The 72,089-nt window shown below is 42.8% G+C and overlaps 3 protein-coding genes across 4 annotated transcripts in view; 1 reads left to right on the top strand and 2 right to left on the bottom strand.

The window, feature by feature from the left end:
• Positions 1–11,506, top strand: part of tgfbrap1 (transforming growth factor, beta receptor associated protein 1) — an 11,546-nt gene extending 40 nt beyond the window's left edge. The window contains exons 1-12 of the mRNA XM_018729132.2: positions 1–243; positions 1,145–1,849; positions 2,213–2,407; positions 3,251–3,405; positions 3,888–3,970; positions 4,582–4,923; positions 5,143–5,200; positions 5,668–5,811; positions 6,659–6,805; positions 7,045–7,204; positions 8,035–8,468; positions 8,696–11,506. The exon at positions 1–243 is cut by the window's left edge and continues 40 nt beyond it. Of these exons, the coding sequence (XP_018584648.1) occupies positions 1,162–1,849; positions 2,213–2,407; positions 3,251–3,405; positions 3,888–3,970; positions 4,582–4,923; positions 5,143–5,200; positions 5,668–5,811; positions 6,659–6,805; positions 7,045–7,204; positions 8,035–8,468; positions 8,696–8,884 (2,595 nt within the window). The 5' untranslated portion in view covers positions 1–243; positions 1,145–1,161 and the 3' untranslated portion in view covers positions 8,885–11,506. The remainder of the gene's footprint in view (positions 244–1,144; positions 1,850–2,212; positions 2,408–3,250; positions 3,406–3,887; positions 3,971–4,581; positions 4,924–5,142; positions 5,201–5,667; positions 5,812–6,658; positions 6,806–7,044; positions 7,205–8,034; positions 8,469–8,695) is intronic.
• Positions 11,507–11,683: 177 nt separating this feature from the next.
• On the bottom strand, positions 11,684–17,520 carry gpr45 (G protein-coupled receptor 45). 2 transcript variants are annotated; one of them, XM_018729286.2, is made up of 2 exons: positions 17,345–17,520; positions 11,684–14,700 (listed from the first exon to the last, which is right to left on the bottom strand). In XM_018729286.2, exon 2 carries the CDS (start codon positions 13,497–13,499, stop codon positions 12,375–12,377), a length of 1,125 nt encoding a protein of 374 aa, XP_018584802.1. In that variant the 5' UTR covers positions 13,500–14,700; positions 17,345–17,520; the 3' UTR covers positions 11,684–12,374. The 2 variants fall into 2 exon arrangements, with proteins under 2 accessions (XP_018584802.1, XP_018584803.1); XM_018729287.2 differs by lacking the exon at positions 17,345–17,520 and adding an exon at positions 15,602–15,654.
• Positions 17,521–44,128: 26,608 nt separating this feature from the next.
• LOC108920480 (POU domain, class 3, transcription factor 3-B) lies at positions 44,129–46,968 on the bottom strand. Its single transcript, XM_029258032.1, has 2 exons — positions 44,966–46,968; positions 44,129–44,582 (listed from the first exon to the last, which is right to left on the bottom strand). The coding sequence occupies exons 1-2, from the start codon at positions 46,175–46,177 to the stop codon at positions 44,469–44,471; spliced, it is 1,326 nt and encodes a 441-aa protein (XP_029113865.1). The 5' UTR covers positions 46,178–46,968; the 3' UTR covers positions 44,129–44,468.
• Positions 46,969–72,089: the final 25,121 nt, after the last annotated feature.

Raw genomic sequence — 72,089 nt, 5'->3', positions numbered from 1 at the left:
GATATTGGTAGTTTTGAGAACCCCCGATTAGGACACGGACTTCCCCCCCGATTCGTTTACAAACGAATCTTTGGACGGACCGCTCAGTGACCAAGATGTGAGCTGCGGGCCTCAGCGTCCGTGTCGTGTGTGCAGAGCACTCAACTCCTTCACTGAAGTCCCACCCTGAGTCTCAGTCTGTTCTCCTCCAGGCAGCCTGAGCCAGCTCGGCAAATCCAGCCGACGACTCCCAAATAACATATCGTAAGAGAATTAAAGGTTGTTTGGCTTTCACTCTCTTAAAGTTTAACTCGTAATATTCTTGAACCTTTCTCTCAGAGAATCAATCATGTACAGTACAGTCAGACAATTCGACACTGTGTGTCTGCCGCATCAAACTGAGAAACTGTGTGTTTTTCTTTTTTATTTAAACCGCAGCAAGAGAGCCTGCTTCTGAAGTTATCGGTACAGTAATTACTAATGTAGCTCTAATTGGGGCAAGATCAGCAGGTGGTGTGTTTTGGTAAATCATGGTTCTTCCTTACTTTGTAATCTGGTGGCTGCTAGTTGTTCTAATTACCTCCTGCCATAGCCTTGGCGTGATCAAAATGCTATTGAATGGAGATGGTTAAGAATGAATACTCCTGCTGTATGGTAAATTGGTGTAAAACTGATTTAATGTAACAGTGAATGTTGCCTTGGTTGGACAAATAAAGGGTAATAATTATGAAACAGTTTTAAAAGTAAGGTCACATTATGATTAGCTTGTTTTCTTGATGTCTCCCCCACCTGTACTTATATTAACATAGTATTATATTTATTCTTTAATGATGTTTATGTATGTATTTTTAAGAATTGAGAATGTAAAGATTATTGTGCACTTAGATATGAAGACATGAATGAATGACTGTAAACTGTGTTGACATCTCCAGGATTTTATCAGTAAAGAAAAAAGTAAAGTAGGTTAATGTATGTAGAGCATTTTACAATGGCATTGATTTATCTGTGCCATGGATTTTGAAGAAGTTTAACCCAGTGGATTTCCAAAAAGCTGTGGCAATGCACTAGTACTTTACTTTTGAAGCTTGTTCTCAGTTGTCAAGCTTCTGATGCTGTTTCTGATTTTGCTTGTTTTAGTGCCTCATTTGTCCCTCTTTGCTTGCAGTAGATGCCAACAGTACAATGAGTGTGAAGGCCTTTGAGCTGGTCCCCGCTGTGGGGCGTGAGCTCCTCATGGCTGATAAGGCACTCATTAATATCGAGTGCATTGAATTCTGTGGGAAGCACTTGTATGTGGGCACCAGTGATTGCTTCATATACCAATTCCTTCTGGAGGAGAGCGCTTCAGCCAAAGGCAAGGTGACATACTCCCCCCAGAAGCTGCTGCACAAGTACCTGGGCCTGAAGAAGCCTGTGAGTGAGCTGAGGGCGACATCTGCCCTGGAACGCCTCATTGTGCTCTGTGACTGCACTATCATGGTGGTGGACATGGCCAGCTTGGAGCCTGTGACCTCAAGTGGGACCAGGATCAAGGGCGTCCTTAGCTTCTGTGTCAATGAGAACCCAGTGAGCGGCGACCCGTTCTGTGTGGAGATCGGGGTTATCTTGGCTAAACGTCGGACCGTGCAGATCTACATGGTGTATGAAGACAGGGTGCAGATGGCGAAGGAGGTAGCCACACCTGAGCAGCCTTGTGCTGTCAGCCTTGATGGCTACTTCCTGTGCCTGGCCCTTTCCACACAGTATATAATCCTGAACTACAACACAGGGGCCTCCCAGGATCTCTTTCCATACAATAGTCAGGAGAAGAAGCCCATTGTGAAAAGGGTTGGTCGAGAGGAATTTCTGCTGGCTGCTCCTGGGGGATTAGGTGAGTCCACATGATCCAGGTGTTGTCTGAGTTGTCTCCAAGAACAGAAAATACCACAGTGTTCTCTGAGGAAACCAGTTGCGACATCTGCTCTGTAAAACCGAAATACAAAATGAAAATTCTTTGTGTGAGTTTTGACTCGGATAAAGCATTCATTTATAGTGTTCACTCATATTTGTAATTGTTGGAACTTTTCTGGGGCTAGTGCTATCTGGGCCATTGTTTGTGCCACAAAAGGTACCCAAGCACTCTAATAGCAGCATTTTACTACTGCTTCTTTAAACCTGTATGTCCACTATGAAATTATGCATCTATAATGGGTGCTACCATGGAGGTCAAAGCTGACAGTTTGTCTTCTCTCAGGCATGTTTGCCACAGCAGAGGGAATCTCCCAGCGTGCTCCGGTAAAATGGTCGGAGAACGTCATTGGGGCAGCTGTGTGTTTCCCGTACGTTGTGGCTTTGGACGACGGCTTTGTCACTGTCCACAGTATGCTGGATCAGCAACTCAAGCAGACGCTGTCCTTCAGGGATGGCCACATTCTGCAGGACTTTGAGGGTGAGGTCCCTGTGTGTAAGATGCTTCTTTGATACACCATTGATCCAGTTTTTTGCATTTCTTCATAGTGTTGCAGCTGCACACCAAAATCTCTTATATTGGTTAGCCTTTGAAAAATCTCAATTACACAGCTATGCATCTTCTTACTGTGTTATATAATATTACTGTATTTTATTATTGTTTGCCTTGGTCTTCATTGCATGATCTGTCTTTTATGAAGTTGTCAAAGATGAATGAGATTGGGAAATTTAGACATCACGTGACTGCTTGGCTTATCTTAAGTGTAACACTATGAAAAACATCCTGTAAAATTTATGGTGGTTTCACCCATTTATACGTAGGTGATATGCTGATTTGTGAGGTAATGATTGCAGATCCATTTACAATATTGATGGGAGAGGAAAAAACTGAATTTCTTAGCAAAGAGATGGGAAATCAGTACCACGTAATACAGAACAATGCTGTGTCTGTAATGCAGGATAGACAAATTCAATATTAATGGCTGTGTTGTTTATTAAATACAGAATTTCAGCATGCTGCTAAACTATTAGTGGTTTTTATGTACAGGTAAAGGACTGAATCATTGCCAGAGGCATGGATATAGTTTCTCAATAGAGAAATTGAATTTAAGCACAGTGGGGGAAATGTTTTCCCCCCAGGGCATTAATGTTAAATAGTAATAAACTTACTTTAAAATTTGCCTCCCCTTCACAATGTTGGTTCTCTGTAAGTAAAACATCACTATTACTGATGAAGTCCAGTGCTTTTGTGTCTATGATGGGTATTGTCTGCGTTGGCTGTGTTCCTTTCACTGTGTCAATAGTTGTCGTGTTGGCTCTCTAGGAAAGGTGGTGTTGGCCTCCACAAAGGCAGTGTATGTTCTCGTGCCCCTGCCCCTGGAGAAACAAATCCAGGACCTGCTTGCAGGACACCATGTGGAGGAAGCCCTTACTCTCACTGAGGGGGCAAGGAGAAACATTCCTAAAGAAAAGTTCCAGGTGGGGATTGACAATCACCTTCTGTAAAGCTGGTTTGTGCATTTATTGTTCTTGTTTTTTGTTCCACTGTTAGTTTCTTCATACTCTGAATCATCTTGTCCTTATCTGCTCAAGACATTGTATTATAACATATTTGCAGTAATTCATTTAGCAGATACTTTAATCCAGAGCAACTTACAGCTGAGTAATAGTGTATTTCAACAACATGAAGTCATAATGTGAACACATAATTTTCAAAACAGTCAGTTTCTCTAGTAACAATGGTTTTTGCCAGCACATGTTGCACATGTACCAGTACACAGAACTCTGTTTCAAATTCAACTGACAAACTTTTGGAGTAAAAAACAATCAACACTTGATCCCAACAAAGTTTGTAAGTAGGGGACAAACTTTATCCAGTTTTATTTCTGGAAATATTAGATGTAGTATCAGTTTGAAAATTTCATTAAATTTTCAGAACTTGTTTCCCACATTTCATACAGGTCATGTATAGAAGAATTCTCCAGCAAGCAGGATTCATACTGTTTGGAAATCTGCAATTTTTAGAAGCAAAAGAACATTTCAGGTAAAATGTCCTGATTAAAGAGCACTTACTAATTTCGGGAAGTAATGTCTATTTCACTTGACTAAGAAACATAGCACAGCTTGTTGATTTACTGTAGTACAGGCAGCATGTTACACAAAAGTGTTCTATCTTGTAAAACTTTGTTTTGTGCTTGTCCTTCTGTTTTGTTTCTGCCTTTATCAGTCTACTAGTCAGTTAAGTTTTTCACGGGTAGCCAAATAGAATGAGTTGTTTTGTGCTACTTTTTGCTCGTTCAGTGGTGTGTCTGCCTGACTGAGTTTCAAGGGGCATCTTCCAATATGTGCTTTTAAGAACTAGAGATGGATCAGCCTGAGGCCACACAATGGCTTAGGAGGTTGTCCTGGTGCTTCACATATCCTAGGCTCTGTGTCCAGATGTGGCTTGGATCCATTTCAGTCTGTGCAGTGTTTGCATAGTAGCATGAAACTGAGGGTTTTCTCCACTGTGTTAATTTGTGGGTGAATGAATACCCTGCGATGGTCTGGTGTCTTGCTCAGAGTGTACTCTACATTGGATGAATGAATGAATGAACAAATGAATAAGATTAGATATAGAATCACTCCTTAACTGATCTGGTTGGCTGTCTGTAGGAAAGGCCAACTGGATGCCCGGGAACTCATTTCCTTGTATCCCCTGCTATTGCCTGCTACCACCTCCTTCACGCGCTGTCACCCGCCACTTCACGAGTTTGCTGACCTGAACCAGTTGGCACAGGGAGACCAGGAGAAGGTGCAGCAGTGCAAGCGTTTCCTCATCAGCTACCTGCGCGAAGTGCGTGGCACCGAGGGCACCAATGGTTGGCGTGAGGATGTGGACACTGCCCTGCTCAAGCTGTACGCTGAGGAAAACCATGAGAGCTTGCTGGATCTGCTTGCCTCAGACAATGCCTGCCTCCTCCCTGAAAGTGCCCCCTGGCTGGAGAAGCACTGCAAGTGGGTGGGCTTCCAGGAGGGAGATTCTTCATCTTGTTCATTTTATATTTCACTCAGTTTTCATTATTACTGTAACAGGATGCCTTTACTTTGTTATAACTAGCTCATACATATATATGAATCATATGTGATAGCATTTTTGAGTTAAATGTGATTATGAAAGAAATGCTACTGGTAAACCCAACTACTGTTAATTGTTATATATTTTTCGTTTGTTAGATATTTTGCACTAGGACTTCTCTACCATTATAATGGCCAGGATGATGCTGCATTGCAGGTTAGGCACCCATCATTTCTTGAATTTTTCTTTGCATTCTTGTCCAAGTTGGATGATGTTATGCATCTTTGGTCATTATAGTAACTAGCGATAGCATCTGCATTGTAGCAGTAATACGTTCTCTTAAGGTGAGAGGAAAAACCAACTCGAAAGTCTCCTCTTTGTGGGAGGAAATTATCAAAAAAAAAAAAAAAAAAGTTTCAGAAATCACCTTTATAGATTTGCGAAAGCTGTTCAACTGCTTTCCTTTTCAGATTGAAATTTCAGTTAATATTAGTGATAGACTGTGTGTAGATTCTTGATTCTAAAACAGGAAAATGAAATTATGCACTGCAGTCATGAAAGTCCCTTTCAATTAGTCAAACATTTATTCATGCAGTAAATGATATGACATTACTGTCTTACCAGAGCACAACTGGTTTGTGCTTTCAGTAAAGTTTCTCTGGGCTTTCTCTTCCTGTTTTTAGACATGGGTGCGCGTTGTGGATGGGGAGCTCCAGGACTTCACTCGCTCTGACCTTTATGAGTATGTGGTTGATTTTCTGAGTTTCTGTCCCAGTCTGCCTGTTGTGTGGAAGTATGCAGACTGGGCCTTGAAAAAAAACCAGGAGGTTAGTATTCCTATGGTGCCCTGTATGAGACCCATAAACCACACATTGTTGGGAGCTTGGCTAAATTTCTGCTCTGAAGGAAATAAGTCTACATGTTTAATAATATTCTGACTTTGATCTTAAGTGTAATGATGTGAGTTCAAGACTATTAAAATTTCCATTTATATAACCTGAAAGTTGGCAGTTCAGGCCCCACCCTCCACTATTGCTAAAATACTTTTGAGGAATCTACTTGCAATGAATTGCTCAAGTAAAAACACTGAGTGATTATAATACTGTATATAAAAATCATACACAGTGACAAGTTCATCATGCACATAATGCTGTGTTATGGTAGGGAAAAAATATACTTTCAAGTCTGGATAACTTTTATGCAGTAATCTAAACGTAATTTTAGTCTTCCCCACTGTGTATCCAGCTAACAAGTTAATTATCAGTTAATGACGGTTATTAGTCACGATCTTACTGTACTCCTACTCGTTTGTTTTTTGACAGAGGATCTCAAAGGCTTTTTAATATCACTGTCGGCATTTGGTCAGTGTTTGTGCTGCTCTTAAATTATTTCCTCCCCCTATGGAATGAAGCCCTTGCTGTACTGCTGAACAAAATGCATGTTACTCAGATCCTTTTAATACTGATCGCTTATTATTTTTTAGTATTTTTTGCCTTTTTTTTTTTTTTTTACAAATATCTAATCATGTCTGTGTAGTTACTGTATGTCACATACAATAACGGTGGAAATGGAAGGAGTACAAGTAAATGTAATTGCAGTCATAGGTGCTATGTGTTTGAAGGGTTAACAATAGCTATCAGCAGGTAGTCAGATGGTAATGATTTTTTTTCACAGGTTGGTGTGCAGATTTTCACAAGGAGGCCCAAAGAAGATAAACAGCAGAAACAAATGAATCCAGATGATGTCATCAAGTACCTGCACAAGTATAAGCAAGCCACAGTGTTGTACCTGGAACACCTGGTGCTAGATAAACGGATTCAGGCAAGGACATTTTTCTATGTAGGTAGTGATTATGGAATGTTACATGACCACTGTGTGATTGAATTGTACTTGAACAAACTGATTGAAATTTTGAGTTCATAAGTAACAATTACAATGATGATCTTATTTGTTTTAGCGTTTACATAGTGAACCCCGCTTTTATATTTTCCCCTAGATTGTCTGTGCTCTGTCACCACCACAAAACCCTTCATTCTCTGTATTCCTGTTTTTCTGGACAGAAGGAGCGATTCCACACTCATCTAGCAGTGCTCTACTTGGAGAGGGTATTGTCTCTCATCTCCACAAGCCACACTCCAGCCAAGCAGGTGACCCATGCACGGGAGCAGTTTCAGCGCCTGCTAAAGGAGTCCAACTTATACCAGGTCCATCTGCTGCTAGGTGAGAAATGTGCTCAGGCAGTTCTGAGAAAGAGTTCCGACATATGGAATTCAGCAGCTTCTCATATCTCTGTCAGTGTAGAGAACTTTTTTGCGCTACAAAATCTAGAAGACTTCCACAGTTTGTAGAGGTTTCACAGAAAGGGGGGGGGTTCATTCACTTCAGAATATACAGTGCTGGCCACTTTATATGTGGTGGTCAGGAGACAGGCACTCTGGACGTCAGTGTGAAAAAGCCATCCTGTAATGCAGCTGAACCGTACCAATACAGCCTATCCTATGATGTGAAACACCACAACATCCCACTGATCTTGTTTAGCCAAATGAAGTGTTAGTTTTGCACTTCATTTAAAAAAAAAAAAAAAAATTGTATATAAACATGTTTAGTGCTCTCATGAAGCTTCCATACCACACATTAACCAGTATTACACTTTAAGTTGAAATGTAGAGGACAAGATCCTACAATGGTTTAAATGAATTTACACTTAAAATGGTCACCTTTAAATAGCCTCACTGTACAGCAGCTTTCTTAAAAAAGCACTGGATTTTATACTGGCAAAATGTATTTGTTCAATATGGGTAAAAAAAAAAGATCAGCTGGGGAGACAGTGGTGGGGTCTGGTCTGTAAAAGCACAAAATAAACTTAAGGTTTCCTCTGGTAAGCTGTAGTAACAATTAGTCACTGTTGTCAAAAGTGTTTGCTTATCTCTTGTACTTACAGACTCCCATGTGGACTGATCAGAGTTTGTTCAACTGAAGTAAAGTCCTCTAGAATCTATATATGACCTTTCCTTACTGTCTTACCTTCATCTGTCCGTTTCCCGCGTTAGATAAGGTCAACGACACTGATCTGCTTGTGGAGCGTGCAACACTACATGGCAAGCTGGAGGAGCATGATAAAGCGTTGTACATCCTTGTGCATCAGCTGAAGAGCCCCAGTGCAGCGGAGGAATACTGCTCTTGGGCCTCGATGTCACAGGACCACACCTACCGGCAGCGTCTCTTCCACCTGCTCCTGAGCTTATACCTCAGCACTAATGTGCCACACAGTGGACACACAGTGGCAGCAGTGGACCTACTGAACCGGCATGCAGAAGTGTTTGATGCTGTAAGCGTACTCCGGTCCCTGCCTGAAGCCTGGTCCCTGCAGCTGCTCCGGCCCTTCTTCAGCGGGGCGCTCAGGGGCAGCATGCATGCCCGTCGGACTGCTCAGGTGGCCCTTGGCCTGGCTCGCTCTGAGAATCTGTTGTTGCACCACGACAGGGTAAGGGTGCTTCGTAGAACTGGATGCATACCTGTCCAGAACACCCTTTTCTTAATGTTCTGAATTTCATGTGTATTGTCTAATGTACTGAGTTTGTCCTCTGCTTAAAAAAAAAAAAAAAAAAAAAAAACTTTTAATATAGTACTGTTTAACATCCTGATTTTTAATTTACCTCATATTGGATATTATTTTGATGTGATTTTTGTCATCACTGCTTTGCTCCTCAGCTGAAGTATCTTGGAGGGCCAGTCTTTGTGTCGGAGAAGAAGGGCTGCCACTTGTGCCACAACACTTTCAGCGAGCCTGACTGCGTTTGTCTTCCTGGAGGAGTGCCCGTCCATATGCACTGTGCTGCCCAGAAGGCCAGAGACTCGCCTATCAAGAGACACTGTATGAATCGCAGTAACCACACGTGAGCCTCTGCTTACCGCCCTGCCCACCTAGGCTCCACCCAGGACCCAGCCAGAAGGTGGTGATATGCTGCTGCTTGGTTTGAATTTGTCAGACTTTGTGGGGGTAAAAAAAAGAAGAAAAAAAAAAGCACAGGCACACCAGTGGCCAATATTGCAGAACTAGCCTTGGAGCAAACATGGGAATCCTGAGCATTATCCAGAGTCTTCTAAAGAAACCTGTGTATGGGCACACATATGCGTGCACCTCTGACATTTTTCTTCTCATCTCTGTCCTTTTGAAATGATGAAACTGACTGACAAACTGTGAATACTCTCACTTAAAGAAGCACTAAAACGTAAATCATGGCCTCCATCCAAAGGCAACAGCAGAGAAAGAAAATGAACTGTTCCAATATCACCAAGGGCTTGATCTGTGCTGAACTCTTCATACACCCCTGTAGCGATCCGTTGTGGTGCTGTCCTCTGAGATGTACTGGTGTAACATGAATGTGGGGTTTTCTTGCTGGACTGCTCACAAGCCCATGTAATGTCAGAAGAGTCATACAGTACGCCTTGGAACAAAAATCCTCTCATTTTGCGTGTGTTTCTGTTAACAGAAGCTCCCACTGGCCTGTGATTTAGTCTGTGCACGGTTCACTTTGTTCTTGTTTGCACGATTGTACTGTTTGGTGGGTTCACTTTGCTCTCTCCTGTTTTGTAGTCCTATTGATTTGCTTCGCACATTTTCTCTCTTTCTCAGACTGATCCCACAAGTGTTTTGATATCGGTTTCCAAACAGTTGAATTAGACATGTTAAACACAGTGAATATTCAATGAAATCAAAACAGTTTGTGTTTCTCTGCCTGACAACTGCTAGCTGGCTAACATGGGAAATGTATAATGAATAAAAATCAGTATGTGGGTCTTCATTCTCTAACCACAGGTTAGTGTTCAGTTTGCTTAATCACATCAGTTTTGCAGTCATAAGCAGCTTGTTCCAGACTGTCTTCAATCTGCTAGTAAGTGCAGGTTTGTTCCGATATCTTTCATGAACTGCGGACAAAATTGGTTGGAAGAAATTGCTCATAAACTGTTCTGTCTGTCTTTTGTGGGAGAAAAAAAAAAACATTACAGAACTTAAATGTTGAAATTCAACCTTCATTTCATAGTGAAATCTATGTTCTGTTTATTTCAAAGTTTACAGCATATTATTTGCATGTTTGGTGGGTACTTAATAGCCACTTTTTGTTAGGGGAACTCAAGGAATCAAAAGGGAAGTAAGATGCTATGCGGTGTAGCAGAATAAACTGCAAATCTCCTTTTAATGTGATAATTTTGCCTAGTTCTGTTCAGAAATTACTAGCTACTTATCAAGTTTTTTTTTTTTTTTTTTTTTTGGGTTCCCCCTTCCTGCTAAGCTGTCAGCTCCTTTCATGTATACGGTTGTAGGTTTGTGGAAACTCATGTTTTCAGTATTACAGGACATCAGTGAGCAGCAGCGGACTGACGAGTTATCTCGAACCATAGACCCTTAAAGGAATCTTCAAACTGATCCACAGTCCGTCGCCCATTGGGATTTTTTTACCATGATGTACTTGATGTGAATAGTCTGTTTCTGCAAAATTTATGTGAACTGAAGTCGAGTGCACAACCTCCTTTATGTGGTTTGCGTTCACTGTAAGGGCAAATACAATGTCCTGCTTGTGCTTGAACTCTTGTTTAGCCTAAGAGATGCCTGTAATATTGTACAGTTTAAACTGTATGTTGTATGCTGACAGTTATTCCTATGTTGTGGTGCAGAAACCCATATGGCATAGGCCATATGGGGCAGGAATATAATCCACAGGCCTGATGGGAAGCCAAAGCTGCCATGAAGATCAAGCCTCAGAGGAGCAGTCACTCTCCCTCCATGGTGCTGGAGAGTGTCACATGGTCTGCAACTTGAGTCATCGTAATTTAGGGACCTCCTGAATTGCCTGATGTATGTTGTTCTGCAACGCTGAAAGCGAAAGAGCTCAAATTTTTCGCCAAAAGCTTTACAGTCATAATTACTGTCCACTACGGGCCTATTTAAGAAAACACACTCTCGCTCATTAAGCATATCAGTGTTTATGTCAATTTGCATTTTAATTCACTCCCAACAGACTATTAACCTAACTGAAAATGCACATCACCATAAGATTTTATTAAATTTTCACCCCTAAATAAATTTGTTGGTCTGTCGTGATGCCCTTGTAAAATTAAGTACTTGTGTCGGTATAAAAGGCTTTTCTCGTCTTTCTAGTGCCTACAGTTCTCTTCCAGCTTCAGCCAGACTCCGTCTGTGAGAGTAGAACTGAACCTCCCGATCAGGTTATTGATTCTGGTTTGGAGGTTTTGTGTAGGAGGAGTAATCTCGCTCCCCTAACCAAACCTCTAATGCGAAAATAGTATCTTTTAACATTTCTTTCCACCTATTCTGTCCCTTGGCTTAACTTTTCTATCTGCCATTGTACTTTATAAATATATATAGAAACCTGTGTATATATTTATATTGTGTGTTGCTTTGTAAATCAATGCCAATGTAGGTGGAATGTACAAAATGTGTCCATTTTAATAAATATGACTAAGTTCATTCTTACCCTTTGTTTTTCCAAACTTTTCATAGTTCATCAGTAACACCCACTCTTTGCAGGCTAGGGGTGGAATTCAAGTTTCACCAATCATTGTAAATGAAAAGTTAGGGGCTTACATTAAAAACTTAAAATTAACCTTTAAAGGTTGTACATTTATTTCACCCAGCATCAAATGGTAGACAACAGTGTGGACACAAATTATTCATTTTATTTATTCATTTGATATTTATTATGAGGTCCCATCTGGTTTTTATGCTTCTGCATTTGTTGTCCAAGAAAAAACGAGAAGTACTGATTTTTTTTCTTTTTTGTTTTTTTGTGAGATGTGTTGAATTTGTTCACACCCTCTGGGGTCACATGGGGGGACATCACACCTGAATTACAGCAATCAGTTTGTCCAAGTCCAAGACAACAATGCCACAACACTTTTATCAGATGAGTGTTCATGTAGAGGCTCAAGGAAGAAGTTCTATAAACACAGAGTATCACCAGTAACACAAGACTGGTTCACTTGGAGGAATAAACTGCAGTACCAACTACCAATTACATTTCTTGAGACACACTAGTCTTTGAATAATTTGGACATCGTGAAATTCATACTTTCCCTCCAAACAGACAACAAACACAATTCCACACCACTGACTGGGCTGGACAACACAAGTATTGCACAGTTATTTACACAAAAAGTAGCATCAAAAAACACACCTCACTCTTTTAATCACTGGCACACCGAAAACACACCAACTGTGAAGAAATACCTTCTATGCTGTGATCTTTTCCTTGGGGGATGGAATGTGTGCCTAATCGAACAAGTTATTTTTTACTTGAAAGGGCAGAGGGATAGTGTACAGCTGTGAGTAGAGATTGGAGAGAGAATAATGTTGTGTGGATTCGGTCCCTCACACAGCAGATTGCGTTTCGCCACACATGTAGATGTTGCTAGGACGTATCCTCCGCCGGCTGCGGCCTGGAATCCTGGGGAAGATTCTGCAGGTCTTGGGCATGAACTCTAGGCAAGCTTCCCTGAACTTCCTGATTCTCCAGCAGTAGATGATGGGGTTGAAGACGGTTTTCAGGTAGCTCAACCACAGTGCCCCCACACTGACGGGGTAGAACGTGGGGCTAAAGTAGAAGCTGCTGCTGAAAACTGCCAGCAGGCTGACCACGGTGTGTGGCATCCAGCACACTGAGAACCCAATGAAGAGGATGAGGATGGTGGTAAAGGCCCGTGTCTTGAAGCTCATGTCCACATTGACCTGTGGGGGGCGCTGCAGGCCAGTGAGGCCTAGCTTACTCACCTGGTTGAGGCAAAGGCTCTCAGCATGGTTGTGGATGCGTAGGGTGTTGCGGCGGACCGTATTGAGGATGCAGAGGTAGGAGTAGAGCATGACGCTGAAGGGTACAAAGAACACAGCCACTGCCAGCAGCACCATGTATCCGCGGTCTGCCATGGACTCACTGTATCCCAGCACGCATTGCGGTGGTCGTGTGGGGACCTCCACCACAGTCCAGCCCACCACCGTGGGCAGAGACACGAAGAAGGACAGCATCCAAGAAGCACCGATCATCACCTTTGCGCGGTGTGGTGTCAGCTTGTCCTGCCTCTGGACGATGATGAGGAAGCGGTCAACGCTTATGATGAGGAGGATGGAGACGCCCTCCAGGACAAAGAACCAGTAGAGCATGACAGACACACGGCAAAACTCCCCTCCGAAGCGCCAGTCTGCAGAGACTACAGTGACAGCTGTGAAGGGCATGCAGAGCAGAGAGAGCATGATGTCGGAGAAGGCCAGTGTGGCCAGGAGCAGGTTGATGGCCGAGCGCATGGCCGGCTTCTGATACACAATCAGGCAGACGATCGCATTGCCCATGAAGCCAATGGTGATCATGAAGATCATGACAGTTGCCAGAACCACCCTGAGTGTGATGGGCATGACGAGGGCGTACCTGTCAGGGAGCATCTCGGTCACGTTGGGCTCCTGCAGGACACACAGGTCCAGAGAACTGCTGTTGCATGTGGTCATGGCTGTATCTGTGCAACACACACCCAAAGCAGATCTAATGTTTACACTATGATCACGGGTTGTGTGTTTGCCTTAGTGAGGACACCATAACCCCGTACATTATGAGTATTTGTGGCAACGGTTTCTTGGACCTTTTGCCAGATGACCACGCCTTCCTATCCGCTTAGTATGTTATATAAACTGCAAATATCAACTGAAGACTGAGCAGTTTGTTTTTGGATTGAGGACTCAGTCACAGAAGATGTCTTTTCAGTCTCCCTTTACCCCATTTGTTTTAACTTCCACACAGGAAGATGTTGCTCAATTATCCTTAAGGGCAGATTTGTAGAGTAAACTTTCAGCCTTGAGGTTCATCACAGCACAGTTCACAGTCCAGGAGAATTGTCCTCATTGCACCATATCACCCGACTACAGTAAAACATTAGGAATTTACTCCATTGTCGCAGCCAACTAATGGAGAATGCTACAGTGGAAGCTGGGAGGTGGGTGTAGAGAAGAGCCTTATATGTCTCACAGTCACGATGTGACGTACAGGGCAAAAACTGGGAAACCAAAACTGCTCCTTAATCAACCTGCAAAAAAATGTGATCAGATGACTTCTGGTAAGCGCAATTTATGAAGAACGCATCTATGAAAGCTTCTTGGTTTGCACGTGGGTCATTCTGTCCGACAGCGGCGACACGGCATTGCCAGGGTTGTTTTCCCTTACTTCTTACGTAACGTGTGTATTAATCCCAATCCCAGATTTAGTAATACTTGTACATACACATTAAAGCACCCTTTGCTGGAGAAAAGGGACCCGCTGCTCTTCTGTTGCACCTTGGTATTTGAGGATGACAAATCAAAGTGCTCAATTCTTCAAACAGGCCGACTGACAGAATGCTGCTGTTGCCATGGTTATCTCTCGCAGCTCTGCACTCGGGAACCACTGGCCTCTTATGCTTCACAGCGACGGGCCGCCGACTCCGTCTCACAGAGAGGCAGCTCTACGGTCCCACCCTTCTCAGCGTGCAGCGGGCGCCGCGCTCAGACACGGATCCTGCATCTGGGTTTAGTGTGTCCCCTTCTGAACACTCAAAAGCCAGCAGGTCGGTAGAGCAGGGATGACTGAAGAGCGGGACCATCCTTCCCACTTGTCTTTGAGATGTCCGTCCACAGGGTGACCTTACACTCGAGGAACGTCGCCAACGCACAGCGGGACCTGAAGTGGCACAAAAGCATCTCTGTCATGCATAATGTACGAAACTGCAGAGGCACGAATTAATATGAAAGCCGTGTCTTGTACAGCGGAAATCTAAGTGACTGGTGAGTGAGAGGCAACGTGGTCAGAGAACAGATGTTTTTGCTTTATTGATTTAACAGAAATTAATAGACCCTTCTTTCCAAACAGATGATTCCAATCCTCTCCGGAATTTTATCCAGAACGAATTAAAAAAAAAAACAGTCAGAAGTGGCGTCTACGTAAAATGGGGAAGAAACGCAGTTTATTTAGCAAAATAACGTAGCGGAGAATCAAGTCCTTCCGACGCCTACGTGCGGCATCAGAGACGCAAGCATAAAATGGCAGTACGTTCAGGTGTGGGAAATCCAAATGAAGCATGCAGATATTTTTTCAGCTCTGCCACTGGATTCCAAGAAGGCTTCAAGAACAGCAAATAAATAACTGAACGACTGTGCGTTTCATAAAGACCTTGTGATGGAAAGAGTTCTTACGATCCTGTTCTTCGCTGCCAAGGCAACCAGGTCATCACTTCCATAGCAACAAGAAAATCGCCTGCTCTGTGAATGTTTCTGACACCACGCTGTCAGAAAGCAATACTATTGTCAGACGAATGCTGACTGCAATTTTCAGCCTAAAAAGAAATCGGAAGGCAAATCCAAATGCCACCAGTAATATAAATGGATTCGAGCTGCACCGTGTATTCACGGAAGACAAGGTCTAGCCGCAGTCTGAGGCAGAAACATGACTGAGCAGACGAGGAAAGCAAAGGTAAAGCGTTCAGGAAACTAAACAAAAAAAAAATATTTTTTAAAAATGTGTCCGACTGAGGCCCCGGGCGAGAGGTTCGGTCTAGCCATGAAAACAAATCCTTGTTACTGACCTAACAGGCTATCGACGAAGGACGTTTCCTTCAGAGCTGCACCACCACTGTCGGGATCACCTGTCAGGTACGGGTCTGATGTAGATACCAATGAAAGGGAGGTAAAAATTCAGCATGGGAGAATTTATCGGGAATTCATCGATCCACACATCTAGTATCAATAACTCATCTCCCCCTCACTCACTACTGTTAACTGCTTGTCCAAGTCAGGGTCACTCTGGTCCGGAGCCTATCCCAGAGGCATGGGGCTTGAGGTAGGGTACACCTATGATGGGACACCAGTCAATGGCAGGATAATTACACAAACTCATTCACTCACTCAGTCTCTCTCTCTCTTACACAGACACGGTGCGAGGGAGCCAGAGCGCTTGAAGCAAACCCAAACAAACACAGGGAGTAGATGCAAACTCCTTGTGGACCGAGCTGAATTTTGAACCCAAGTCGGAATCCACGGCCCCGGAATCGTGAGGCGCCAGCGCTACGCTCTGCGCCGCCTTGCCGCCACTTAGGCATAAAGTGACTCTCAATTTCTGAGGAGCATTAGAAGCACTACTGGCGCTGTGGCTGAGGTAAAGGCGTAACCCTGTCTGTGGACGTAGGGCACAGTTACCGCGGGACACTACAGTGATTTTTAGCTGCACACGCGCCGCAGTGCTATTCCTCAAGGGTGTTCGGGGCCCCGGAGGACTGTACTGAAAGGGCCGAGATGAAGCGAGGAAGGACTGGCGAAGATCTGCACGCGGTCCCTCGCGGAGCGCCAGAGCAGGTCACACGCGGCGGGGTGACCCTCTTCCTCCTGCCGCACGCCGGGGACCGGGCTCTCTAAGTGCAGCGCTCGCACGCCAGCCATTTGGGTTCAGGCCCCTGCGTGTGCGCGGCGACACTGCCATTTCATCACCCGCAGCCGATGTCACCATGCAGGATGATTCCTTTCGCTGCCTGCTCCTCCACGCACCAGACACACACACACACACACACACACACACACACACACTGTGATGCACTGAACAGTGGCAGGCAGTGCGTGGGTCTGGATACTGACTGAGAAAAACAGCAGAGCTCTTTATTCACCATGTAATTCGGGGGCCAAAAGTGGGTCAGGACTCACGTGGGCACTGAGCTCTGCTTCTATAGTCTATAGCGATCGATACTTCCAAGCAGAAACACCTTCAGTCACATCTGCTCATCTGAGTTATTAATAGATGTGAGCGAGTGCGAGTGGGTGGCGGAAATGCATCTCGCCACCTAAATATTTAAACACCACCACCCCCACCTCGCCCCCCTCCCGCGCGCCCCGCTACATCCTAATAAGGGAAGAACAATTAGCGGAGAACATGTGGGGGACCCCGCGCGCAAAAGGCGTCCCCCGTCTCGTCTGTCCGCGCGCCCGCGCCGCACCGTGGGAGCCGCATGTTTACCCGACAGCGGAGCCGCACGCGGCACGTCCGCAAATACATCCACACACAGACGCACGACAGACACGCGGCTGCGCGCGCTATCTTCTATCGCCCGTCGATCATCGAGCGAACACGATTTTTCTAGACGCGAATTGAAAAGCTGCACGCATTGATTGTTCCGGTTATCAAAAATGAAGCTGACAATCATCATGTCATGTTCGCATATTTTTCTAAGTGTGAAGGAGCCATGTGGACAAAATAAAGAAGAATGTAACGGGAACACTCATTTCCAAACATTACACTCCGTATGCGTGCGTGTGTGTCTGTGTGTGGGTTCTATACTCACGTCCGTGTCAAAACCCATGCGAGCCCACAGGCTCCTCGGCGGTCCTGCGTGAGTCGCCGCTACCCGCGTCCTCGGCATCTCGCGCTTCCCGCCCGCGCCGCGCGCTCGGGAAAACGGGGCTCGCCGTCTCGCGCGCTCCTCCGACACCAGACGAGCGACGGCGGCCCACTCTTCTTTAAAGGGTTTTATGCGTTTGCCGACACAAAAGATGCTCCAATTTCGGGAGATTGTTAAGGAGACGCCGTGACATGGAGCGGAGCATCTGGTGGCGCACATATGACTTTTACTGCATTAATTCGGAGTTGGCATTGAAAAGCTGAGGCGACCTCCAGTGTGATCTCTCTTACACACACACACACACACACACACACACACACAGACAGAGAGACGCGCGCGCGCGAGTGGCACCGACCGCGGCAGTGCTCCCAGCAATGCCAATGGGGTTCAGCCCCACGTTTCCTCATGGCCCGTCTAGTTCTGGTCAAATTAAATGTGAAAGATTCCCTCTTAGTGCTGTCACGAGCAGCTCAGTTACACAAGAAACCGTTTGATGGGGTTGACAAGTACAATGTTGCCATCGCTGATGCTCAAGTCAGTGGAAAACGTTAAGCCGGTCAAACCCGGCACTGCTGGAAACTACAGGCGCGCGTTGCAGCTGAATGCAAAAGTTTCACCGAATCTCGACCTAAGTGAGAAGATGTCAACAACAGGGCGTCTGCAGCGCACACGCTTAGTGGGAGCTATTTCTGCACATCTTCACCATGGCTGTCATTTATTCATCTATGAGCGACGGCACTTCAGTGCTCAGTTTTATGACAAAAACAGCAGCGGATATTTAGTCAAACTGAGAGACTCGCCATAAACTCATCATGTGCATATTGTGCTTTTACAGTGAAACCATGGTGGGGGCAGAACGGGCTCCGGTTGAGGTTCGGCTGTAAAACGTGCAGTTCTTCCAACTCCTCACACTTACGACACATTCGTCACACTGCACACTCTCTGCTCTTCCGACGTTTTCACACAAGTACGCAGCTCAGAAGATCTGTGACGGGCCTGCATCCTATATATAGTATATATTTAACTATGAATATAAACTTTAAATATATTTATCCTCATTCATCCGCTCTAGGTTTACATTTACATTTATTCATATAGCAGGCGCTTTTCTCCAAAGCGACATACATCTCATGAAAAATACAATTTGTGCATTACATTAGGAGAATGAGACATAGTTGCAGATGTGTGACTCTTAAGTAGTTACTTTGTTTCCTTCACCATATGAACCAACGTTCATCACACAAGTAGCTGAATAAAACTTTACCAGAATAGACAATTCCTGATCACCTTCCTAGTAGTTTTGAGATACATAAATAAACATTTACATTACATTTTGCAGGAGTGACACTGTAAAGGATTGATCCGAGCATGATCATGAACATTTACCTTGTCTAAACTTAAGAGATCATGAGCGAAGTGAGTCTGGAAGAGGTGAGTTAAGACCCTTTTTAAATGTGGACAGAGATTCAGCAGTTCTGAGTGAGAGGGGGAGGTCGTTTCACCATAACGGAGCCAGAACCGAGAACCTCCATGCTTTATCTTTCGTGCACGGGACCACCAAGGGGGCAGATGTGGAAGAACGAAGCGGTCTCTGGTTGGGGTGTAGCGGTTGATCAAGTCTTGTAAATAGCTGGAAGCAGTTCTACTGATGCATTTTTAGGCAATAACCAGGGTCTTGGATTTGATACGGGCATCTATGGGAAGCCAATGCAGAGAAAGCGCAGAGATTTACTCTAAAGGGAATCAAAGGCACAAATCCTCAATTTTAGACCGCAGGATTTGCGTTCCTGCAGCCCCCTCTAGTGGTCAAATTGTTTCATCTATACCCGTGTCATGCGCTGTCCACACTGCCTGCTTGGGCCGCTAGAGGGCGCACTTCCCAGAACAGGCAACGCCGCGCCTGGAACGATGAATGCAGGCAGTCTCCGCTGTTACACGGGAGGAGAGACAGAATACGGACCGTGCTGAGTGTTGCACTTACCTGGAGGAGTTTTACAGACACTTTTCTTGCCCCCCTGTGATCAATGTCTTGTCCCTGACAAGTATTCCTGGCCGCCCTGTCTGTACTGTGCTAGTTGTTCAGTTTTAACCGAATTCAGTGTAAACAGAGAGAGATTCCTTTTTTTCTGCACTTCAAACTGTCTCTGTAATCAAAACCTGTCAGAGCTGGACACTTTGACATGGTTTTTATGACGGCAGTCCGAAGTCAGGAGTAGCACACGGGTAAGAAACATTTTTAAATAATTAATTTATTGTTCATGATTATGCTACTAAACAGCTGCTAATGACTGTGTGTGGAAACGCAGGTCATGTTTGCTCCGCAAGAAATGTTGGAAATTATACAAGTGAAGAAGGTGAATCAAATGAATAAAAACGAGTAAAATAAAGCGGAAAGCCTTGGTAACTCCGAAACTTCATGACACGAGGACCCAGAAGCGCACATCGTACAGCGGCAACGTGAGGAAGAGGGAGCACTTGGAGCGCAGCACCGCCCCCCAGTGTTCACAAGGAGAACTGCAGCCCCGTTGCTCCGCTGTCAGCACGCTGCGAATAGGAGAGGATGTTTTGGTCAGATGCTGAGATGCTTCGCTAGAAAAAGCAGTAATTAGAGTGGCCCTCCACATAAAGTGGTTTTCTTCCATTTACATATGTTCACTTAGCAGATGCTCGTCTCCAGTCAAAATACAACTTGGAGTACCCAAAAGTGCGTTTGACAGCAGCAGGCGCTGACTTTTACATGATACAGACATTTAATTATTAAAGCACAGCTTGTTTGTGTGATACCACTATTTTGCAGGTTCACATCACTAAGTAGCTGCCTACTGAAGTGACGTTCCAACAGCAAATTCTTCTGTCAGGAGTATTCTCATTTTGCCCTTAGTTTGGATATATTTATATTTCCCATTTTACCGGAACAGTTAACATAAGCATCTTACTCATGGCTCCATCTGGCAATACTCAGATAGACATTTGGAGATCCTGTGCTAATTATGCTTTCTTTGCCATGGGGCTCTGCCTACCGCCCTATATTATACTCACATGGAACCTGTTTTATTTCACATAAGAATATATATGAAGGAATTATTGCGGCACGCATGCCATTAAATGACACATTATTGCCAGTATGACAGATGCAGACTTGACTGTTCAGTTCAGCAGAAACGTACCCATGCACGTATTTGTGCCATGAGTAATCTTCAGAAGACTTTCTGGAAAGGGAGCAAACATTTAAAAAAAAAAAGAAAAAAAAAAAAAACAAAGAAAAAGAGAAATGTGGTATTTCTCAGAGGGCGCTTTTTGTACACATATGTGTGAGCCTCCATTATGAGAGCAGATCCCATCTCTTCTCAGCCCTGGCTGTACTTAATTGTGTTGGGAAATGGAACTGGCTGAACACTTGGACAGTTATCTCTCCCCGTGTAGTGGAGCCTGCCATGCAGAGAGAGATGGGGGTCGGGCACGCTTGTCTAAATTGGCATCAGGCCCACGAGCCCGGCGTGCCCATGAAGCGCTCTGCGGCGGCACTGTTCCGCCCAGCTGACCCGGCAGCGACATGCCTGTCACGTCGCACGGACCCACAATTCATTTCCCTGTCAATTATTCCGCAGATGTTTGCTTTAATTCCCTCCTGATAGGAGGCGTTTAATCCTCTGCCACTTACGAAAAAAGCAAACACCAAGTAAAAAAAGAAAAACAATTTCCATCGCTCAGAAATAAACAAATATTAGAAAAAAGAATTAACTCAAAAATAGAAAGCCAAACTCTATTACACACTTCTGAACACTTCAAAGAATTTTTCACATCTAAACGCTTCAGATGCTAAGAACGAAATAAGAACAAAAGGGAGCAGATGTCTCGCTTCAGTGCGTTGCAAGGAAGCAGGTGCTAAGAGGAATTGACCATGCCTTACTCCGCATAATAGAGATCTTAACGTAGGTCTTGCACACACCTTGTAATCCCTTAAAGTGAAACTTTCCATGTGGAGCTCGCAAGGGACTAGTGGGACATGCCCCCGACCGAGAACAACAGAAACACATCGCTTAGTTGCGTGTGGCAGCTCCCGGATTCCGACCTTGACCTGTACTGGTGTGTAATGGATCACCTGGCACAGGCAATCGGAGGCATCATTACCCAGCTCGGCACGTGTCCTCAAACAAATCTCAGGGAAGAGGCGGAAATCAAAAAGAAAGGTAAAATGAGGAATGCGAAGTGTCTTCTCCTTTGAATGTGGTACACAAGGCACTCTGGGGGCTGCACCGTGTTCCCTAAGCCCTGCTAAAAAAACCACGTAAACACAGGTGTACACTGTCGGAGGAGCATGTTCATCGCTGGGGGGGGCTGAAGGAGCAGCTTTCATCCATCGTAGTGTTAATCCTCCTGCAACGTGAGCTCATGTCTCCCGATTTCTAGGTGTCTTTTGCAGTGCTGTGGTGTGAGCGGTGAACCCCTGGGGAGCAAAGTGTTCTTCACAAGCTAACGACTTCATCCGGAAATCAACGCACGTTTTGTAATGACGCTCGGTGGCCCCGACCTTGTCCCTAAGGGGCAGTCACCCCTCTCCCACTCACTCTCTACCGCCAGACCAGGACTTTAACCCTAACTCTACCCTCCCACACTTCCCGATCTCGCGGTGTGTTTCTCTTTCTTACATCGTCTACAGTTCCTAGGCAGGTTGTTTATTCTAGACTTAGCGCATATAATGAGCATAATTGTCACAACATGTTCAAAGTACCTACCAGGAGTGACAGTCATATTATTTGTGAGGTCATTGGCTGCATCTGATTTATTTCATTACAAAATTTTGGCAAACTGCTGCATTAGTCAAATGAGTAGCTCTGCTTCACTGAGCAGAAAAAATGTGAATAAGTTCAGTGATTCTGCACCTGCGAGGATCAAAAGACGGGAACACGCAGAGCGCTAGAAGCCCAACGGAAGCTGGGCCGTCGCATTTTGCTGTTGCTGGCAGGACATCGCGCTGGGGTCCGGCGTAAGAGACGGGAGCCCCCCGGGAGCTCCGCACACGGACGTACAGTACATGAGAAAGAAGCGTTTTCAGGGTCCCGTGGAAACCCATGCTCATGATGGGAGCGGGACTTTCGGGCTCAGAAGATTCATGGGAGTAACTGAAGTGGCAGGGGTCAAACCAAACCGCTTCTCTAATCCAGCTTAAAAAAACGTTCGGGAGGAGCCGAGAGATGAGGAGAGCCGTTGCGTACACAGATATACTCGCGCAGCGCGCCACGTACGACCTTCCGCTGTCCTTCAACGAGACTCCAGCATTAGTATTATGTGCCTCGCTCTTCGTTTCCCGTAGAGCAGCATGTGAACGATAGAGCGCTACCCCAAATTGTCTCCACGCAATCTAGCAAACTCCCAAGGTCAAGCGGCGACGGCGGGCAGCTCGAGGCACAGGAGCACGCGTTCCGCAACTCACCCGGGGGCGTGCGGGTATCGGGTTCACGCCGAGTTCAGCTGCAGGTGCTGCGCTGTCCAGCATCGTGGGCTTATTAGCAGATCGGAGGCACCTGCCAAACGATGCTCTGCTTTACATTTCCCCTCTTTCTGTTCTCAATTAGAAGGGGAGCAGATGCTGGAAGACGGAGCAGGTCTGAGCCTCTCAAGGTGTCAGAACGGGGGTCGGGGGGGGGGGGGGGTGGACAGTGGGCAGTCAGAGATGGAGAAGGGGAGGAAAAAATAGAAGAAAGGCGTGACATTGGCAGCACCTGTTTGTGTCTCCCGTCGGACACGAGCGAGAAAAAGCCTTTATGGCGGAGTACCGTAAAAAAGTACAGACCATCACTTCCGATTTGATATCCTGCCAGTTATCTTTCCGTTTTAAATGTCATCACATGAGGGGGCCGCCGTTCGCCATCTGATTAGCGTATTAGGGCGAGACTGTCAGGATTCTCTGATAATGGCAGAATAGTGGGCAATCTGCATAACACAGCGTGTACCTTGTGCCTTCATCAACACTGATTAGCGAGATGGAATACACACATTCGCGCACAACACACACACACACGCACGCGCGGTCACATGCACGCGCTTACAGCCACGCGAACGAAAGAGGAGCTGTTCCCAGGCTGGCTGCAGCACGTATTGATGCGCGCTCCTCAGAGAGCCGCAGTTATTTGCTCTTGACTGAGTGCGTTCTGCGTTCGTCGATTTCCTTGCAGCCGTCTTCATGCAGGGGCGACGTGTGAGCGACGGGCCGTTGCTGTACTCCATCACCGCACCGGCTTTGCACCTGGATGCGTTCCAGCGTGATGAGCGATAAAGTTTCCAAAAGTCCCGTTCGGTCACCTTTAACCCGAGAGGGGACTTTGCCGCGGGTTGTGACTGCGAAGGGCCATGATGAACGGACAGAGGCCGCCTACCATGTTTATTCATCTCTGTGCGTCGCGCCACGAACCAGCAAGCTGTTTGGTACCGCACCCCTGGTACAACGTGCGTCAGACTGAGACGTGACCCGTGGGGCGGTGGGGGATGGGATGCGCCAGGTTGTGTTGCGTTATCTATATTAATTACATCCCAGGCAGGCTCGTGACTTGCAGCTGTTCCCCCCCTTCCGGGGCCTTCCAGAAGCTTCCTAAGGGTTCCGTCCACCTGCTCGGGGCCACCGGGGACCGGCTAATGCCCAGGTGTTGCTCTGTTTTGCTCGACTGCGCTCTCCCATCTCTCCCGGCTGCACGCTCGCTGCCGGGATGTCCGGCGTCGCTTTCGCTTAGCCGTGCCTATCCTAACAGCTCCATTCATTAGAGATGAGCGCAGGCCGAATGGGCGGACAGTAACGAGAAGCCAGAGTGAATCGGCAGGGCAAATCAATTAGCGATAATGCGTTCCGCCCCGTAATCGTAGCTGCGCCGGCGTAAGCGGCCTGGCCATTTCTGCAGCGAGAGACGCTAATACACTATTAAACATCCATTTGACGCCACCTGCAGGCCAGGGGTCATGTCTGTTTGTTTATCTTGTCCCTCCGGTCCCGTTGGCGTGCAGAAAGTTTGCACAAAGGACGCGTCTGGATCCGCGTGTCGGATTCGACGGGTCGAGACAGGCGTGGCGAGCCGACGGTAAACGTGTTTGCGCGCGACGTGGCTTGACGGCTTCTTCGGGGGAGCGCCGAAGAGATGCGGTGGAAAGGCGTGACGCGGATCCTGTCGCGGTGCTCGTGAGCGACGGCACATGTTTCGTGTCTCTAGACTCTGTGTCCTTCGCTTGCCGTGTGCAGCCGCTATTAATGCCGTCAAGCGTGATTTGTAAGCAACGACTTACTCGTAGCACCACATCGCTGTCTGTATACAGTCGTTTACCGCAGTGTGCAGCTTCGCCGTTAGGGACGCGTGTCGGAGGACCCTGCAGGGGCACCTGAAGTAAACAGTTTTCTTTTAGCTGCCCTCCTTCAAGTCCCTGGAAATTAAGGTGTGCTTTCTACTCCTTTCTTATTTCCTTTCTTCCTTCTACTGCAAAATGCAATTAAAAGTCCTTTCGGTGTCTCTGCTGTGAATATCAGACTTATCAAGAGGGCTGGTGTGTTGCTTTACCCCCAGCTGCGGAAAATTATTAGCTATTATTATTATTATCATTAGGCGCACGGTTAGGAGGGGTGGTGTGATGTGAATCACTGCTTTTAAAAAGACTTGAAATTTACCCTACCTTAAAAAACATGTGTTGCAAGACCCCAGTTTTGAGACGTGTGCTCCTGACTGCTGTCCGTCTGATGATGTTGGAGATGGGAAACAAGAGGAGGCCATCGATGCTGATGATGCTACTGCTGATGATAATGAAGAGCAGGTTAATGGTAATAATAATAATAATAATAATAATAATAATAACACACACACACACACACACACACACATTTTCTGAACCGCTTGTCCCATATGGGGTCGTGGGGAACCGGAGCCTACCCAGCAACTCAGGGCGTAAGGCCGGAGGGGGAGGGGACACACCCAGGACGGGACGCCAGTCCATCGCAAGGCACCCCAAGTGGGACTCGAACCCCAGACCCACCGGAGAGCAGGACCCGGTCCAACCCACTGTGCCCCCCATATAATAATAATAATAACTGTTATATATGTAAAGAAAAAAAAAAAAACTTTGGCACTCAAGTTTTCTGCCACTTTTAAAAGCACTCACACTCACTCATAGCAGACATCAGCCTGTTCGAGACAGTAGTGATTTGTTACGGCCTTTTTAATTATTGTCATTTTTGATGAACGATTTAGCTCTCGGTCCCACCAGGCAACTGTCCTGCAGAAAAAGAGCAGCTCTCAGTGAGTTGTGCCCGGAACAAGCGCTCTAGGTAGGTTATTTATCCAGCCACGCATTGCAAGCTGGGGGTCTGGGGCGCTGCAGTATTTACAGGTCAATGTGCAGCGATCGCCCGGGTTCCCGCGATGGAGTTGGAACGGGAACTCTGGGAGATTAATCACATTGAAAGGGCACGAGCCCTGGCCTGGCGCCCATCAATACGGTCACATGTTAAATGTGCCCAGGGAGACCAATGGTCAGCGGGATGATAAACTGTGTTTGCCCCTGTTTTTAGCCACAAGCGCACCACTGCTCGTGAAGAAAAATAGTTTTGACCCCTGCTCTGTAATTCATGGTGGGGGGTGATTGGTGAGACATAAATCATACTTTTGCCTCAGTTTCACTCTCCCAATAGAGACTCCACAGAGATGGAGAAGCTGGTGTGGTTGGGCCACAATAACACGTTTAATCTAAAAATTATTTTTAAATTATTTAATGATTCCACATTTGCATTTCAAATTGCATCTCTTGTAAAAAATTATAAACACAAAAAATGAATCGGAATCAGTCTTTCATGCTTGTATCAGAACTATTTTTTTACCGCAAATGCATTTGTAATTAAGTTGAATAAATACACCAGAATCGGAAATATAGTTATATTTTTTCCATTATGTAGTATTTAATTTGAAATAGGAAGTGTGACAGCAGCCCTGTAATAGATTCTCGTGTGAGCATATTTGTATAATAAGCCGCTGGTTAAACTGACAAGTGTAGGATTCTTTATTGTTGCAATGTGGATGAGAATTATGGACGGATATTACAGCGGTGCTATGCGCAGTATTTCCCACACTGCCAAGCTGCTCTGGTGAAGGGTTTATGGATATCGTTTGCACAGTGCTTTACAGTGATTTCCTAATAGCCTCGGCGCCTTGCACTGGGATAAGCGGCTCCTGCTGAAGCAAGCTGTCACGCCTGGGAACGGTTCATCCTTGAGAAGAGCCGGTTGTGGCAAACAGGCGAGCGAAGGGGACGGCACGAGGAAGCTCGCTCAGAACTTATTTCCCCAGTTTTATTGCCAACCAAAGAGACACGTGTTTGCCTTTCCAGTTTCTTAAGATTACCCGTGCGCGGACTGTTGAATGTTTTGTGCCGGGCAAGATCCCGTGCTGTTCGACAGGGCTCCAGAGCATCAGTGCAAGCGGAGGTTCGGCATGCTCGTGCGGTGGTGTTCGCTGGGATTTGGTAAAGTAACGGTACAGTGTGGCGCACGGAAAACTCCTTCATTAGAAATTCTCAGAAACACCAAACGCCGTCCTTTGTTTTGATGCATAATGCTTAATGTCATGGGTGAACTGCGAGAAAGAGAAACAGCAGTGATGTTCTCAATGGGACTGACTTACACTAATATGAGCATCTGGAAGAACACAACGTTGAATATGAATTGAGCTACAGTAAACGTAGCATAACATAGAGACTTTCAGTGATTCATATACGTGTCAAGGGAAAAAAGGAGGAAAAAATATTTATGAATGTAATATACACTACGTGATTTTATGTTGCTGTTTTGTCTTGGATTTGGGTTATAATTAAAATTTTAATTAAGCACTTTTCCAAAAACACATGAATGGTACAGAAGCAAGCAGCAGACACAGATGTAGGGTAAGCAGGACTGATATATTTAATGATGACATGTGATGTTTCACACAGGAGCAGCATGTAGAGTTTTACATACATTTTACATTGTAGGCCGACCGAATGGACAATGCATGGTGCAACACTCATTGAATGAATGGATGAATGAATGAATGAATGAATGAATGAATGAAACTATATAAATCCCAGAGAGAAATTCCACTCTGCTGTAGCAGCATACAATACATACAATACATACTGTGAAAAAACAGAGATAAGTAGATAAGTTGATGAGTAAATTAGCAAGCATGCGCATTTACATTTACATTTATTAATTTGGCAGTGTGCACACTGCTTTGTTTGCGGAGTTGGACAGCCATTCTGTGACACACACTACAGAGTGTAATGAGCCAAGACAGAAGGTTTGATTTTTTTATCTTTGCCTTTTGGCAGGTAGTCTCTCCCCCCTCTCCCTACTCCCCCCGCACATTGCCACGGGTACTGCTTGAGAATCACTCGCAGGGAAAAAAGGAAAAAAAAAAAACTGTATATCGATTTGAGGGGGTGAATTTTTGCAGGCTTTGAGAATTGGACCGTTTCCAAAATATTGAATATGGGACAGAAACACTAGGACCAGGGTATCCTAATCATCACCTTTGCTCTCTGAATAAGCACACACAGCACACATCATTTACAGCAGTATTTCTCCAGCTTCCACTGTCTAGGTGACACATAAATATTTTGCCTATTGAAACTCACCTAACTTTAAGAAATTCAATGGTGGCAGCAGCTAGCATAGTGGCCCCAGGTTTGAATCCCACCTCCTGCTGTTGTACCTCTGAACAATGCACTTACTATAAAATTGCTTCAATAAAAATGATCCAGCTGTGTAAATGGGTAAATTACTGTAAGTGGCTTAACGCCGTAAGGTGCCTCGGAGAAAAGTGTCAGCTAAAATGCTACTAGATCATGATACTGAATGATCTTCCAGCCTTGGTTCAATCAGGTGTTGTTTCATTCATGAAACTGCCATGAAATTAAATATATTTCCTTCAATATTCCAAATGCAAAAACTAGTTCCTGAGCACTGGTATTTTTTTCCAGTTTACAGTGCTTTACATACATTTCTTCATTTTTTTCCAGTTATTAGTGCTTTTCAGTTTTATTGTACTTCAACATAATGTAACAAGCCATTATCGCTTTGAAACGCAGAAAATGCACATTTTAATTCAGTCGGCATCTCATTCAATGCATATTATTTTGATAGTCCGTTTGAGTGTACGCCCTTAATTAAAACCTTCTTTTTAAACTTAATTTTAATATTACAAGTGGTGTCTGGCCAATCAGTTCAAAGAGGGCTGTGCCCCAAGAGAAACACTGAAAACAAGCGCAATAATCCAATACAAATCCTCTTGTTAAACTCATAGATAATACATAATTAAGAATGGGTGTCTAATGAATTAGTCCAGTGCATTTTGTTCTTCTTGCTGGTTTTGTTTGCCTAGGATCTAGAAACTATTTTCTATGATACAGGATCCATAAATGGTTTTATATGACCAAATCTGGACAGATGCTGATTTGTCTCAGGCAGACTGTGCCTAATCTGGTGAAAAGCAAACTAAGTTAATTTCTTGGATTGAAAATAGTAGAAAAATAAATATTCTGCACCAAACGGTCAGAGCACTGGTATGTGTATGTGTATGGAGGATGGTTTGCCTTCCCTCTTTACGGACTGGTCAGAGTTCTTTTGTCTGGGAAGCAGAGTAAACATCACTTGTCACGCACCTCCATCTCCGCAAAGTCTGGCACACTCACAAGGCAGACATGATTGGTTTTATCTGTGGGGAATAGAGCCACTGATTAGAAACGTTAGCCAGGGGGAAAATGAGTGGGACGTGTAGTGTCCTTGCCCCAGCCAGGGGGCAGAGGAGAGCCAGCTGCACTGTGACCCTTGGGGAGTGAGCAGAGCCTCCAGCAAAGCGCACGCTCGCAGGGGCGGCAGAGTGCGAGCTCTTTGTGCGACAGCAACAGACCTCACATGTGCATCCAGTTATTCTGCTCACCTACACTGACTGTAAAACAGATGAAAAGTGATGAGATGGAATATGTTGACATTTTACTAGAATTTCACTAAACCGCTGTGGTTCTGAGCAAGGCTGGTTCTAACTTTTTCTCAGAAAAGGACATGGTCACCGAAACAGATTCAGAATTGCGTCTCCTTGTTAGCCGTGACAATTTACGTTTGTGCTTTCTCGTGCTATCGAAAGGGGGGGGAAATGTACGAGCCCATCAGGAAAGAAATCTCTCCCGACGTGAAAGCCGCCCACGAAATCCGCAAATGAGAATATATTTTCGGAGTACCTGGGTTCCGTTTGATTCTGAGGCGCTTGTTAACCCAAAAGCCTTTGCAGTTACCGAAGAAGACCGATGCACCCGTATTTTGGCAACTTAAAAGCCTAAACCAGATTAATGGCGCAAATTAGCCATTAGCCCTCTTTCGTGAGCAATTCTAATGGAAGGCAAAGATGCTGAGATTTTCTTCTTACTGAATGGCCTTGCAAGTATGGCAGGAAAAAAAAAACATTTATAACTCTTATTGCTCTGTGCAAGAAGACTAGTTTTATCTGAACATGCATTTCAATTCAATTTTTCAATCCAATTTATTTTTATATGGCACCGTTACCTGCCTCGGAGTACCGGAGTGTTGCGCTGTAAATTGTATAAAGGGTGCAAATTGCAGACTCGCAAAGCGAGAATCTCCTCTCGCGTGGAGGACAAAGGCCAGTAGGAGCCAGCTGACAGGGAAACGGGGCACACTCATTTGGAGGGGCCCCGGCTGTGCCGGTCCTGTTTGGAGGAAGCAACGTCTGCTCAATTAGGAGTGCTCCTGGGCTCATGGCGGAGGTGTGGGATTGACCTCCTGCATCTATAATGTGCTAACTAATGGTTCGGGCCACAGGCCAGTACCCCCTGGCATAAACCCCCACTCCCCCAGTGTGACAGACGGCCCTGCGATGCCACAAGGTGGGCAGCTGTCTGTCTAGTTGGCTTGATGAAGTGGAGGTGGGAAACACAGCCGCCGGGGTAGCCGACGCCCTCCCGGACCTGTGGTACGACTCGTTCCACCTCATTTTGGCGGGTTTTACACTGCGGGGAGTGGCGAGGGCCTGGCAGTTAATCTGGGCGTGTGAGTTCAGCATCCTGCATACACAAAGGAAGTTCTGTGTTAACCGAGACCAGATAAGTAAAGACTTGTGGTCATTACCTAGATTGCAAATAATTCAAACTGAACTGAAGAAAATGTGCATTATTAAATTGACCTGTGATGCTTCCTTGTCTCATGCACATGGGTTGAATGGTTGTCAGCATCTTAAAGGTGTCAAATTCTTAGATATATAGTTAATGGTGTAACTAATAGGGGCTTAATTATTCAGGAACTCCCCAGTGGAAGTTCTACTTTGGATTCCGTCCAAATGTGGTCATCCAAACTAATCAGGAAGTCAGCTGCTCAGCTGACTCTATGCGCGGCATATTTATTGTGGCACGGCCACACATTAAAGCACTTCTGCGTACACTGCCAACTGTTATTTTCTTACCAATTCACCAGAATTTCATTGAAACGGTGTCTGTACCGAGACCGCGTTCTCACAGCAGTGTGAAAATTGACCAAACTAAATCAGATACTCACAGAGAGCAGCTGATGCCCTCCGTCTCCCTGGTTTAAACATGCAGATTGTCGTGCCACTATCATTTTATGCACCAGCAGCTGAGTTACAGAATGAAAAAAGATGTTTAGCTGAAATATATGGTCTTTGACGAGCATGAGAATCCTCCAGACTGACAAGAAGCCAGTGTGAAAATTTCGTTCGCAGGAAAAGGAAAATTAATGAATACAGACGTTCTGCAGAGGTGTGGAGAAAAGTTTAACGGCCAGCAATTAGACCTACAGGAAGGAGGATCTGTCGGTATTGGACTAACTGGGAATCAGTGTGTCTGCCATAAAATAAACGTGAAATCTGTGTGTGTGTGTTTTTCTACAGTTCCCATCTATCCCGAGTCGACTCCTGCGAATGCCATGATGCCCCGCCAGTTTGGGACAGAGCCTCTTTCTTTGGTGCCACAGCTGGATGGAGAGAATAGATGAGAATGTGGCTCCCAGTCTGGGTGAGTTGGGCAGAGGCAGATCTGGGTTCCCGGTTGCGTCCGTCAGTCCAGGTCTTAGAGGAGTCCTCGCCCGCCGGTCCACGTCACTGAATCGACAGGGACCGGCCCAACCGGCTGCGAAACGTCCACATGGAAGCTGTTAGAGGCCCGTCTTCTTTTCCCCTGCCAGTAGCAGTATTGGATTCCCTTCCTGAAACAAAGAGCAGCAAAGCTTCAGTCTCGGCTGGATGAAAGGAGCAGTCTTTCCGCCTTCTCTGTTTGTATTTGACTTTTACTTAGTTGGTGGAGTGGCAAAAGGGAAGGAAATCATTATAAGACAACATGAAGCGGAATTCTAAACCACAGCCACAAGAGTACTGGGATGGAGGACTGTGGCTCCATTCAAATGACAAGAGTTGTCCTATAAAACACATTTACACATTGCCTTCTCACATTTGTCTGGTGCTCTTCACATGCGATCAGATATCTCTAACAATTTCCAGTGCCAACAAAGACATGCTTTTCACTCAAAAAACACATTTTAGGAAATTATGAAATATATACATCATTTCACAAATTATAACAGTGCACCACATGTTTAGCGTGCAGTCATTTTTGTTGTCGATTGTGCCGATTGCTCTTTTAGGCACAAATGACTTAAAGCATAATGCGATAGACTGAAATGGGGTTTGCGTGTGATAAAACATATTAGATTTATATTTCAGAGAGACAGTTTATAATTCTGACTATGCTACTAATGAACAACAGAATGGCACATTTAGGAACATGACAGGAATAGAGTGGCGTAGGACGTTTGTGTGCGCAACAAAATTGTTCCAACAGCAAAAATGTTTTACATTCAATGGCCAAAGTGAACTCCGCCGCTTCTCCCCAAACATTTCACTAACAGTATAAGACAGGTGGACCGTACAAGCCTGCGACTGATTGTTCACTATCAAATTAAACACAATTGTTAACCTTCATTGTTAAACTTGAATACTAAATCTACTGAGCAGGACCACACTGAGAATTTTTAACATTATTCACATTTAATTCAGCAAGTCAGTTTTACAAGTCTATATGAGGATATATTAATTCCTGAACGTTAAAAGGTTGATACTGATTATTAGAGGTTTTATTATATCTTTTCTGTAATTTCCTCCAGCTCTATGTGAGAACATGTAATTCAATAAAATCAAACTTATTTCATGTGATAATTTAAAGCCCTCGTGAAGAGCGGTATTGTTAGCAAAAAAACTCTACACCCTAAAGCCTGAATCTTGATACATTGTACTGAACAAGGAACACCTTTGTGAAGTAAGTGGCCCTTCGCTAAATGACATGCAAATTGTCAGTTTCACAAAAAAGTAACACAAGCAGGACTAAATATTAACATATGCAAAACATTGCTAAAAAGAGTGACAGAAATATTAAGCTCTATATTAAAATTTTAAAAGCCTGGACAGACGATCAAATGATAAGCCTCCAGTCCGGGGACGATTCTTTGTGCACGCAAAAAAAAAGCGAAGCCTACCAGTGGGCCCCTATGAACGGGCTCATCCGATTTATGTTCACTGTAGTCTCGCAAAGGTTAAAAGACAAAAATCTAGTATTTGCCTAGAGGGGGTCGAGGCCCTGCAATTACAAAATACAATTTGAAAAACTAATCAGCTACCAGGGCTTAAATGGGGTAGAGCTGGTGAATAAGCCGAGATCAGAAACAACTTATTATCTCTCACTGTTTACTGATTAAAGCTGTTCTCGTTCGGAGAGTCTGAGACACTGCATGCGCGTCGCTCGACATCCCTCCTTTTGAACACCGCGGCTGAAGTGAATTATAAGAGCTGGAGCATCACACTAAACTAATAGATTAATCAGGGCTCATTTTATTTTTTTGCTTTATTAAAAGTCATAAATCCGTTTTTGAAATGTGGTCATACTGAGTTATTCTGAGAATCGGGTCCTAGTCGATGGCAAGGAAGATGGAAATGAACACATGGCATGATAGTTTCTCACGTGACTTGATCTGAGACAAGTCAGAGGGTTTACCGCTGTTCATTACCGTTACACTACTTGAGTAAAGTATCACTACTCCGGATCCTCCCACATTTCGTCGGCAATTTTTCAACAAAAACAATACTACAAGTTCAAATCTGTACAATTAAGATTTCATTAATTACATTTGTGCACCAAAGATCTTTCCTGTATTAAAGCACGGTTCGACAAACTGCCAGAATTTTACAAAGACTTTTTGAGTACTGCAGGACGCTGATGCCAGAACTGTAGGGTGAACTAGTGTCACTCTGATGATTCTGATGAAAATGTCAACCTTGAAAAAGCGGCGTACACACGGGTGGAGGACCTTAAGCGGCCGATTGATGCGTCCACAGGTGAGGTACTCTACAAGCTTTTCGTATGATTTATTCCTAGACCGCAACCTTCGTGTGAGAGGTGCTGCACGCAAGGCCTATTCATGCAGCTGTCCGTCACCCAGTACCCGTCCACGTGACACTCCCTTCATCAGCCAAAGGAAGACAAAGGCACTGGAGCTGTGGAAAAACCTGCCTGGTGGAAAATCGGTCACTCAGACAAAGCTGCAAACAAGCAGCTCTAGAATGAAACATTGAAAAATAATTAAGAATGTATACAGTTTAGGAAATTCTGTGTATATTACAAGCTCTTAGTCTGCACTGAGAGATGACGATCACTTCAGTGAGGATGGTGCTGAAGCACGCGCGCGCGCGCGCGCGCACACACACACACACACACACACACACACACACACACACACACAGGGTAGTAACAAAGGTTTCCACAATGAAACACATCCAGGGCTGGTGTTTCTCAGCAGTTTCACCCTACTGAGCAATGTAAGAGTCTATATGTTTGTATGTGTGCATGCATGCGCGTGTTCATATGGCAATGTCTTGATGTGTGCGTATCAGTGTGTTTGTGTACACTTGGTGAAGACCCTGCTTCTCCCAGACTGAGTGTTATTGACAAAGCCGCCAGGGGTAGTGATGAATCGGCCAGCAGCCTGCCGGACAGGGAGCCAGCGTTGACAGGCTCTCTTTCCACCCTCCTCGGATTTCTGCTTCTGCCATTAGAAAAACACTTTAATTCCTATGCTTTCTAGCAGAGGGAATTTGTCCAACCTGCTTTCCTGGATGAAAAAAAAGCTAGCGACACACGCGTTATTTTCTGCAAAAAAAATGCCCATATAGTAAATTCATTTACATTATTTGCACCGTTACAGATTTTCCAAATAGCACAGACACACAAGAACGAACAGGGAAGAACTTCAAACGTCCAGAAGTCTGCAGTTGCGCTGGAGCTCATGTTGTTTGAGGGGTTAAACAACCGTGGGGAACATCCCTGCGCACAGTGTCTCACGGCGTTACGTCCGTTGTCAGTTTGATGAGTGATGATTTAATGTCGCGGCTGAAGTAATGAAGCCGAGGTGGCGACGCTCTGTGTGGAATACACCTGGGGTCAAGGCCTGTTCCGTCTCAGTGGCGTGGTGACGTACGTGCGATCTGTCAGTCAGACACTGAGACGCGCTCTCAGGGTAATAATGTGTAACGCATTCTAGGTGCCGCAACAGGTTTGTAAGGTCAGATGACGGAGATAGAAGAGTTTGGAAGTTCAGCTATTAGACATAAGGAGTATTAGATAGACACTCTAAGCGTCTGTAAGAGAAGCAGGAAAGACCTGGAAAATCCGTCCTGCTGTGTTTGTTACTACAATAATTACCAATTCTTTGTAAAGCTCTTACCCTGTTCTGACAAAAGAGGAAATGACGGCAGGGCTCTGTCCAGGATATCAGTGCATAGGCTAGAGGCACAGAAAGGCAGTTTCAGCTGCACCCTACAATCAAGGTACCCTTATTAAAATACAGGCAAAAACTGTGTGTAATGTAGTCATAAAAATTACTGTAAAAACTGTTGTGTCTCCGGTGGCATGCTGGGCTTTGTAAAGCAATAGATAGGTGGTGTACTTAAATACTAAGCTACACAATAAGCGCCAGTGAGCACAGTACATTTCCATTCAACTATATGAAGCCATTGTGGAGATTCATATTTTTAAAAATATTTGACCATATCAGTCTTTATAATATGCATTCGCAGTTAAAAGTGTGGATTGACGGAATGAGTACAACACAGAATCCATAGCTGTGTACTTTGAAAATGAATAGATTTGAATGAAAGAAAAAACCTATTATAACATTTCTGATGCCACGTTTTAATTTTCAGCCAATTAAGTAATTTAGCAAATTAGGGGAAAACGAACAGTGAAAACAATACTGTATTATAATAGGTATTTATAGATTTAACCATAATGCCATAACAAAACAGATATTTCCAAATATACAGGGGAAAGAAAAAAGAGCCAGCAGATCTGATGTATTCTGTGGGAAAAAAATATACAGACTGTGTGTGTGTTCCAGTCGCGTGATTGCGAAATTGTGCTCACGCGCGTATCTTGTAAAACTTCTGGAACTTACGAAAGAGTGTAAAGCTGAAATTTGCACAGTTTTTACAGAGGCGTGCGAAGGAGTGCTCGCAGCCTGGACACACGTGAACTCCTCGCGGGCAAAAAGTGAGCAGCTCGCACTGTCCGCGCGCTCGTCATCACTGTCGCCGAGGTCGGAGGGGGAAGAAGCGCGCGCTACAGACGCTCTACTCATCGCCGCTGCTGGAGTAGGTGCAGTAAAGCAAATCTGCGCATGCATGGTGTATAATCCATTTTTATAAACAATTACATGAGCTATGAACACATATAACATATATTCGGGTATTTACAATAATTAATTACTGCTTGTAATAATAATAATAATAATGATTAATAATAATTATTATAATAATAATATCTGGTAACGTTGGGTTAGTGATTCTATTTGCTGGTGTGGTTTGAGCAACGTAGTACCCTGAATTACTCCAGTGGGAAAGAAATGACTGTACCTTAAGTACGTCAGAACTGTAAGACCCTAACCCTAACAGCAGTAATTAATATACCCTAGTACACGAGTGTTCACTGCACCGCTGTAACTGGCCAGTCTTTCAGCTTCTCGAACCCCTAAATATAGTCCGACATTCCTGAAACAGAACAATTATTAGGATTGGAGAAGGTGCATAAGGTGAATAAAACTCAAGTATGTCATTTGTTTTTAGTACGAAAAAAAAAAAAAAAACGTTAAGGGATCGGCCAAGAACTTTATTCAAAATCCCGTTAAGAAACATGTGGTACAGCATGGTACCCCAAATTTTTATTACAGAGGTTGCTACGGATCGGCTACGTTTTTTTTAAGGAAAAACAACAAAATGACAGTTTTATCCACATAAGTTATTGACCGTTTTATTCTCATTCAGCACCCCAGCTCAAAAAAAGCCTGAAGGGACAAGAAGACGTTCTGAGAAAGAATCGAATGTTTTTTTTTTTTTTAAATGCTTCACCTACTGACACGTAACGGCAATAATATCAAATTAGTTTTAATTATTACATTCAATTAAATATAACGTTTAACAGAAATAAAGTGCGCATGAACAAGCCTATAAATAAATGGAAACCATGTAAATTACAAACCAAGGTATAATGTTAAACTGAAGAACACAACTCATTTTAAAAGTACGTGATCTAAAGTTCATTTTAATAACTGCTAAACACGTATTTTGGTGGTGCGATATGAATTGAAGCAGATAACGCGATTAAACAGATACATTTCTGTTTTTGCCGTTTTACCTCAAAACAAACAATGGATCCCAGTAGGTGGCGCTGAATTCCCACAAAATCCTCATTTATTAGCGGCGTTTCAATTCTTGAGACTTTTTAATCAAGGTAAAATGTCAGTGTATTTTTAAACTTTATTTATGCAGTTATAACTGCCTGTCTCATTCACAATCTGAACACGAAAAATCTAAATGTAACATATACCTGCCGGTAGACTGCATTTACCTGCATTTATCATAAGCTTTCATATTTAGTCTTCTGCACAATTGTTAAAGACATAATAATTTTGGGAGAAGCCTGAGCTTTTGATGACAGTTACAGGGAGGGAAAAAAAAGGGGGGAAAAAATCACACTAACATTTAATTGTGTGTAAATCTATTATTTCTAAACAGCACACTAAAATGGCTTGATCTTTTCGCTGGGACACACAATAAATAAATTTGTTGACATGTTTAACTTGACGAAAACCATAAAAACGAACAAACTAACGGTCACATAACAGGTCAAAAATACCTCGACTCTCATTTATGATCATTCAACACCTGCATTAGAAAAACAAACTGAAGTGAAGATCTTGTGAGTGAGGGGATGTATCATTTCTTCTTTAATATTTGTATGCAGCTACTTCAGCAAACGACTTTTCACCGACTCCCTTCATGTCCATACATGAGGACAGGACAGTCCACGTGGAGAACTCCCACTGTCCATAGAGCCCATGAGGACAGCAGCGGTGACGAGATCAAGTTGTTTATCGGTAGTTTTCTGAAACCCGGGCATAAAATTACTTTTTACCTCCTTTTATATTATCATGACTGATGGGTGCTGGAGTTCAGCAGCTGCGGTGGTAAGGACGGAAGAATGATGACCAGAGCCTTGTGCTGAGAACTGACGATGATGATGATGATGATGACGATGATGATGATAATAATATTTTGACGTACACAACTTCTTCACTGGATCATGCAAACAAAGGTGACCTTTGCAATGAGTCCTGCCTGCCTTCCAGACGCGGGTCCGACAAGCGCGTCCCCGTGCTCACGCTCACAGTAAGTAACAATTATGGAGCGCGCACGTGCGCACTCGCTCCAGCCAGGTGACTCCTGTCGGACGCCGGTTTCCCGCTCAGTTTGCATTTACAGTATTCCAAAGTAAAGCAGACGGGAATTTACAGCAGTCGGTGCGTTCGAACCGACTAAAGTGTTTCTTTAAATATGAGGCAACGGCCATAAATGTGCGGTTGTGCTGCCACCATTAACGCTTTTTTTTTTTTAAAGGAACACAGTCGGAGTTACTTACAAGAGCCGGAGTCCATGTGTCCACCTCGCAGTCACAAAACCACGCTCGTCGAGTCCAAAGCGTGGCAAAGCACCCGGATGTTCCGGCCCATGCCCGACCACATCTGGTAGTGAGAACGGTGCATGTCCAAGGGGTACGTGCTGCACGCGCGCACTGCTGACCCGAGCCCTCGAGACCAGCTCGTGCTTCGGGAAAGACCCATCCATCCGCGAGGCGTTTCGCCGCGCGCGCACAGAACAATTAATAATGAACCAGTTTCCCGCGCAGGAGAAGAAGTGAACAAATTGCACAAAGAAAGAAAGAAAGAAGGAAAGAAGCGCACATTAGAGCGGCCGTACACTGTACAGAGAACACAGAGCAGAGGGAGTCCCCTCTTTATTACACTCACATTCTCATGCTCATAAACTGCAAGTCATCTTTTGAAGAAATGTTTAAATTTGGAAGCAGAGCGCAGCTGTTGCAGGGCAGGATCATGCATTGGTCAAAGTTGTTAAAGAACAGTGACAAGGTTACACTTCTGTGATAATGACATTTTGTGGTTAAAAAAAGTACAGAATCGTTCCAGAACACATTGCGCTACGCATTTATTTATGGGTAAACAAATGTCTACTTTACTTGCAAGATGTACCAGGCAGATATTCGCAGTGGTGAGTTATTGAAAATCTTACAATACATGTGATTACCCCCGGCATGTCCTACAAGGACCATCTTAACACGAGGCTTAAAAATATGCTCTTTGCTCTTCTGTTAATAAAACCAAGAGTAATCCAGCACAAGGCCAATAAATGATCTGAAGATCCATATGTAACATTAGAAATGAGGGCGGATGCAATGAGTCCATTTCAAAAGGGGCTTTCAAACCCTTAAGACCATTAATGGCTGAAAGACCAGCAGTGTTGCGCACAGGAAACGTGGGTTTCTCTTTCGTGAACGGCTCCATCCTTCACTCCAACACTAGTGTAGTACGAAATCGGACAATTACAAGACGTTATGGATGGTAAGGATCAATTTGCAGGAGGAAAAAAATATTAGCCCACCTCTCCAACGGTCTGAAATTGTTTAAATATTCAACATATATTTGCAAAATAATCATTAATTGGCAAAATGTGTGTGTCAGTGTGCCGCAAACACCTGTAATGGGAGGAGTAGAGAAAATACATAAATAAATTCACAAAAGTTAATAAAACTACTATATAATGTAATGTGCAACACAAATAAAACATATATTTTACTGGCTCTCATACAGTGCCTTACATTATTATTATTATTATTATTATTATTATTATTATTATTATATGTGCCTTTAAATGTGTATATATTTCGACTTGGGTCCTGAAACTCAATGGGACACACACTCTGAATGTCAACCCTATGACCTTGAACACTGACAGACTGGCAGAGGTATTACTGATTGTAAAAACACAGTAACATTGGCAGTAACACTAATTCAAATGTTAGCAGTATTAGTATTTGTACTATTATCATCATCATCATCATCATTATTATTATTAGTAGTAGTAGTAGTAGTAGTAGTAGAGGTGGTGGTGTTACACTATTATCGCCACGCTCACCCACAGGAAAAGGCCGTTTTACTCAGTGTAATTATAACCACCATTAGAAAGACTCCTCAGTTCTTCGTCACGATGTGGGAAATAGAAATTTTATTGCGCAATATAAGCATAGGTTTTTTTATAAAACCGTTCTTTATTATATTCGTGAAATAGAACGAATGAGGATGAAATGCATAAAACCCAGAAAAGCCACTGAAGAGGAGAAGATAAAAGCCAGGGACTGGTGGGAGTGCGGTTAAATTAGAAGTTGCGCAGATACTTTTTTTAACGAATTCACTTGTTATTGTTACTGCGGGAAAGTACTTTACTGTGATCTTGCTGTTGTACTGCAGGCCTCTTACATGCGCTACAGTCTCAGGTGGAAAAGCTCACCCCCAGTTCCGAGTGGAGAATAAAGCGTAATATCACTATACTTGTGCGTAAGAAATGTTGTGGGGAACACATTTAAATACATTCCTGCTAATGTCCGTTTAATCTGAAACGACCCTTTTGTTATAGCATTTTACACCACTGTGTACAGTTAGAGTGATGTGATATTTTAATGTCTAATTATGAAAGTTTATATCAATACACTACTAAGAAAATGAGATGTTCTTACCCTGGGCCCTTATTTAATAAAACTAGCTTAAACAGTTCGAGGTATTTGGATTTATAACCCAGTGCACTGATCTAACGCTCACTGGACTATAAATTGCGGTAAAATGTTCGATCCCAAACGTGTAGTTCTACTCTACTAAACTACCATGCCAACTTTCGGTTATAAACTAAACATTTTATGTTAAAAACCTACCCACAACTTTTTTTTAACCATTTTATAAAGAAATCTTATCCCTATTACTTTAAAAAACTGGATTCATTTTCATCACTAGGAATATTTATGTGAATCAGAAATAACGTCTACTGCTAATCTTACTTTCCTCTTTGGCAGCAGTATTAATTGAACACATTTTTAATATCAACAGCGTAATAGTGTATTCAATACCACTGACAAAATTCAGCATAGCAAATACTACTTTTGAAGTAATGGGACAATCATTTGGGCGGCGATTCAAATTAAACAAAAAGTCATTAATTAATTACAATAATAATCGCCCTTAGGTTATTATGTGTTAAATGTCAATAATTGTTGTAACCTCAAGTTTATATTTTTATTTTCCGCCTAAATTCTCAAACTAAAACTCAAGAGTAGGAGGTTGTGTAGTTCGGATGAAAAAAAAGCATGTGTGTCTGACTTGCATTTTTATTAATGTGGACGCGGGACAGGGAGGCTGTTCTTATATCGCTGGTTCAATTCAGTTGCTAAGCAACCAGTGTATGGTAAATCATCCGCGAAATTTAAATCTTTTTAGAGAGGGACTGTGTGATTTAGGCCCGCTGAACAGTCCAAATGAGAGTTTGTGAAATGCACGTGCATCTCTAACGCAAGAAGTGTGTTTAAAAAAGAATTTTAAAAGGAAACAATATTCAGCGACATGTTTCTGCAAAGTGAATATTAAAACACTGAATCAATGTGAGATATGAAATGCGCGGGTGTTTACAGGTATCAATCCGTGTGCCACACACCACATTTAATTTACCAGAAAATAATTATTATTTACAATCAGATTGAAACATTGATGTTAACCATTGTTGGCTTACGAAAAACACTATTTAACAGTATTTCGTAATTCATATGCTATTTCATATACAGTTATTTACATCATCAAGCAGTACCAGTTTATTGCGAAACCTATTTGAATAGCACATTTAAAAACACGCAATTTACTGCTCTAAGGTTGTTTTATGTTTTTTTTTTGTTCTTCACATATTCATTGTGTTTATTATTTAACTGAACTGGCAAATTGGTTCATTCAACCCTCTCTGACGTCACATCTCCCCCTGTATCAGACTGAACTCCACATGGAAAGTTAGAATACCTCTTCTGTCACAGGCTGAAAATCAAACCAACAAATAAATCAAGAACACAAATAATCATTATAAAAAATTAAATACGTCTAAAGGGATTGGATGAGTGTAAATACATTTTAACGGAATGTAACACATATAATGAACCACAGTGGTGACACTGAACACATGTCAGTGTACTATTAGTAATAGTTCACAACAGAATTCTGTCGAGCGCTGTTCCAAATGTTTTTTGGTCCTCTCAACACCTGAGAAGCTGTTACACTATGAGTGACGGAATCATTTCACATGTGTAACTGAAATAAATTCAAACGCTACTATGCATTTTATATTTGACCTATTGTTGCCTTTCATTAAAAACTACGTGGCGAAAAATGCATTATATGCAGCACTGCAAATAATGTGTTATACTGCAGTCCACCTTAAATCCCACATTCAGGGTTTAGGACAGCAGCAGGGAAATAGGAACAAAAGCAGGGGAGGTGAGCCTAAAACAAACTGTGGTCTATGCATGTTTTCCAAAAATCTACAGTCACAATATGAATTACTCTAACGGTCACTGTAAAAAATCTAGCACAGAAAGTAGGCCTCAAATAAGTTTTCTGAAAAGGAGATGGCTACAAAGGAGCTGCCCAAGTGTAAAAGTCCACTCTTACCACAATGGGAAATATTTTGTTTCTGCAAGAATATGTTTTCAAGATCTAAAAAAACAGAACTTGTATACCTATAAATTTCGAAATGCAAGGTGAATTAATAATAATAATAATAATAATAATAATAATAATAATAATAATAATAATAATGTTTTGTGTAGTAAGCAAATAAGCAAGCTTAAAAACTGAGTATTTGTTTGCACTGAACACATGGCAAGTGCCACTAGAAAACAACACTGAGAGGAAATTTGAATGCTGGCTGCTTCATTGTCAGTATCAACAGCAATTTATTGTGTTGTAATTTTATCTTATTATTCTTTATATTATTGCATGGTATTTCTGTATTTCCCACGTGTTGGTAACGTATTGAGGACTGTTAGCAAATTAGAGACAGCTGAGGCCATGAAACACTTTTTTTCCTTCCTGATAAAACAGTTGTTGCACCTCAGTTTATGCTTTCTAACATACATAAATACTAGTGAAGAAACATATCGGAATTTAAAAACGAACATCCCAACTAAAATTCACACGCCTCGCTGTTTTCACCTTACATTTCCAAATGTGACTGCTTGGAATATTATATAATATTTACATATGAAACATTCTGAGAAATAAATTTGCTGTCTTTTACCTGTAGTGCAAATGCTACGACTTTTAATAACCATCATATGTCAGTAGCTTCAGTAATGACCAAATGGCTCTTGTTTGTGGCTTTTTACTTTAAAATAACATCTCCCGTATAAGTAGCCTAGCAGTGGAATTCCCGTCTAACGAGATAACATCCTTAAAACACACGCTTTAAAAGAAAAACAAATCAAGTATCCAGTTTCCTGAAATTCTGAATTCACTTTATAAATTTAAAAACCTATGTCATCCCATGCAACACAAACATTCAGGGTAATTTTAATTCTAACAAATTTATTGTTCTCAATGAGCTCTTACGGAAACATAACTGAAATTAAATTACAATCAAATTATCACGTCAAAATATACCCTTATTAACTAACAGCTGTTCATGTAAGTTTGTCGATTTGTGCTCCTTTTCAAATGATGATAATAATAATTATAATTATAATAATAAAAAATAACAAAACAACGAAGACAACAACGATAGGAAAGGAAACAACCTACAGTTGAACTGGGAAAAAAAATAAATTATCATTTTGCAACAGCCCATAGTTATTCCAAATAAAATATTAAAACAAGTCATTTTGAAGAGAAAATATAAAGTAAATAATTCCGATCAGTAACTGATCCGTTGAATCTATATTGCCGGCTTTGCAGAGTCTTTTATTTTTTTTTATTTCTTTTTATTTTTTTATTATTAAAACCTACCAAAGAATACTGCTGGGAAATGGCAGCATCATAACAGTTTCCATCCACGGAACCCGCTCAGTCACACTTGGCAACGCATTTGAGAAGAAGAGAAGAATGTCAAGTAAGTGCAGTTGCAGATAGTCCTTTTTTTTAAATAATCACTTATGTTCCCCTTTTATCCCTTTCCGTTTAAAAACAAAAAAAAAAAAAAAAAAAAAATGAGAAGGGTCGGTCCAAAAACAGCAACTTTCAAAAGGTTTGATTTTTAACATCAGAAATGCAAAACAGTATTTCGGTGTCTTTTTCGGAGAGAGGCAGAAAGGGAAGCGTTGTATCCCTCAAACATATTGTTATTTTTGATATGAAACAATGATTCTGTCCTCTTCGGAAGTCCGAGGTCTCCATCCCAGTGGTGTCCTTACATTGTCCTCCTTTGCTGAGCTTTTTAAAGTCTATTTCTTAAATGCGCAGCTCAGCGTTTGTCGATCAGTTCGATTCGAAGGGGAAGGAAAACAGAACGGGGTTGTGTTCATTTCAAAAATTTGGTTTCTTTTTCTTGTCCGTGCCTGGCTTTCAGTGCGCCAGAATTACCTGATGATACGAACTGGTGGTTGTCACCCTCTGGTCGCCTGGGTCACTCGGCCCACTTAAACTTGCATCTTTTACGTAATCTACTAAAAAATGTCCCTGAAAAGAAAGAGCAGACAGAACTTTTTAGGGTTAAGACAATTTTGAAGATCTTGTGCAGGTTTATCGCTGTTTTAGAGTAGATTTGGGAAGGTGGGGGATGCTTTCTCGATTAAAAAATATATTTAAAAAAAAAAAAAACATCTGCAGTCGTGTTCGATCTCCCTCAGTGTCACAGTATGAAAATGTCGCTATTTTGTCGGTAGTCTGTGTCCTATCAACGTTAATCGCATATAAAATATTTTGTTTGTTTTTTTGTTTTTGTTTTTTTTTTTTGTTTGTTTTTATCGTTTTTCTGAGGGTGCTGTGCTGTTCTATGTCTCACTGAACATTCGTTTGCAGTCCATGGAGGGGGGCGGTGTGTCTGCGCTCACGTTGCCCACCTGAGAGTACACATCCTCCGGCGTCTGGGGCACTCCCGGGGGGGTCATCCTCTTTTCCTTCTGCCTCCGATTGCAGAACCACACTCGGACCACCTCCTTCTCCAGCTGCAGGCTGTCGGCCAGCGAGGAGATCTCCTGGGCCGAAGGCTTGGGGCACTTGAGGAAGTGGCTCTCCAGAGCGCCCTTCACGGACACCTCGATGGAGGTCCTCTTCTTCCTCTTCCTGCCCTGCGCCGCGATCTTGTCGATGCTGGTGGGGCTCCCGGTGGAGGAGTCGGCCTCCTCCAGCCATTTGTTCAACAAAGGCTTCAGCTTGCACATGTTCTTGAAGCTGAGCTGCAGCGCCTCGAACCTGCAGATGGTGGTCTGCGAGAAGACGTTGCCGTAGAGGGTCCCCAGGGCCAAGCCCACGTCCGCCTGCGTGAAGCCCAGCTTGATGCGCCTCTGCTTGAACTGCTTGGCGAACTGCTCCAGGTCGTCCGACGTCGGCGTGTCCTCGTCCGAGTGCGGCTCGTGGCTGTTGGCCGCGCCGTGGTGCTGCCGCTGGTGGTGCTGATGCTGGTGGTGATGGTGGTGGTGGTGGTTTCCGTGGTCGAGGTCCGGCGTGTCTCCGCGCACCAGCCCCGGGTGCACCAGGCTCTGGCTGCCCGGCGGGTTCAGCATCCCGTTCACCGTGAATCCTCCAGTCTGCGAGTAAATGAGCGACTGCTGCTGCTGCCCTCCCCCGATGGAGGGGATGTGAGCCGCGGTGGTGCCACCCCACGCCCCTGGGTGAGACTGGTGCGGACCCAGATGCGGGGGCCTGTGGTGCAGCGTGGTCCCGGAATGGAGATCGTCTCTACCCGCACTGTTTTTGACGTCCTGCTGCTGCGGGCTGCCCGTCATCCCCACGGGGCTGGAGGACCACGGGGATCCGGCTTCAGCGGCTGCGACTGCGGCTGCAGCGGCAGCGGCGGCTGCGTGGGGCAGGGATGTCACCCACTGGTGGGCATGGCTCAGCATATGACCTCCGTTGCTCGTCGCCATGGCTCCCTGCATGAAGTCGCTCTGTACCATCTTTACTGCGGGGTCTCCTCGGTAGCCTCCGGACACCGAGGTGACAGCAGCGCTGCCCGGCTGCATTCCCCCGCCCCCGGAGTCCGAATGCACGATGGAGCCTGAAGACAGGATACTGTTACCGGGGAGATAGGGGTTGGAAGCGGCCGTGGCCATTCGTTTAACCCTTATCAATACGTCCGGTGATTATTTCCCTCCCTCTATTTATGCAACTTTTCTCCTAAGCAGGCAAATTCTATTCCATGAATTATTCAAAGTTTGTAAGTCAGTCTAGGCAGTATTTCGACGTACACCATTGACTTTGTTAAACTACAAGAAGAGAAAAAAACTAAAAGAAATAAGAAGTTTAAATCCGTAACATCCGTCCGCGTATACCGACAATTTTTACGCACTTGAACGCAAAATATGTAATTGCGAGGAATAAAGTAGAAAATCCAGTCAGTAAATAAGAAGCCCTTAAAAAAAAGAAAAAAAAAAAACTCTGTGCAGTCCTTCAGGAAAGTTTTGCCCCTTCTTTCTTTGTTGGAAAAATAAAAATCACGATTTTAAAAATCCCACAAACTCTGCTGCTGCGGATTTCCCTTCTTCCCTTGAAAAAAGCAAGCAAACCTTCCCAAAAAAAACCTTTATGAAATTAAGTTGGAAAAAATACCATCCACTGGGTCCTTTGCCTCTTGCAGGGACGCCGTGATTTTCTAGTTTTTTTTTCTCCTTCTCCTTCTTCTCACTTTAATTGTTTCTTTTTATACGGCCTTAGATTCGTTTCTTTGTTCTTTCTTTTTTTGATGCATTTAACGCGTAAAACCGCAGACTGGAGCTGCTGCAGGACCGTGATCGCGGAGCGGCGGCGGCGGCGATCGCGAGCTGCCTCTCATTTGCTGCCTCCGCGCGCTCCTCTCTCTCTCTTGTCCTTTCTGACAGTTAGTCTTTTAGTCCCTCCCTCTGAGCGCGCGGAGACACGCGAGTGTTTACCCTCGGCCGGGACGCGCGCACACACCCCATGTTTCCCCCCCTCCCTCCCACCAAATAAGAGGAAGTCAAACGCAAATACGCCATGTGATTGGCTGCCTGCGGCGTGATTGGCAGCTTTGAGCTCACAGGCCCCCTTCCGGCCGTTTCGATTGGCTGCTTTTAATTTAGTCAAAATAAATAAACAGATCCTTAAAATTTTCACCTAAATAGAAACATTTATATTAAATAGTTGCATGCGACGAGCATGTAACTATTAATAAATCTCAGAAGACCGCTTGGGAAGACGCTTTGAAAATTACTGTTTTGGAATAATTTTAAATTAATTCAGAGTACGAGCAGTAATATCAAAGATATACTCTGGTAAACATAGTTTAATCACCTTGGTTCACAAATCAAATACACTGAATGTGTTTTAAAGGAAAGGAGAGGAAAAACACACCACATTAGAACCAACGATAGCAAGCTATGCGATAAAACGAGAAAGTTCTCGCAGATATACGCAGTATTTACTGCTGCTGGTATTTAGGCTGTGAAATTACAAGGCGCAACGCGATGGCATAAAGCAAGAGTGAGGGAACAGCACGCGCGCGGTATTGCTGTGGTAGCGCTACATCCACGGGGCTCCAAGTCGGTGTTCGCCACGAGGCTCACAGCTTCTTTGGAGTTAACAGAAGATCTGAGGTTTGACAGATGCGTCCAAGTGGAGAAACCTCATGAAGCGCGGAAAAGGAGAAGGTGACAACCCAAAATGTGCGCACGAGGAGTTCGCCCTTGGACATAAATAGCACCCTTGTTTGCTCTCGGGGTAACGTAAATCGCTTTAGAGCAGTAAATGTCCTTGGTTCTTGGTTTTTCATACTGCAGAGGAACTGAGGTGTCATGACAGTGTAACCCTAGAAGGCATGGATTCGACCATAGGTGAACACGGTTACGAAATTACTATGATGAACCACAGGATATTACACTCTGCAGCATGAATATTTTGCGCTGCATGCGCTCGAGGGATTATGGTATCGCGCACAAAAGACGCAATCTGCCTTTTGTTTGCGTGGCAGCCAGGGGAGCGCGCACACTTTGGTTGTGCATGATAAACAGGAGAAAAAAAAAAAAAAAAAAAAAACTAATTTGTCTATGCTATTAAGTGCTCCCACAGAAATGTTTCTTTCAGAATTATGTTAACTGTTTTTTTCCCTTTTTTTTAATTGTTTAAAATATTAAATGCAAACTGTGACGCTGAGGCATTTGATAAGGAATATAAGTGAGAGTTAAAGAAAGAATATGTTTTATTTTCCTTCAGCTTTAATTTTGAGCACGGCTGTTTCAAGGACTTGTTTACACTGAATGTGGAGGAGAGGGTCGGTGCCATGGGGGTCGTCTCATTCCATGATGTACTTGGAAGACTTGGAAGCACAAAATTGCCGCTGTGCGTTTCGCACTGCATGCTTTCAAACTGGGAGTGAAAGTGCGCAAAGTTTCCACCAAAACACTGCAAGGAAGGAAAGAACTTGTACCTCAGACACTTGAAAAATTGCGGTATATCCGTACTATATTATTTATACTTTCTATATAAAAAGTAATGTGCTCGATGTATGATTTTTGTGCAAAAGCGATGCGCTTATTATTTCACCCAGTGTTTTGGTTCACAGCCTTTTCCTTTCATGCTGTGGAGTTTACTTGTATCGCATGCAGAAAAGAAACAAAAAAAAATCCCCAAGTATAACAGGAGACGAACAGTTAGTGCTGATTTTCATTTGCATAAATTTTCATATATTTTACCGAAAATAATAGAGGAGCCGGGAGAGCCCAGCTCAGTTGAGTCGGAGCAATGGAGGGAGACTTAGGAAGAGCAATGTTATAGGAAACTGGAGAGAAAAAAAAAGTGATTTATTTAAAATGAATATAAATTGAACGCCGAACATTAGATCACTTAGCAATTAATTCGCGGATTTTCAGATGGTAAGTGCACGTATTGCTCCTTCTATTTTTACTCCAGAGAATTTTCGCCACGAAAGTTGTTTAAAAGTTTAATATATAACTATGCAATACTGATGACATATGGCCCAACGTGGGATGTGGAATTGCCAGTGTGTGTATAAATATGTTTAAGTTGTCGAGTTTTGTGGCGAATGTCCCCAGTCAGTCAGAGGAACAGAAAGGTCACCTTTCGCTCGGCGGCTGAGTTCTGGGACAATGAATCCTACAAGTGGATTGATTGCGCGTGTTTTTATTTACATGCTGTCCAGTCCTGTACCTCCGAATCTCTGCACCGAAGCTCCGCGGCTGTAAATTCGCGTGTAAAAACCAACATTTCTGCAGCCTCACGTGTCTCTGGAAGCTCGTTTTGGACGCGGGGCCTATTTATTAAATTAACGGCATTGTTCTGGCTGGACCTTCACTCGACACTTCGCGCTGCCCGAATCTTCTCAGTTCTGTCACGTGAAGTCAACGGACACGTGAAGACATATTCATTTCCATATTCACCACAACACGCGCATCCTTGCTTGTCTTTTGTTGAATGTATGTTGCCTCGCAGCTGCTGCGTGCTGCAAAAACTTCGGTTTTATGTTAAAACTCTCAGCCCTCGAAATGACGAGGAATTACGCATTTTGATATTAATTGACATTGTTTGTGTGCTGGACTCCGAGAAGCATAATTGCTTTGAACTTGGTTTTAAAAATGTGCACTTTCTCCGTTTTTCCCACGGGTTAACTTTGCATGCCCCCTCTCTGGCGCAGATGCCGCCCAGCGCAGCCCCACCAGGATCGTTTGTTTCATTGATGGGGAGGCATTTCTGAAAGCAGCATTTCGGTTGCCATGGTGAGGCGAATAAAAGAAGGGAACACTAGTCGCATTAAGCTATATGTTTGTGCACTGGAGTCGAGATGAAAGAGCTCCCGGAGAAGCCAAAATGATTCTCACAGAGGCAAACTCAACCATCCAAAAGTGGCCTTATGCAGCAGAAGCGCACTGACCTAAAGTTTCGTCGCCGTGTTGCGCCCACGCCGGAGTCAGGTATTTGCAGATACATACATGTGCATTCCCGTGTAAATTCCGAGCTCAGCGTAAAAGTGAGGCGGCGCGCACCCGGACGCGGCAGCGACGCGCTCCCACCAGCAGGGGTCGCGCTTACTTGCGGGCACCGCTCGGGTGAGTAACGCTTGACGTTCGCTTTGTGTGCGCGGCCACTGTTGACTGTTGTGCTTTTCTTAAGATTATGCACAGAAAAACAAAGCCTTTCAGTGTACGTGATCTTACTCGATTTCTGTCTTAAAACTTACTCATTTGCAAAAATACAGTGAGACGCGACAGCCGCCGTTAAAGGCTGGAGGTTGATGTGGAAACGCAAGCGGGTTCGATTCGGATCGATACCGTTCCTAAATATGTCGTGATAGTGTGAAAAATTACATTTACTCGTTCAGTTTTTGATTAATTTTCATCAGATTATGCCTAGCTTTTAGAAGTTTAAGTGATTACTTTTATTACAAAAATAGCACAGTCAGTCTAATTTAGAGAAATAAAATTCATGATTATTATAAATGATGGAAGCAATGATGATTCGGGTTCCGATGCGATGAAGAAAACTGCAAATTAAAAAAAGCGTTTGGTGAAACTGCGGAACAGTCCAGTTTATAATTGTAAAACCAATTGACGTGGACCGCAGGTCAGTTATCTAAACCGCTTTGATTGAATTTGCTCGAACAAGCCGGTATTAATTTTCAGTCACAGTCACGTTTCGCAAGTGCTATATATGTACTACTTGTGTAATAACTGCGAAGGTTTTATTTCCATTCCATGATCATGTGCTGTGTTAAACTCTTCACAAGCAGATATAAATATGTCATCTGAAATATTTCACCGTGACGGCACAGACAGCCTAATTGCTTGCGGTTAATTATGGAATAAATGAGAACAATCTCTTTTTGTATAAATTACTCAGGTTCTGTACGTAATTGCGATCCATGCAACCCAGAATGCAACGTTTTTATACAGTGAGGGTGTCTCTCTGAAAGGTGTATGTATGCTTGCTCAGCCTCGGAAACACACAAACATCATTTACATTACAATATACCACTACTACTACACTACTATACTACTGCTGCGACCACTGCGCCTTGAACTCGTTTTACTAACGCTAATGCCAATTGAATGTTGTTACTTTGTTATTATTTTTATTATATGCAAATGTCTGGATGAATTACTTCTACCATTTCTCTGTGCTAATAAGATGGAAAACGTATTAACTGGAACAAATTCAGCGACATTCTGCAAAAAAAAAAAAAAAAAAAAAAAAATCTGAAAGAGACTACCTTCAAAATCACAGCAATAATAATCATTACAGTAGTAATTAATAATGGATAATTTGGTTGACCAACTACATGTTATTAATAAAACTGTCTCAGAAAGGGCCATTATAACTTTTTCGTGTTGTCCTGAAGCTTTAAGTTGTGTGACACCTATTAAAAGTGGACAGTAATACAAATTCAGGGATTTAACAATGAGAATCAACGCACAGTTAAGTTTAAGATATGTCCACACGTTTATCACTACCAGTGTGTTCAAGTTCTTAGAATACAATATAAAATTAAAAATCATATGCAGCAAATATACGTTTTTCTCAACAAAATCATCCAGTCATGTGTTACAGATCCATAAAATGCATAAAATATGAGAGGAGGACTAAGAGGCCTCACTGCAGTGGAAGTGTAGAAGACCCACAAGCGCTATATTACTGTCCCTTTATTACACTGTGATATATTCTCCTTACTATTTTACACTGCTGCAAACTGGGACTATTTTGATGTTGAGCTTTGCCATGCTCTAGATGAGAATATTTAGACTGCAATTGTGATTATAAATGAAACCAACCCCGAGATGAAGGCCTATTGGGAGAAAACTGAAATAAATCAATGCAATGGCAATTATTACATTTTTTCAAATTTAATTGCTTGCACACCAGTTTTAATTACACTTGAAGATTATTAATCCTGTTACCCACATGGTCCATGTATATGCTAATCAGAAAACATGTTAAAAGTGATGAAATTGATTTAGAATGTCTTATAACTTGAAACAGCTTAAGGGTAATGTACTCTATTAATTAAATGCTGAATGTTTAATATAGCAACCTCAATAAACACTCTGAATTTTGTCAATGTGTGAGGTATATGGAAATATAATCCTTAAAATGTTAAACACAAATATAGATATGCTTCACACTGTGACTGTGTGCACATGTTCATTTTCGTAGTGATGTGAAGTTTTCGAATTGTAATGCTGAAAGTAATCATTCCTCCTAGGCATTAACATTGACTCTGCTATACAGTATATATATATTATATAATATATATACATACACACACACACACACACACACACACACACACACACACATATATATATATATATATGTGTATACTGTACAGCAGAGCATATATATATACATTATTAATATTATTGTTGTTATCTCTGCTACCACCACAGAACATGAAGCAACATAAAAAGCTTTACTAATGTACTAGTGTAATAACATGGTAATTTTGTTCATTATTTAAGCACATGATGCTAATGATGTTACAGTGGCTGCTGTTCCCTTTATTTTTGTACATGTAATTGATATAATTATCACATAGGAAGTGTCTACTCAACATACAGCTTTCAAGGTGTGAAATCTGGAGGAACAATTAGTTATTTTACACCTGACAAAGAGCATCTGCAGGTCACTGGTGTGCGCCCATCAAGGCCTTTGTCTTGTATTTACTGCCCATTGGGATAAAGCCAGATTTCAAAATAGCCTGTCTCCACAAGGATGACTGAAACAGTCCACAAGCCTTTTCCAAGTGTCTTTCTGGATGCCACAGGTTCACAGGTAAAAGCAAAAGCAAAGTGGTACCCTGGCTGTGCATTTCGCTGTGTGCTCTCCCTGCTCGGCCATTAATGTCTATAAATGCCGGGTCACCGGTAATGTAAAGTGCTCTTTTCAGGAAACATGAGACAGGGTTTGCAGGAGCTCTTCTCGTCTCCCAGTCGTATCCGCCGTGTCGCAACAACGCAAAGTGCCCTCTTAGAGGATCTGAAGGCTTCGCAGTTCTCCACCGACTATTTGAAGGAATACGTGGCAAGAATGGATTCTTGCTTCGGCTTCAAAGGCCTGTAAACACGCATGCTATATGTTTTGCTGAGGCCTCTGTAACCAATTTACTTTCAGGAGAAAAATACACAAATGTGTCGCAAAAATGCATCATTATAATGCAGAATAATAACACAACCTTTAAAATCCTAGTATGTGTGAACCGGAAAGCCTTGTGACTACAGTTGACATAAATTATAAAGAAACAGACGTAAGAACCAAAGGGGGACAAACAAGCAGATTGAATCATGGGAGTGCAATTATGCCAAATTTAGTCATTGTGCAACCTAGTGTGTGGAGAATGCAATAGTTTCTGCTGTGTCGTTATTTGCCAAACAGAGTTGATTCCCCTGTGTGCTGGGCTTATGACACCTCCCTGCCCATGATTACATTAATCAACAAATTTATTTCCCCTGGGAACTTGGGAACAAATCACACTGAGCACAAGTAAAATTTGATCGCGGAGAAACTGAACACTTTATGCAAAACCTGCTCATATTTTTTATATTCGCATCTTCCACACTTTCTGAAATAATGCCAACGCACAGAGAGGCCAGCAAAGTTTTTCACAGTGTATATCATTATGAGAAGCTGCAGCTGAAACATGCATATAGCCCAGGCAAACACCACAAACAGTGAATTTTTAGGCTGTCATCTTACTTAGTGCTTGATAGACAATTTTACCACAGTCAAAGCTTTACATAATTATGACACATATTCCAGCAATTATTGCAAATAAAAGTGACAGAGCTGTAATTTTTCTTATCTGTTGCTTTTGGGGTAACTTTGTTGTGTGTTGGAAATTCTCACTGAAAATGATGAGGATATGAAGCTCTCTTTATGGCACAGCATTTGTAACATAAAGTCCCACTACCTGTTACAGTGAGGAAAAAGCAACTGCCACATTATAATGATAGAGTGATGTCTTCTGTTCTCAGGCTCCTCCAGCTTTCCTTGGTCTACGGTGGATATGTAGATGAACATCCCTGGTCTCAACACAGAAGCACCTTCAACCTCAGTCTTGCCAGAGAGCCAACTCTGAGAGGTGTTCCGTTTCATAAATAGGGCCAAAACACAGAATACCACATCATTGCTTTCAGCTGGCATTGTGTTATACTTCCAACATTATATCTTTGTTATTTAGCAATCATTCATTTCATTGCAATGTTTTGATGCTTAGTCAACACTTCTGCCCAAAGTGACATATCACTTTACCTGGATGTTTTTACTGTAGCAGCTTGTCTCAAGTGCTTGTCTCAAGATTTCTGCAGCAGGGCTCCTCCTGGGACTTGAACCAGCAACCTTCAAATCACAACCCATGTCCTGTAATGCTGTACTGCCTGCGGGCCCTTGTAGACTTCGTGTTACTGTATATATGGGAATCAGCGAGCTGTCTGGTTTCTGAGCTGAGCCAGATCTCCTGTTAACCATTTTATAGACCACTTTTTAACCCACTTTCCTGCCTTGTATTCATACTTCCTCTCTCTGTTTCCTCCAGTTTGACATTTTTGGGGAGGAGGTATGCATTGTGGGTAGCAGTGGTTCGTGCCCAGTGAAAGCTGTTCATCTAAAGAATCGCAGCCTGTGCTACGTGTACTGTTACTGGGAGACATGAGGCAAAAAAATCGGAGTCAATGTCAAACGTTTCTCACGTAGAACAGTTCTGTTCGAGTTATTGACAAAGCGTGGTTGTGGATCAGAAGTCATTTTGTGGACTTTGGCACTGAAGCAACAGCTGCCTAATGCTGGTGGGCACAGACCGGGAGGGAGCGAGTGGGCGACACAAGAAACACCAAAGGCTTCCTTTGCCTACCACGAGGAGCACAGTGTGTGCGTCGCTGTTTTTTCGCTCCTCATACCACACGAATAGTCAGTGCAAGGTGGTTTAAGTGGTAGTGCAGCTCTCAGGACCTGTGTGTGGCGTATTCTTTGTTGCGCACTGTGGTGGCGAGTGCTGCCAGTTTGATCGTCAGTCCGACTCGCGCATCATCCTACGTTTGACAGAGAGATTCGGAAGAGTACTGAATGAAATTCAAATTTGAATGAAAAACAGTACGGAGATGCCTTAAACTGAGCACATGCTGGAAAACCATTTTGCACTAAGCGTATGCAGTGTGTCGCACTTCACACTAAATAAACCATATGGTTTAATAATGCCGCTTTGAAGAACGTTATTTTCAATAGGGGGGGCGTGGTGGCGCGGTGGCGCAGTGGGTTGGACCGGGTCCTTCTCTGCAGTGGGTCTGGGGTTCGAGTCCCGCTTGGGGTGCCTTGCGACGGACTGGCGTCCCGTCCTGGGTGTGTCCCCTCCCCCTCCGGCCTTACGCCCTGAGTTGCCGGGTAGGCTCCGGTTCCCTGTGACCCCGTATGGGATGGGCGGTTCTGAAAATGTGTGTGTGTGTATTTTCAATAGGTTTGTCAGATCTAAAGCAGAGCCAGTCATTGCTAAGCTTGTTTTTAACATTTTCTGCGAGGCTGTAATTCTGTTTCCACATCACAGAGGGGTGGTTTCACCCCAGGTTGGTGCTGATTTCCATGTGTTGTCAATCTGTGGAAATATCTGCTTGCTCATCACAAAGGAAATGCATGGGAGATACAGACCAGTGACGTGGACCAGTCAGCCATGTTTTAGCATCTTCGGGTGGGACATCAGCAGACCCTGGTTTGAGTATGGTGGGCCTAACATGAACAGAACAGGAGAGACTCAACACGTCTCCGTGAAGCAGATCCCATTTGCGCAGAGGCAGCTGCAGTTCGGGGGGGGGGGCATGAGGGTGGGTGAGGTGGGATGGGGGGTGGTGTGGGGGAAAGAGAAGTGGCTGTGGTTCAACTTGTCTCCCCCCACTTATGCTTCCCATCCGGGGAAGAAATGCGGACAACTCCTCAAGTGCTGCTGCTGCAGGCTGTTTTCTTTGGTACACTATAAAGATATGCAAATGTAGTTGTTAAAGTAAAAAAAAAAAAAAAGTGCATTTTTTATTAGTGTTCCAGGAGGTAAGTGTTCATTATGCAAAGGGCCGATTTTCTGTTGTCTTTTATGAGCCAGTTGTATTCAGAGGAAGAGAGAGAGCTGAGGACGAGCAGTCCAGGTAGAAGGGCAGGAAATTAAAGATATTTTCAAAGGCTGTGTCTGTTTTTTTAGGCAGTCCGGTTGTAAAGAAAAGAAGAAAAGGGAAAATAGGATATGAAATTTGTTGTATGTCGTTGGTAACAGGCATTAAACACAGTACCACTGAGTGTTTGTTTAGAGGAAAGTTTAGCGCCCATTTGGAAACACTTCATGCTGTCGGGTTTTTGCTGATGTTTTTGAGTCTTGGAAGAGGGCAGGGCGAGTTAAAAGGCCCTGACAAGATGAGTGCTCGCCAGCATTGAGCTGCAGTCGAATTTCAGTGCAGGATGGAGATAGTCCCATCGAGTGCATAGTAAATGCACGGGGCGACTGAGTACACAGGTGATCCAAAACACATAGACTGTGCAAAGAGAACTATCCATTTATGGGAAAACTCAGTGAGATATAGAAATGATCCGTAACACGTCCTAGCTGATTCATAAGAAGAATAGTAATAAAAATGCATAATATTATTCCATTGAAAAATACATACATTCATATACACACACACGTACTGTACATCTGCACACATAATCTGTATATGTAATGTATAATGATGTTCAAAAACAAATTCCTATATACTGTATATATTGCTAACAACTCCTTAACATTTAGCATCAGGTACATGCCGATAAAGGAAGGTGACCTATGGACTAGGCGCATATAAAAGGTTTATCAGAAAAAAATGAAATAGTATAGTCAAACTTCTAATAATGACACATTCAAGTATTCAGAAAATGCAGAAACAAAGGAAATTCCCACAATATATGATAAAATGAGGTACCTCTGGCCTTGTGTGGGGTTGCCGTCATAGGAAACTGTTGGTTTTAGCATTGGAAAGGTAGCCAGCTGGAGACGAACTGGTGCGACTTGTCATTTCGGACCTCCTTGAGCCCCCCCCAGGAGTCTCAGCTGGGCGCACACGAGTGGAGAGTGTGCAAAGGGGACAGAGACGGCAGTCCCGTCGGCAACGTGGCCACCCGTATCATTGCTAAACGATCTGAAAACACAATGGAGCACCCTCAGTCTGTGTGCACAGTCCACTGAGACCACCTAAAAGGATCTGAAGTGAGTAAAACTCATTTTCTTTAATTTTGATTATATTCACAAAGTGTTTTACCATTTGGCTGCAAATGGTGCTATCAAGACAAAATAGCGCCAGGGAAGAAAGGAGTCAATTATGCTACTCATAGTCTGATGATGAGTCAAATCTACAGTGAGAGAGAGAGAGAGACAGAGAGCGAGACAGCAGAAATGGCACGGAGTGAAAGGCAGAACGCTGCTATGGATAATTGCTATAAAGGCAACTTTTGTAATCGCTAGTCTTTATATCATTATTATCATTACCATCGGAACCATTAATATCATTCATGATATCTTACCACTGTGTATGACTCTTTGCAGTGTGAAACCTGGTGGCGGAGTTAAACAGGTTAAATAAAGGTAATGATAGGCTGAATCGGGGGGTTTAGCGCAGATATGAAAACCCTGCGGAACTAGGGGTCAGCACCAGACTTCTACAGGACGTATATCTTTCTTTTTTCCTTAATGCATAGCAGAGGCCAGAGCAGAAATAATTCCACACATATGACCGCAAACCACAAAAAATCTAATTTTCCAGAGCAGAATCAGATCTCAGGAAAAGATAGAATATGTACATTTATTCAAAATTATCCTTCAGGTACAAAGGAAGGCAGATCACTCTGGCTGGAATTAGGTCCTATCATCAACATATCCTATGACGACATCCTAAAACAGCTGGACCCAAGTAGAAATAAGAAAAAAAAAACACAATAACAAATACATACAACAGGCTAACCTGCACCGAAACAGTAACTGAAACAAAATACGATGTTACCGCGATACGCGCTCAGACACACCAGGAGAGAGTTAAATGAAGTGCTATAAGGCCATGGAACAGCACACCACAGAAGAATAGCTGTCCCTGTTTAAAAAATAAATGAAAACAGAAAACAAAGTGGAGGGAAAAGATGTTACAGCAGAGCCTCAGTGAGCACCGCCTAGCCACGGAATCCGACTGCCCGGTGAAGACAGGCTGTACTCACACAGCAATCAGCGGGAGGCTGGAACAGAACTGGACTTTCTCCTCAAATGCAATAAATATTAGGAAAGTAGGCCGGAGCACTTCCCAAAAATAACACCAGCATGGCCACATTTTCCAGCCATGTCAGACGCAGACAAATTGCCAGTCTTGTGTGTGGAGCGCAAGACACGCGTGGTACTGATAGCCCATTTGTTCAGGGACAACGACGGAGCTCCCCGCTGAAGACACGCTTACGTCAAGCGACTATTTTGCCGCTGCCGATAAAACGTTATCTTTATTGTTTTTCTGAAAGGTGCAAAACTTGTCCGTTTTACCCTCTTTTATGTTGAAAAAAATATATGAAGCGTATGCTTTTAATAAAGTACGATTTATGAACTTTTAACCTGTCTGCTTGCTTCCTGCTTCACCCTCTGTCTTTGGTCATCCTCTGCACTCAGTGAGTCACGGCTGCCCGTTGTTCGAGCGGACCGTGCGGCGTTCGCAGGAGTAACCAACAAGCCATCTTTTCAGCATGGTCGGTAGCCGGAAAGCACCGGGTCGTGGGCAACGACTCAAGCTGAAGAGGCACACACGGGCGCTGCTGACAAATTCCCTTTTACCTCCGGACTCCAGTTATGAAACTGTGCCGTCTCACACTGGCTGTCAAATGTGCCAGAGAGCGGGAGATGGGGAGTGCGCGGAGTTTTACTTATCAAAACAAGTGAACTTAAGCACCTTTCTCCAGACTACTTCAGCTACTTACCGAGGAAAGGTTGCTCTATTTTTAGAGCTAGCTGACTTTCTCACTAATATAATGTCTCTGTGAAGGCCCAGAGATTCCTGAGATTCCCTAGCAAAGGGAAGAAGATGCTTTCTTTTTCTAAAACGGATTTGCTTATCGAAAATACAGTGTCGCATGGGCCTACAACATTTCACTTACACTGTTTCTGTCTCGACTGTACCACACATGCTGTCCTGCCCTATTTTACACATATTACTGCTTAAAACTGCTTTCAAATGCACAGCGCTATTGCAACAATGGAGTAACACCTGGCAATGCCTCATCACTTTCGTTTGTGAATGATTTATTTATTTTTTTTTCAATGGCATAGATAACGGAATAAACACGAAAAGACCACAAAGGAAGTTGGATATGAATTTAATTGAACTGAGCCATGTTATTTTTAATTTACTAAAACACACCATGGAACACCCAGACTCAAAGTCAAATTCAATGTTTTTTCAATTTTTGAAAAAAAAAAAAAACATTGACTTCTTGCCAGGGCTGATTGTCAAGGACTAAAAAATATCCGAAAGAACACAGTACCTTGAGAACCAGGGTACAAACCTGGAATCATTTTCGAGGTGTGCTGAAACGCCCTTGGTGCGGTCGTTCTAGGGAAGGCCGAGCGTGGTCACCCCACACTCCTAATCTATCAGCGTCTCTCAGCTATTTAGTATGAATGCAGTCCATCGCCAAACTTTGTGGCTTAACCAATATCATGTAATAACTACAACGGCTGTTACAATTTTAAGTGTACAATTACACAAAAACGCATACAGTGCAGAAATTATTCTGGTCTTTACAAATAAAAACATGATTACATGTTTAATGTTATAAAAAACAAAATATTTATTATAGAAGGCATTTCATTTTAGCAATGCTTTACTTTTTCCTTACTCCCCCATGACATTTAACCCCTGGATGTCAGAGTGACTAATTTGCGTGCTGAGAGTTACATATCTATATCCACGTGATACATATAAAGTGAGATACAGCTCTGGAATTACAGAAAATCATGTCTTTCTAAAACAAGTAACAAATAACTAAACCATAAATTATGAATCACAAAAATGGAAAAAAAAGAAAAGAAAAACATGGTTTACTGAACCTTCGGCAGGAGAAAAACAGCCATGTGTGATTATGTGCTGCGGCACTGTTGTGTCCTGCCAAATAAGAAGTGCAACACACCAAGCTTTCCAGATGGTGTCAAATTCTTCTAAATGGAAGGTCAATTCCCTGAGAGCACGTCACTCACCCAGAGTTGCTCTAAACCCACCCTGGTCTAGCGGTGCAGTTGTAGGCTCTCTGCAGGTAGTGATGTGGTCACAGCTGACGTTCGGGGAGGTAGCCTCCGAGCAGAGCGGAGCAGCACAGTGTTAGCAATCTAAGGGCCCTTTGATGAAGGGGTTGATCTCCTGCTGTGTTCTTCCTCTCTACACACTTTTCGGACCGTGTTCACCACAGGTCTGCTTACCCAGAACATCGCACTGACAGGTAATTTACCTCGGGGACCTAGCCTTACCAGGTTTTGCTCTCTATTTTGGATGTTTTTTTCTCTGATTCTGAAGGTTTTTCCTCATTTATTCTGGGTGCATAATTTAGTGTCTCACTCAGTTCAACGTCAGTACTGTGCATCTTCAAAAGTTTTCTCTATTTTCTCTAACTTTTGTGAAACACATTTGTCTACTTATTTCTTTTTTGATATATTGCATTTTTTTTTTTGTTTTTATTCCTTTTCACAACGAAAATAAAGCAATTTTCTTTAACTTTTTTTCCCACTGTGTACAAAGGTGTTTCATGGGTATTGTACAGAGAAAAATGTATACATGATGGCAGCACACAATGGAAAAAAAGTCTCTTTAAAAACACACAAACCAAGACAACATACAAAACAATAAAATGCAAGAATAAAGCATTCTTATCATGAGTTATGCAAAGTCACAGTAAAACTTTAAACCAATCAATTTTCTTTTTTACTATAAGTAGGCCAAAGAAAAAAGAGATTCTTTTACAAATATTTTTGTAATGAGCTTTTTTCAGTTTAATTCTTTTTGAAAATAATACTTTGGCATCTAAAACGCATTAGAAAGCACCTTTGCTTTACAGAAATGAACACCAGAAAGGTGTTATCCAAGGATACTGGGAGGAGAGACAGTAAAAGAAGACAGCGCTCACTCACCTACACATGAAAGCACAGTGGCTCTTCTGGCACCAAGACCTAACTGCCTCTGTTCTTAACTTCATCCATATTCCTACAGCTTCAGGGAGAACCAGGAACCCAAGATAATATCTGTGACTATCTGTGAACGCTCTGAATTCAATGAAAGGGGAAAAGACACTGAAATGGCACACTGAGTCCAGATGGAGAACAAGAACTGGAAAACACATATTACCTTTCGCACAGCCTTGTTTAAATGTTTGCTATATTTATTTACCAGTTTAATCTAAAGGAAAATGACATGTGCATTCTGCTTTTTAAATTAAATTAGTAGATGCTGAAGAAAATAAAACTAATTATTTTACTTGCCGCAGTCACTTTATTTAGAGACAGGATGAGAGATTATTAATGAGAGATTATTCTCTATGCTAAATTTTTTTTGCAAAACACATGGACTCATCAGCATTGATGCTTGTGGGAGTTTCACAGTGTCAGGTTTACAGATGACTGCTTAGGACAGTGTTCCTCCAGGCAGGCTCTGCTCCTCCATTGAGCGCTTCTCCAGCCAACTGCTCTTACCCATGAGTTTGGAGCAAGGGAGCTAAAGATGCTGCCCTTCAGTCCCTGCTACTGGTGACCAGCTCCGGGATGGCTCCGTGCCTGACATGTGACGAGACGGGCTCCAAAGTGGCACTGTAGCTGGCATGATGCCTACCCTGTCATTAGTCGTGCCCAGTCTTCCGGAGGATGTGGCTTATCTGCCCGTCCTTGTGCCAAGCTTTTAAACAGACATGGTGATAGACCCATACATCATTACCTCATTGGCTGGACCAGCCGGGGGAAGGAATTCCCAGGGGGGTTATGGGTTAGCTTGGCTTTCATCCACAGGCTTCAAACAGGGCAGAAATGGGGCTTTAGCCGCCCTCTGCCACGCCTCATAGGTGTGAACCACGTGTGACAGCTCCTTCCCGCGGGCCATCCACAGGGCGTCCTTTCAACTGCCCATCTGCAAAGGCACCGAAGCCGCACACTCATTCACTTCAAACTGCTCTCAGAGCCCTCAGAGGACGGCGACCAGTGAAGAAGTCATTTCCACGCGCATTCGAGACGAAGTGCAGGGTTTGTTGTATTGATGCCCTTGAAGGCTTTTTTGCAGTTGTTTGTGTGGTGGTGCTCATCTGTCGCTTGGTACTTTAGCATGCGCACAGTCATCTCTCCAGCCATTTATAATTGCATTATTTATTGTCTCCACTTATGAAGCTGTGCTTTGACAACAACAAGTTGTTAAAGAATCATAAAACAGTCAGCTGCAGCAATGACATATGAAACAGGTATAATTCTAAGATTAATGGCAGAAGCTCTGCACTCCGTGATTAAACTTCTTGCTGTAAACATTTTTCATGTTCAGTGGGGTTTCATCCCAACAGTTTGCTTCACTCAGGGGGCCCTTGCTTTGTTTTTGTTTTGATCATTAAAAAATTAAAAATAAATGTATACTGTTTTGTATTGTACAGTAAAAAGTCCCTCGTCAACAGCAAGTGAAGAATCAAAGAGAATCAGGAGCCATGTACTATGAAGCAAGAAAAACCAGGAGATGTAGGGAGAAGGATAAGGTGATTCAGAAAAGAAGAGCAATACAAAAAAGATATATCGATGCAAAGGAAAGTGAGAGACACGCACAAATAGGGACTGTATGGATCATTTAAAAATACAGGACAGGCTGCACTCACACAGTGAACTACAAGTAAATATAGAGCTGCATTGAGAATCACAGTTACATAAGAGATCCCTTCCCCCATAAATAAAAACTGATAAATTCCACGGACTTCCATGACGGCCTGTAAACATGCTGCCCCTCCATGGGGGAGGACTGCAGCTCTCCTCATTCTGTACTCTCCTCTAAATGCAGAGCAGCTTGTTGTTGCCTTCGTTTGTGGCCCCAGGGGGTCCCCGGGGCACTGAAACACTGCCCTTTTTTCAAATTTTGCTTCCGAATTCGTGTTCGCTGGCAGCATATGCAAAGCTGTAGTTCATGGCATGGAGAGAGAGTGTATGTTTTTATAGAGAGAAATGTGCGTGTGTTCCACCTTCCTGCCAATACAGTAAAAGCTTTGTACAGTGTGGGTCTTCTCTTATATGCTGTCAAATTATACAAAAAAGAAATCATCCGCATGCATTTTCTTCTAACTTGGATAAATGTAAAATCATCTTGTGAAAAGAATCGAATGGCTATTATTACAATATATAAATGAGGCATTTAAATTATATATTGTTGCAAAGTTATATTTCTGAAGAAAAAATAAATACTCAGGGCAAACGTTCAATTATACAATATAATTATACACAGTTTAACATGCAATAAATGAGGTGGGCATTTTACAGGGCCATTTATTGTTGCATATATTTTAGTGCTTGGTACATTTAATTTAGAGGGAATTAATAGATTTAATTAACGTCTTGTATCTTTAATAAATGTTTTCCACAATTAATGTATCATCCATTTAATTAGATATGAGAGTGTAATGCAAATCTGCTCTGCCCATAGGGTATTGCAGGCAAAGAGTGACGGAAGCCCGGGTTCAGGCAGTGGGCATGTGTTAGTGGCTCAGCCGCAGTAATGCTGAAAACTGTGCTTGCCGAGGAACCGAGGAGCAAATTGTACCTCTGGTCCCAGCAGCTTTGGATTGATTGGCAAGCTCATTGCCACTGCAGATTGGGATGCAGCAATGATGGCTTACAGGTTATCAGCAAGTGTCTCCAGGTCCTCAAGCCAGGCTGTCTCTTGGAGTTCCCGATAAGAAATGTTTTGGTCAGAAGTGAGCTAATAAGCTTTAGTGGGCACTTGTGGTACTATATTTTGCTATTAGTGCTTCTTAGAGAGAGCAGTCTTAGTAGACTGCATCTGTGGTGTTACAAAATAATTGATTTAGCTTATACATCTGGAGGTGTTGACCCCTTTATAATAAGTTATAGTAACTAAACCATCCAAACTGCAATTTAATATGTGGTTTCATTTGGACTGGTACAATAATGTATCCACATGGCTTTGTAAAAGTAAAACAATAATTTTATTGTAATTTTTTTTTTTTGATTTTGGTCAAATTCACCATGCAAGCAATTGAATTACAGTGCTATCAGTCATAACCTCAAGTGTCTGTAATATGATTAATGACGTGGGTGTAATATGTATGCTTCTAATATGATTCTAATAAGTATTACTAATAAAATCAGCAAATTTTTACAATAAATTCTATCCTCAGAGATTTGTGTGCCACCATACAATCTATGCAAACGTAAGCCTAATAAATAATTTTCTAGCCAGTTGTATATTAAATGGGTAATTGCCTTCCTAAATGGGACACTGAGTAAATGATGACCACTGTAACTCTCTGATGCCCATAATGGATAATTAACCTGATGGTGAGACAAAAACAGCACATGGACGCCTTGGTGAAGTAGGTATATGACTTGATGAGGCTGTTGTCTGGCTTATAGCTCATCTTTTGAGCTCTTCTTTGAAAAGCTCAGCTGACCTCTGGAAAGTTACTTTGCATCTGAAACCATACCACCTTACCATGACACAACTAAACATGGACATAAACCAGGGTCAAAAGGTAGCAAACAATAACTAAAGTCAGGGTTTTTGGTATCCCCCATTCAAAGTAAGAATAAAGCTTACAACTAAATTAAAATTAATAGTCAGCTACTACATATTAACTGCACTTCTTCAACAAAAGAGTCAGAGGAAAAGATAAAGTAACAAGCCGAAGAACAAACAAAAAGAAATAACCAGGCACAATGCTCCTATGGCCTGTGGTAGTTTGAGCTTCTCTTCTTCCCAGAGAAACCCTCTGCTTCTTATCTCATTGCCTGAGGCCATATATGCCATGGATTCCTTGCTGACAAAGGAATTTTATTCACTCTTCTCTTCCAGTAGTCAGTTTTTTATTCACCTATATTTGAACAGTTACTTTTTATGTGAACAACTGTAAAAAAAAAGAAATCCTTTTCAAAGCACTGAATACCACAGAAGCAGTGAATGCAATTTTATTTCCTTTTTCTTTTTACATTGAAGTGTGTGTGTTTGAAGCTTCATATGATTTCTTTCAAGAGCATAATGTGACCCATCCTGACCAGAAATGAGAGGCATATATTTGAAAAGAAAAGAAAGAAGGAATATCAAACCTGATATATCAAAATGGAGCGGCTAATTACTCAGGCCTTGTGCTGTTTGTCAGCAGTAGAATGGCTTCTCCCAGGTTCATAGAAGGCCATCATGATGATTTTTATGAGGAAATGTGGATAGGTAAGACACTAAGATGAAAGGAGTGCTTTCTGTTTTGCACCATGTTTGTTGGTTTATGTATTATTGTCTCAATGAGACTAACACAACAGTTTCTCTTGATGGATCCTTTGTCACTATGGAAAGTTTTATCATTCTTTCAGTTATATATATTTTCTTTTTGCTGGTGGTCATTGACAATCATAATGTTTCTAAGTGTGGGTATAAACAGAGAGAAATGCTGGAATTTCCACATGGTCTCAGGTTTTGTGTCAGACAGCATCTGATACTTTCTTTATATGCTATTTTTTACCCATTGAGGCAAAATTGTCTGCGAATGATTTCTTTCTACAAATTAGGATGCTGAACAGTTGACAAAATATATTAACTAACAAATAAATAAAAATAATCTCTCTCTTGCACTGTAAATCAAATAACGTTTTATTCTTGAAGGAAATTTGTCACCCAGAGAAAAGAAAAATCAATCAGGTGAACTCAAATTTAGCTATCCAACTGTTCTTATGGCAGCAAACAATGGAATATCTGATCGACAGAGTAACATTGTTGCACGTAAAGCCGCATTGTGCCTTTCAGATAGTAGAAGAGCAAAGTTGAGTATTAAATGAAGGTGAAAGGAGGCACAGATGTGGTAAAGAAAATAGCTCAGATAACACTTTAATAATCATATGAATATAGAATTGATAATTGCCCTGTTTTGGTATGAAAAAAAGGTTTACTGGATTTGTTTCTGGCAACACGCTTGAGAGCTTAATTGCAGTGATCCAGAGGCAACAGGGACATCCCTGTTGTCCCCTTCTATCTTCTCTTGCACTTTTAGGTGTGGTAAGAAAGACGTGGATTTCTTTTTTGCTCTATATCCATTCATTTAGCATGCTGAGTGTATGGCAAAGTGGCTACTGCAACTGGGTGCATGGGGAGTGCATATTCTCCTGGTGTTTGTGTGGTTTTCCTCTGAGTGCTCCATTTTCCTCACATGGTCCAACGATGTGTGTTTCAGGTGAATTGGTGACTTTAAATTGCCCTTGGTGTAAGTGTGTTACATTGCTCTTCTAGATTAATGATTGTTGGAGGTTTAGTGCAGTGTATCCAGCACTATCAGTTGCCTTGATGAAGGTTCCAGCCGAATACTACGTTGAATGTCACTTTGGAGTAGAGTGTCTACTAAATTAATGATTTTAAATAACGGCAGTGAAGTTCAAACAGTAGTTTAACAATTGCCAAAGCTGTCTTGTAACAGTTATGTTTAACTCTGGAGATTGTACTTTACATTTACGTAGAAACATGTTTCAGTACATTGGGCTTGGAACACAGACATATAACATGTTCACCTCTCTAGCTTTGGTTAATATTTCCTACCACAATATGATCAGTGCCACATGAATTTCAGGGCTTACATGTTCTATATTAGAGCTTCCAACTTGTCTGAACCACTCCATATCCTGCATGTATCCCAAATTAGAAGTGCCACCTGGAAAATCTAGAAACTGGGACAAATAGAATACACATAGGTATCTAAATTTGTAGTATGCATGTGTATGAGACTATGGACACATATGTTTATGTTTCAGAGTATGTATACTGTATGTTTGATTAAGTACTGGTAACCAGTGCTGCTCTGCTAGTATTTTTCCAATACCTCTTTACAGCCTCAAATATATGTTATCTCATGCTTCACGCTCAACAATGTCGGCTTCCGTTAATTTGTGTATAATATTAATACTGTCAGGGACATACTGAACAAAAGGAAAAAATAAATGGGAAAACTTCATCTGAACATGTGTTCACTCATGACTTAAAATTACATTGCTTAAAGATGTGGATGGTATAAAATTAAGATCTTTGAAGCTAAAAATTCACTTTTATCGTCTGAGATTTTTTACATTATTTTGTCAATGGTTTTAAAATATTGAATGGATTGACAGCTATAATTTCTGAAGAATGTTTTACTGGTGGATGCCAGTTTACTGATAGAGAAGTCAGCCTGGTTTAGGTACACTGAAACACAAGTTGAAAATCAATTCAGTACCATATCCTGAGAAATACCTGGGATATGAAATTTATCCTGCTTCAAGGTTCTGCAGGAAGACAACGATGGCATGTTCAAAAAAACATTCCATCTTAATCCACTGTAACCCACTCCTTCCCTCACATAACTTGCAAAACAAACAGAGCACAAGTCCACACATAGGTTTGTTTTATGACTCAGCTGACATCCAGCAGAAAACTAAATGTATCTGTTTGAGTTCCTCGGGCAATGTTGGGCGAGGAAGTGGCCAAGCCGCAAACGGATAAGCGGATGTAAGGCACGCGTGCAAGAAGGCGGTCCCTTGGGAACGCTGGTCGAGTCCTATCAGGTTCTCCTCAGAGCTTGTGGAGCCAGAGCAGCAGTGACGGAGGGCAGGATTTAAAGGGATTATGAGCTCCAGATTATCACAGAGGAGAGGCAGACAGCGAGGAGGACTGCAGGGCCTGAGGGAAGCACATCAGGGACAGCACCAGGAGTGGAGATTACCAGTGGGCTCCGGAAGGCCCTTGTGGTCTTGCTGCCATGAAGGGATTCTCCTGGGAATCTGGGGGAATTCTGTGGATGAAACTTCGGGGAAGAATATTCCCTGAAGTACAGTTTTGAGGGTTTGTAGACTGTGGAGGCTCACCGATATTGCATTGTCACCTGATGAACTGATTTTTACTAAGAAGTGCAAACACAGCAAGGAATGGTTGTTGTTTTCATGCTGTGAACACTGGCGAAGAGCCTTATGCACTGCAACATGGGTACCACTGAGAGTGTCTGATGGGTAGTAAGTGCAGCCTTGCATGCGCACTCTGACCAGAGCAGACACGCTGGTTTGGCACAGGAATTCTTTCTTGGCACCCACTGACTGCCATGCGTGGGATGATAATCGTCACTAATACCTCTCGTCTTGGGTAAAACTGCTGTGCAACTGGCAACTGCACAGTGCAGATTCACTGCTGGGGTGGAAAGTCTCACGTATACAGTGATACATATCTGAGATGCAGTCATACAGAAGTTCTGCAGTCCTGAGTGTTTTTTGTCTGCAAACTTCACTGGAAGGATGGTGGAATCAAAATGTAACAGAAAGCGTTCGTATTGGTAAAGTGTTTGTATTTCTGGTCTACGCTTTTTTAGATCTATGGAAGTTGAGTCAGCAAACTTGTAAAACTATTAGTTACTTAATAAACAGGTCATAAAATAGAGTTCAAATGATTTTTTGCTGCATGAGAATGCTCGCCAACAGCGCAGTGTACTTTCTCTATGTCTTTTCCAACTGCATAAGGGTGGACTGAACAAGGGGAAGGTACACGTATCCTTCGTTATTCAGTTTCCCAGTATCCTGTTTTTTTTTGTGTTTTTTTCCACTTATCTGATCTGTAATTTTTAATTCCACGTATTTTAGTCAAGGGGGCGCGGTGGCACAATGGGTTGGACCAGGTCTTGCTCTCTAGTGGGTCTGGGGTTCGCGTCCTGCTTGGGGTGCCTTGCGATGGACTGGCGTCCCGTCCTGGGTGTGTCCCCTCCCCCTCTGGCCTTACGCCCTGTGTTGCTGGGTAGGCTCCAGTTCCCTGTGACCCCCATATGGGACAAGAGGTTTGGAAAGTGTGTGTGTGTGTGTGTGTGTCTTTTAGTCAGTTTGGGTTTTCATTTATCTGGTCTGATAAATCATGTGGTCCTGGCCAGTGATATTTCATCTGGCACGATAAACTGAGACCATGTTTGAAAACTGTACCAAGGGACTATGTGAGAGACTCTTAGAGGCATTGCATTGTGGGATTATAATACACATGGTCTCAGTTGTGTTTTTCGCCTCACCTGCATTCTCACGTCTGTACTTTCCTCTATTGTGCTTTAATTTTGTAATAATTCATTTATTTAAATGTGACATAATAGCTGCTTTCTTCCTTATGCCAGTCCATGTACACTATCACTGTGTTCATGAAATCATTAGTTTTTAAAATTTCTTTTATTATATACTAGACCTTTGTGTCTGCTGTAGTTCCATGAAACCACCTGAGAATAATAAAATTTCCATTAACAGGTGGCCATTACACTATAGGTGTTTAGGTAAATGTAAAAAAAGCACCTATAAAATCGCAAATCTTTGTTTTGTAATTTAATTTCTAAAAAAGAAGGTAATAAGAGAAAAAGTAAATAAATTCTTCTTACCTCTCCCAAATGTAAACTTAAAAAATTTATAACGCTCAAACATAGAAAGGTATGGTCTTTATAAACAGACTCATGTTTGCTACCACACACCACTTGCAAAAAAATTTGCGGTCACATGGGCAATTTCAAGAAATCTTTGTGGACACAATCAAATAGAAAAAATGAAATTTTTTAAAATAATTTTCCAGGATAAAACAATGACAAAGTAAAACTGTAATCTTGTTGTTGTTGTTCATTCTATCTTAATGTGTTACACTGCTTTTCCATTATGGTATTAGTCATCATTTAGGATGTTTTTGACTTTTAACTTAGGATGGGCTTGGAGCAAACTGGAATTTTTTCCTGTAAGAAATAACAGAATTTCGCAATCTGATTTTTGACATTCGCCCCATTTTCAGGAACAAATCATGACCAGTTAACTGGGGATAAGTGAGGGAGACTGCTCACCTCTGTACGGGGGTTCAACATGTGACACTTCCATTAGAGACTACTTAAATGAACTCTGAAATATCAGAAATAAAAAAAAAAAAAACTTCTAGAGCTCTAAATGCTATTAATACAGCACAAACTGGATATAAAGGCAATTATAGATAGTTGTACACTTGTACATGTCATTAGATGTGTGCAAGAGGGAAAACATAAATTTATGGGTTAAATATACTGTAAATTATATAAAGAAGCTGTTTGACTGGACCATTATTTGCAGTTATTGGCGATGCACTGAATCAGATTTTCAGCAAATGGATAAAAGGTGCTGGTTGAAAGACAAACCAGTTCACACAGTCCCTTTGCGGTAAAGCTTAAGGTTCATAGATTCGATCTTCACTCAGGGTTCCTGGAACAGCTTTTTAGCATCCCAGAAGAATCAGCTAAGGCTGGTTTTCACACCCTGCAGGCCTGGACTTGTTGCAGCTGACAGGGCTACGCCTTGCCTCTCCATCACAGGCGCTCTTGCCGTTCAGCTGGCCAGATTTATTCTCATGCCAAGATACTACAACCACTGTTTCCTTCTGAGCAGAAAGAATGTCTGAAAATCCTTTCTCCTTGACAACTACTTGCTGTGTCAACATGAAGGACTTTCCTGCATGTTTCCTATTTGGAGATTGCATAAGAGTTATTATTTATTTCCTTTGATTGCTTTACTTAGAAAGGCACCACATTTATTTAAGTCCATGCACAGTTCCTTACCAGATTTTTTTTTTAGAACTTCTCAGTTGTACTTTTGACTATTAAAAGCCCATTCATTGTGTCTGTGCACAAAGTGTGTTCACAGAGGTATATGTGTGTATGTGGACACCAGTGCAGGTGTTTGTGACTTTCTTTGCTGCTTACTCTTCTTCACTAAACTGGTCCTCACCTCCACTTTCCCACATGCTGATGTCTGGGACATAGCTTTGGAATTGTGTTGTTGAGATGAGGGAAAGGAAGGGACAAGACATATTACCTTAAACTCAAAAGACTTGAGGTTATTTTCTCTCTTTTCAGAAATCCATTCCCATCCATTCCCATATTCCTCTCTATTTCTTCTTGTTGTTATCTATCCCCTTCATTTCTTCTTTTTTTTGACAGCCTCTGTTCTTTTGGCACTGGAGGTCAAAGCAGATTTGCCGGTCCCTGGTTGTCTCCAGACCTTTTTCCACCTCTTCTTTAGGATCCATCTTTCCTCCATTGAGAGGGATGGGCCAATTCCCATTACAGTCACATCCCTGGCTGACAGCATCACGGACACATACACACACACACTCACACACACTCCCATACTCACACACTTCTCCATCCCTCACATTTACATTTCAAACTACCACTGCCGTTCATCAATTATTCACCAGCCCCTGGACGCTGCCAGAGATGTGTGATCTGGCTTCCCAAGGTCCACTGCCCCCGCCCCATTTCCCCTTTGCTTCCTTTGGCTGGTGCTGTCACTTCCTCCCTTCGCTTCTTTGTCTTAGTCACTCGAGTGCAATTGAAAGAAGCAAACGTAAATTGCTTCACTGATTTTTCCTTTGGTTGGTGGCACAAGTGGACGAGGTTCAGGATGGCTGTATGCTGATTTAATGTTGTATTTTTAGTACATTAGAATATTATTCTCACCTGCCCATCTGCAAAGACAGATGGAGATGTTGCAGTCTCATTATCCAGTTTGCACATAAATTATGCAGCTGGGCTAAAAACTGAAACTAACACAGTAATGTAAACATAAAATTGTACACATAAAAATAAATTCAGCCATAAGTGTTTTAATTCACAGTGTATCTGGTGAATGCAGGAACAAGTCAGTTGACTCGAGCTTTTTCGTTTTTATGCTTTGTGCAAAAAAAAAGGGATGTATTGTAGAGTTTAGATGTTACACAATATCACACAATTTATGCCCAGTTCCTATACTAATCA

Source organism: Scleropages formosus, chromosome 14 (genome assembly GCF_900964775.1).
Source record: "Scleropages formosus chromosome 14, fSclFor1.1, whole genome shotgun sequence".
NCBI classification, from domain to species: domain Eukaryota; kingdom Metazoa; phylum Chordata; class Actinopteri; order Osteoglossiformes; family Osteoglossidae; genus Scleropages; species Scleropages formosus.
This window is presented reverse-complemented; position numbering and strand designations above follow the sequence as displayed.

Coding starts and splice junctions, on each gene's coding strand:
- gpr45 (XM_018729286.2), bottom strand. CDS start 13,499: ATGACCACATGCAACAGCAGTTCTCTGGACCTGTGTGTCCTGCAGGAG.
- LOC108920480 (XM_029258032.1), bottom strand. CDS start 46,177: ATGGCCACGGCCGCTTCCAACCCCTATCTCCCCGGTAACAGTATCCTG. Junction 44,583..44,965: donor CGGAGGATGTGTACTCTCAG/GTGGGCAACGTG, acceptor CTTTCTTTTCAG/GGACATTTTTTAGTAGATTA.